At 31.6% G+C, this 72,089-nt stretch overlaps 8 protein-coding genes across 9 annotated transcripts; 4 read left to right on the forward strand and 4 right to left on the reverse strand.

Annotated features, from left to right (window-relative positions):
* Window positions 1–6,798: 6,798 nt before the first annotated feature.
* LOC122593784 lies at window positions 6,799–8,823 on the forward strand. The gene is made up of 2 exons (XM_043766233.1): window positions 6,799–7,663; window positions 8,221–8,823. Exons 1-2 carry the CDS (start codon window positions 6,940–6,942, stop codon window positions 8,664–8,666), a joined length of 1,170 nt encoding a protein of 389 aa, XP_043622168.1. The 5' UTR covers window positions 6,799–6,939; the 3' UTR covers window positions 8,667–8,823.
* A 9,198-nt stretch (window positions 8,824–18,021) lies between these two features.
* On the reverse strand, window positions 18,022–19,284 carry LOC122590610 (chlorophyll a-b binding protein 13, chloroplastic). The gene is made up of 3 exons (XM_043762798.1): window positions 19,100–19,284; window positions 18,842–19,003; window positions 18,022–18,670 (listed from the first exon to the last, which is right to left on the reverse strand). The coding sequence occupies exons 1-3, from the start codon at window positions 19,220–19,222 to the stop codon at window positions 18,161–18,163; spliced, it is 795 nt and encodes a 264-aa protein (XP_043618733.1). The 5' UTR covers window positions 19,223–19,284; the 3' UTR covers window positions 18,022–18,160.
* A 1,313-nt stretch (window positions 19,285–20,597) lies between these two features.
* On the reverse strand, window positions 20,598–21,299 carry LOC122593718 (dynein light chain 1, cytoplasmic). Its single transcript, XM_043766166.1, has 2 exons — window positions 21,016–21,299; window positions 20,598–20,883 (listed from the first exon to the last, which is right to left on the reverse strand). The coding sequence occupies exons 1-2, from the start codon at window positions 21,151–21,153 to the stop codon at window positions 20,725–20,727; spliced, it is 297 nt and encodes a 98-aa protein (XP_043622101.1). The 5' UTR covers window positions 21,154–21,299; the 3' UTR covers window positions 20,598–20,724.
* Window positions 21,300–26,812: 5,513 nt separating this feature from the next.
* Window positions 26,813–28,231, forward strand: LOC122594632. The gene is made up of 2 exons (XM_043767063.1): window positions 26,813–27,041; window positions 27,259–28,231. Exons 1-2 carry the CDS (start codon window positions 26,813–26,815, stop codon window positions 28,053–28,055), a joined length of 1,026 nt encoding a protein of 341 aa, XP_043622998.1. The 3' UTR covers window positions 28,056–28,231.
* Window positions 28,232–29,416: 1,185 nt separating this feature from the next.
* Window positions 29,417–31,117, forward strand: LOC122591055. Its single transcript, XM_043763248.1, has 2 exons — window positions 29,417–29,964; window positions 30,531–31,117. The coding sequence occupies exons 1-2, from the start codon at window positions 29,536–29,538 to the stop codon at window positions 30,891–30,893; spliced, it is 792 nt and encodes a 263-aa protein (XP_043619183.1). The 5' UTR covers window positions 29,417–29,535; the 3' UTR covers window positions 30,894–31,117.
* Window positions 31,042–34,105, reverse strand: LOC122591056 (vesicle-associated protein 4-1-like). The gene is made up of 7 exons (XM_043763249.1): window positions 33,685–34,105; window positions 33,042–33,112; window positions 32,820–32,901; window positions 32,588–32,706; window positions 32,420–32,497; window positions 32,224–32,343; window positions 31,042–32,005 (listed from the first exon to the last, which is right to left on the reverse strand). Exons 1-7 carry the CDS (start codon window positions 33,938–33,940, stop codon window positions 31,946–31,948), a joined length of 786 nt encoding a protein of 261 aa, XP_043619184.1. The 5' UTR covers window positions 33,941–34,105; the 3' UTR covers window positions 31,042–31,945.
* Window positions 34,106–41,878: 7,773 nt separating this feature from the next.
* On the reverse strand, window positions 41,879–44,922 carry LOC122593279 (cytochrome b6-f complex iron-sulfur subunit-like). Of its 2 annotated transcripts, XM_043765670.1 has the most exons (5): window positions 44,678–44,914; window positions 44,369–44,589; window positions 42,794–42,911; window positions 42,163–42,345; window positions 41,879–42,080 (listed from the first exon to the last, which is right to left on the reverse strand). In XM_043765670.1, exons 1-5 carry the CDS (start codon window positions 44,726–44,728, stop codon window positions 41,979–41,981), a joined length of 675 nt encoding a protein of 224 aa, XP_043621605.1. In that variant the 5' UTR covers window positions 44,729–44,914; the 3' UTR covers window positions 41,879–41,978. The 2 variants fall into 2 exon arrangements, with proteins under 2 accessions (XP_043621605.1, XP_043621604.1); XM_043765669.1 differs by having other exon boundaries at window positions 41,879–42,345; window positions 44,678–44,922.
* Window positions 44,923–53,686: 8,764 nt separating this feature from the next.
* Window positions 53,687–55,255, forward strand: LOC122594290 (putative uncharacterized protein DDB_G0277255). Its single transcript, XM_043766768.1, has 2 exons — window positions 53,687–54,112; window positions 54,348–55,255. Exons 1-2 carry the CDS (start codon window positions 53,861–53,863, stop codon window positions 55,173–55,175), a joined length of 1,080 nt encoding a protein of 359 aa, XP_043622703.1. The 5' UTR covers window positions 53,687–53,860; the 3' UTR covers window positions 55,176–55,255.
* The last annotated feature ends 16,834 nt before the right edge of the window (window positions 55,256–72,089 follow it).

A 72,089-nucleotide genomic window follows, 5' to 3' on the forward strand; every position in this document is an offset into this window, starting at 1 on the left:
GCATATACGCATTTTTTACTCCCTTTCACACTTTATTTGATGAGTAGATGTATATAATTCTATAATACTTAATGTTATATAGTGGATGTCTAACTTTTCATCTATCTTAACTTCATTCGTAACTATTCAACCTTTCACCTACACTTTTTCCTGTCACATCAGCATCACCTTTTATTTTTCTCCTTAACCATTCATTTATTATTTGGTCCCCATCTTTTTTTAAATTGTGAACTTATAAAAGATTCTCATTGACCCACTAATTTGTCATCTTCTAGTAGGTGAATGCATTAGTCTAGCCATCTTCACCTTCATATTTAACCTATATGCCATAAAGCTTTCACCTCTTAACCTACCTATTTCACTTATAGTTTTCACCTACTCTTAAGAATGGTCTAATAGGGGAAATGTTAGGTAAAACATACAGTACCTATATCAGGTAAAGCATGAGGGATTATATAAAATTCAGGGGAGGTTATGTAAAATTCATAGGGCTATGTATGTTTATCAAATTCAAAAGTTTAATTTGTAATTTTTTTTAACATGATAATACCTAAACTTAGATAAAGTCTTCAATACGGATCATTTTTCCATCTTAATATATTGGCATCAGTTAAAAGATATATCTGTTAATTCATTCAGTATAGACTGGTTCACAATTATAAAAAATGGTACATATATTTATTGGTGTAAACCCTCTAGTGATCACATGGGTTCACTTGTTATTTTGTTGATGTTGTTATGATTATAAAAAAATGGATGGTTTTGAGATTATTCTGCTTGTAAAGCGAATGAGATCATCTAAACTCGCAAGAGGTAAAAAAGAAAAAAAAAAGAAAAATCTAAATCAAATAAGACGATGGAAATAGAATAGAAATGCTGATCATCTAAAAAAATATGCTATGAATAGGATTTTCGAAAAGTGTTTTTTTTTTCTTTTGGTGTAAAAGTAACATAATGGGCCATTGTTTGCGGCCTATATTTTTATAGCTTACCACATGCGAGGTTTCATCTTGCAGTCGCTGGACTCTTATTTAACTTCTTCAGGCCCATTTTGGTAAACCAAAGTTTTTTTTTGCCATCTCGAAAATATTCAAAACCATAGTCAAACATCCCAGTTGTTGTAAATTACACCAAAATTCTCAAATGTCCTGTTTTTAGATATGAAATAACATATTTTTATGTCCATTTTAACAACTTAATATTATATATACCAACAAAAAATTTTTGAGCTTTAGTCTTCGCATAAGAGAGAAAAGCATCCACAAATTAAGCTAATCTATATTAACGCTTTAGTTTTCACTTTTCATATATCTGTAGTTGTAAGAAGTGAAAGATGTATAAATAAAATAACAATACTACTACTACTACTACTACTACTACTACTACTAATAATAATAATAATAATAATAATAATAATAATAATAATAATAATAATAATAATGTCGGGGTAGCCTTGCACAATGCCGTGGAGAAGAAAAAGAGGAAGTACGCATCTAATGTGAGGAGAACGGGTACAAGTTCATACCATTCGCTTTCTCTACGCTCGGGGAATTCAACAAGGATGCTTTGGACACACTCTCACGCATTAAGTCTATTTCTAGTAGTCATTCTAATAATGCTATGAGCGGTAGATTTATCTTTCATAAATTATGTTTTTGCATCCAAAAAGGGGTGGGAACACAATTAGTGTCTAGACTCCAATCAAACTTCATGTAAAAGGTTTCTTTATATGGAATGAAGTTATTAAAATAATAATAATAATAATAATAATAATAATAATAATAATAATAATAAAAGATTAATAGGAGAGGTTGACTATGGAGTATAGACAGATATCCGACACCCATCAAGAAACCATATCAATCATCTGCCTCCATTTAATCATCATTTTCTTCTTAATTATTAGATCACTCAGATCTAATTCATTACTAATGCAAAAACTATCCACTTATAAAATATTGTGCTTACCAAATTAAATATATTTAACACTACCTTCCACGTTATGTGTTGAATATATAATAGTCCCTTTTAACTTATTTAGAGCTACTAATCAAATACTAATTAATTAAATCATGCCTAGCTAATGACTTACACAAAAACAAAATTGTGAGATTCTGATTATTGTTGTCGACTTCTGTGAGACTGTGAGTGTCCAAAACATCTGAGTTGTTGATACGTGATTCCAGACCAACATTAATTAAAATTATTTTAGTTTTATTAGTTTGTAGCAAATTAAGCAGATAGTAAAACATAATAATAATAATAATAATAATAATAATAATAATAATAATAATAATAATAATAATAATATATATATATATATATATATTTTTATCGAGCGTTATGTGAGGTTGTTGGTTGCAATCTCAAGGTGAAATTTAATTTATAAATGCTTGATAATATATGTGTGAGAATCGAAAGAAAAGAGAGAAATAATGATGCCGAGTGGTCTTTAAATGAAAAAAAATCACGAATAAGGTAATTAATAAATTGAATAAATCCTAAAAAGGTGTTAAAAAATGATTTTAAAATATGAAAAAAGAGAGTTTCCCATTAAAGCCATTCTTCGGACACCTTTTAGTTTGCATATTATTCTGTCTGATTTCTTTTCAGTTATAACCATCCCGACATCATTTGGTATTAATTACTTGTCTTTAATTAGCCGTTGATAATGAATAAATAAGCAAAGAGAGTGTTTTTTCAAGTTTTATTTTGAACATCCTTTTCTTAATGGATCTTTAGGGCATTAGTTATCTTTGGCTATCTAATAGACTTACCTCTCATAGTATTACTTGGTCTCATTGGAATTCATTTATGTTCTAAATGCCTTTATTTTATTATTTTTTTCCGGTTTAATTCTTGTATGTATTTTCTAGCCTCTTGCTAGAATTCATATTAATAAAAGTTCGCCTTTGCTGTTAAAAAAAAAATTTTTGAACATCCTTTTAGGATCTAGAAATAAAAGTTAGATTGAAATGAACCCTTCAATCCCTTGTACTGCATTGATATTTGTGAAACTTTCATATCAAGTTTTTTTTTTTTTTTTTTATCGATAGTTGGCTTTTATTTTTATACTTGCCTTGGACAAAAATTGAACTTCACTTTCTCAAGATATAGACCCTTAATGGTATCACGATGGCCAACTCACGTAAGTGGAGTTGGTTTCCTTTTAGAATCTACTATTCAACAATTTCTATAACTTACGTGAATTATATTTCTTTTACAATCATCCCGATACCAAAAGACTTATACAAAAATAAGTATCCAGAGTTGGTTTCCTTTAGGATCTACTATTCATCAATTTCTATAACTTCTATTACGTGAATTCTTTTTCTTTTACAGTCATCCCGATACCAAAAAACCTATAAAAAAATGAGAATCCAACTATTAATTAAAAATGACTAATATTCAAAAGCTGGAAATGAAAATTTAGGTATACTCTTCAATTTAAACAATTATAAACACACTCTGGTACGTCTTGTTTAATTAGAAATTAAACTATATTTTAATCGTAACACGATATAAATAAATAACGTAAAGTAGAGATCGAACAATCAAGAAATTGGCCGGAAAAGAAATGTGGGAGATATTTATGATAAATGCGACAGCCCAACTAACTAGCTGTTACGAACATGCAAATGACCATAGTGAAATGTCAACAGGTTATATGTTATTTTAGTAGTACCCCATCCCACCTAAATTAATACTTTATTTTTTGTCTAAATAAAAGAATCTTGCATAGATTATAAGCTTACTTATAATCATAATCACGTCAACATTCATGATATGAAAACGTTCGTGATAAGAAAAGTATGGGTATGTATCTATAAATTTTATTTTTATACTTTTCAAGAATAATAATGTCCTCCTATATATATACATATTTCAAAAATATTTCCAGACGAGCTACTAGCTTCTCTAGTTCGATCTCTTAGATCCTTGTAGTTATATAGTCTAATCACCACGATTCAATTCATTAAACACCAAAATATTAGTATTGCTTTAGTTAACGTACATAAAATAATTGTATTTTTAATAGCAAAAGTTCAAATTAACGTGCGTAAAGAAATTGTATTTTTAAAATTAAAAGTTCACTCATGAGTTTTTATGGTAAGTATACTACTATTTTATGCACCGTAATTACGCCTCTAAAGCTCTATTCAACAAGAATTTTTTTTTTAATTAGTCATGATCCAAGATCTATAAGTTTTTTACATGTCTAGCTTATAATGTTGTCATATTTATGTATTCTTTTTTACCGAAAAAGTAAACTTAATTATGATACACGACACAAAAAATCTAATGACATAACATAAGTATGATTTGTCATAAGCCTTCTTATAAAATATAGTGACACTAGCATATAACACTTGGCAACAGCGTAAAAGCTAGAAGTGATAGAGGAATAACACACCTCACGAGTAATGATGTACTAGTATATAACAATGTGGTGTTAACATATCGATTCTACTTGATTTTTTTGTTATTTTAATTTATCTTTAATCTGTCATATGTTAACACTATTATATATTACTAAACATGTTTAATTATAAGCCTACCAAGTTATATATATATATATATATATATATATATATATCGGGGAAAGATAATTTGAGACCAACTAAAAAAAGTCCAAAAAAAGACCATTGATTTTCGTAACTTATACACCACCATCATCATCTACTACGATATACAAGACTTTTTTGTAAAAACACTAAGACTTTCCAACGACGGGCCTACAGAAAAATCATTTACACATGATTTTTCTGTAGGCCCGTCGTTGGAAAGTCTTAGTGTTTTTACAAAAAAGTCTTGTATGTCGTAGTAGATGATGATAGTGTACAAAAATCAATGGTCCTAGTTGGTCCTAAAATAAGATGTGGTCTCAAAATATTTCACCCCTATATATAGGGATGGGAATATAAGGCTGTCGATAGGGGTGTAAGAAATGAACCGAAAAACCGGTCCGAACTGCGTGATCCGAAACCGAAAAAACCGAAACCCGAAAGCATAAAAACCGAAGTGTAACGGTTCGGTTACGGTTTTCAATATTCGTTACCCGCGGTTAACCGAACCGAATCGAATTTTGATATATACCTACATATAATCATATATATGTATATTTACACATATATGTATTCCATAAATACATCATTTACATATCTCTTTAGCTAAATTTTTGTATTTGTTGTCTAAGATATTAACAATTTTACTAACTTTCTTTCACAATCTATAATTATTTTTGAATATTATAAGTAATTTTCTTATATATATACTCTTTTTAAGAAAAGTTGTTAACTTTGTTTAAGATATTTATCAAAAACATTAGTAATATCATATAAAAGACATTTTAAGTAGTAAATCATGATACTCTTAGATAGAAACTTGCATTGTATAAATAAAATGTTAGAAAAAAGTAACTCACAATTAGATAAAATGTATATTATTTTATAAAACAAAATATTAATGTAGTTAAATAACTATTATATATAAAAAATAATAATTAATGCAATGTAAATTGACTATTGTAATTAAAACTTAAACATTATATTAGCATAACTTTAATAAATGGTTAACCGAAAATAAAACCGAAATTAACCGACTTTTTCGGGTAACCGAACTTAACGGTTCAAAATTTCTAACTAACCGAACCGAACCGAAACCCGAAAAACGGTTCGAAATTTCTAGCTAACCACACCGAACCGTTTACAGCCCTAGCTGTCGGGTATCTAAACTTAGGTGTGGAACACTCACATATTGTTTTTTTAATCTATAAAAATCATGTGGGCCCATGCATTTATTCATTAAAGAAGAAATAATAAAATATTAGTATGTGAGGGGTTTCACACATAAGCTTAGGTGCCGGACAACCCTATATTCTCTTTTCCCATATATACATATATATATATATATATATATATTTACCAATTTTTGAACACCTAACCTTAGAAAAAGCTACTTTATTCATAAGAATTTTCGTCTTCAAACTAAGACCAAGATTGTTAAACATTTGGAGTTAATGAGGTGTTGTTTATCTTAATCATCTTCAAGACAACTGTACTTAAAAGTTGATATTCACATGGTAAAAGAATTTGATACCCATGTGGTCCGTATTTGTTGAGTTAATGCTAAGAGCGTAATGACAAATTATTATTCTATTATCATTAAAAATATGAGTCTTAAGAAATGGTCATGTTAATAAAAAAACAAGTCAAACTGCTGAAAAAGTGAGCTTGAACAATTGTATTGGTGGCAAACGAGTTTTTGATGACAACTTGACCAAGAAGATCGAGCTAATATGAAGCCGTCGGTGTGGGTTTTTTGCAATTTTGAAAGAATAATCTAACATCTTTACTTTCCCATGCATATTACATTTTGGTTTTAATAATTACTCATACAAGTAATTAAACTCCGAGCTTAATCCAAATAATAAAAAATGATCTAAGGAGTTGTTTGATTTAATGAAAAGAAATTCAAATTATATTTTTGTCATGCTTTACAAATATGAAAAAATTTAAATTAATTTCCTTCCATCAAATTTTTATAAGATTTAAACCAAATAACTCTTAGCCATCATGTTAGGCTAACGACTTTTAAAGTTTTAAGTCAAAACTTGCTAACGCATCCCGCTATAAACCAAAATAGGATATATACTCTTAAAAAAATACGTTACGTGTGAACATCTTGCATGCGGGACCCATGAATGGTGTTGTTAAATAGGTAGCAAACCCATATTGCGGAAGCCCACACTACTCACATTAATTTCCACCGGCCCAGATCTAAAGTAAGTCACTCACTCATTACTTTCCAACTATTAATATTCAAACTTCAGAGTATTCATTCATATTCATATGTGAATAATTCTATTCTATTATTCTATATATCTTTCTACATCTATTTTCACTCTCGATCACGAACACCACCACCACCATATTCACCATGGCTTTGTCTCTCAAACTAGCCATAGTTTCCGGTACCGTCTTGTCAACCGCGGTCATGTTAAAACTTTTATCACCTTTCATTATGGATTTTGCAGTATCCGATCTTCCAACCATATGGACATCCTTAATAGCATGGCTTAAACCACCTTATCTTTACGTTGTCATAAATTGTATCATTATTACTATTGTAGCTTCTTCAAGGTTACAATCGAAATTTGAGGGTTCACACTCGTTTTCAACTTACCCTACACCGGTTCAACATGTTGAACCGGTTAAGGTAGTTCAACATATTGAACTAACACCGGCAGTTATACCATTTCATACAGACTCACTGGTGAATGAACCGGTGATGATTTCTAATGTTAGTGTTTATAATAATAGCCCAAAATTTGTTCAAGTTGTTCCTGAACAAGATTTTGGGCTATTGGAGAATAAACCGGTGAAGGTTTCGACTGGTAGTTATGATAGTGGTGCGCAATTTGTTCATGCTTCGGAACCGGATTTGGTTGCTATTAATGAATTAGTTATGGATGATGAAATGAGGATAGCAAAGCAAGCTTATGAAGAGATTAAGAGAAATAGTAAGGTTAAGAAGTCTGTAATATCGATGTCCACGTGGACACCTTCAAAAATGAATCAAGTAGATTTATCTTCACCGATGGCGAAACCACCGGCTTCGGCTAGATTTAGCCATCGGAAACAAGCCAAAGCCAACCTCGAAGGTAAGCACACTGACTTCCCTCTCTATTTCTATTAATTAATACAATGATCGATTTAATTAGTTGTCACAATATTAAGTTGTTGAGATAGCGTACATGAGACTTGTTAGTCATGTGATCATCATTATCTACACCTAATAGTGATATTTCTTCTAAATATAATCTTTTATAATGGTGTTTGTTGAAGTCTGTCCGATAGAGTTATCAATAACCAAAATAATTATGAAAATAAATAGTTTTTGTTTTCTAAACTATATATCGGTTGAAGTTATGGTTATCAGTTTGTCTAAAAAAGTGTACCATATTTAAAGGTAAGGAAAGGGACAAATTGATGAAAACATGCAAAACTTTACATGGAAGGTCGTCTCTTCACCGAACTACTTTAGAAGATAAGGCCAAAAAACATCATTGAAAATAGTAGAGGAAAAAAATATAGCTTACACAATAAATATGAGGTCACGAACCTTGTAGATTTTATTTTATACGAGTATATATTTTGTACAAAAAGACACCGGATCCTAGATTTATCATTACCGTATATTGACACCCTGGATTTGTAGGTGGAAGAACATTGGGTGTAGCAAAACCAAAGAAGCAAGAAACGTTGGAGAGCACGTGGAAGACAATTACCGAGGGCCGAGGGGTGCCTCTAACAAGGCACCTTCGTAAATCCGACACCTGGGAGACCCACGGTCAACGTGACACTCCCAACTCGGAGGATTTGTCGATTGATCATGATCATTCTGAAAGAATGACAAAATCTGACACGTTTAATGTCAACAAGAACATTAGCGGCAGAGGCAGTAGCAAAAAGCCGCCGCCTCTTCCGTCCAAATTAAGCCGCTCGGGTGGCTCGGGAAGGCTAAAGAAGGAACCATCTTTGGGACAAGAGGAGTTGAATCGGAAAGTGGAAGCATTCATCAAGAAATTTAACGAGGATATGAGATTACAAAGACAAGAATCTATGAATCAATACATGGAGATGATTAACCGTGGGGCCCAGTAATTTAACAACCGTAGTTACGTTTTGGATTTTGTTCAGGACCATTAAGATAGTGGATAATGTTTCATAGATTGTCCTTTTTGTTTTACTTCTTTTGTGTTGGTCATGGACAAATTGATGGTAATGTTGTAGAATCTTATTATAGTGGTTAATTCTTGTACATCTATATAGTATAGTCTATAAAAGGTATATGGGTGTTTAAATGGTATAACGAGTTTTGGATTCCGTAACTTATTTCAAAAGTGTGTAGGTAGCATATGGTTATTGCAATGGATTTCTCGTGAGACGATGAAAAATCACATCCTTTCTTCGATGGATTAAACCAACAGTTGCCTAATTGATAGCTTACCCAAATGAGATCTGCTAACTAGTGTCCAATTAGTGCTCTTATACACTAATTATGTTAGTGAAGCCAAATTTTCTTTACATATAAAAATGATTCATATTATTTTTGAAAACGAATTACATTGGAAACTTCGTGTCGTGATTTGACAGCGAGAGGTCTAGCATACGTTGTCTTAACCAAGTCGTGCTAGAGAGCTCTTTTGAAATAGAAATGCCTATTTTAAATACCCGATGGGGGAAAAAGCCCCTACCAATTAATCCGTTCGAAGGCACGGCGATTAATAGGGGTAAACTATGCCCGTCAGACTTGAACCACCCAAGCCAAACCCTTGAAAAGGGACTTAATATGTGCTACACAAGGTTTGAACACAATACCTCATGAATGAAAAGATGATCTTTCAACCATTAAGTTAATGCTTAAGGACATTTATGATTCATATAAAAATATAAAAATGATAATTATAATTAATAAGCATTAAATGAAATTTTTGATAATTTAAAATATGTAGATTTCAATGGATGCACCAGTTAGGTTTATTTTCTTTAGTTTATTATTTGGGAAAGGCAAGGTTTTTTAGCTACTTCGATGATTAACATCATGTGAGGTTTGAACCTCAAAATTAATACACACACAAAAAAAATGTTTGTTTGGTCTCTTCCTATTTGATGATATTGCATGTATTCTAGGTTAACTTTTTTAGTCTTTTCGTTTATGTGCATATATAGTGGTGGCGTGCGTTTAATGGTTTCTAGTTCCTAGCTAGAGATGTTTCCGTCGGTTCATGATATAATTCAGGAAAAAAATTGATATATCAAAATATTATTAAATATGGTGTTAAATCTTAGAGGTAAGAATTATTAAATCAATGATGAAACCAAGATATATTGGAAAAAAACGTGTAGTACAAATTATTTAACAATTTGTCATTGAACTAGATTGATTAGTATTAATATGGAAGATATATCTCGGGGTAATTTTGATGCATCAATAATATATAGAAAAGGTTACCCGAATTTAAGTTTTTGGACATTGTATTAATGATCTAACTTTATGATACTGGATTAAAGATATCAGTGAATGTTTGTCTAAAATTGGGCATAGAAGAAGGGTCAGTTTCAATTCAAACTTTATTGTAATATAAAAGAGTACGTTCACACTACTTATATAAATATATAAATATGTCGCCGTTCGATCTTAAAATATCAGAACCAAACAAACTCGAAACACATAAGACAATAAGTAAATCACCAAGAAATTTAAAAGATGACATGTGTCTCTATGCCCACATATATGTGGAGCAAAAAGGCAACGGTCGGCTGTAACCTTTTACGGCTGTTAACAAGAAAAGGTTTATGTCGATAGTAGCCATATACAGTATGGCCATATGTATGCATATATATGGTTATATATGAGTCAAAGTCTAAAACATTTGACTTAGTCACTTATTTCTCTCTCAAGGTTACAATCACTTAAATTTTTCTACCAAATCCTAAAGCAACAACCACCGGTTTTTAGGATAATGTTCTTGTAATTCATATGTCTCCCGTACATACACGTACTAGTGTACTACATCATCTAATAAAAAGAATACTGAGTTTTTTTAATTTTTTTTTTCTTTTTGGAAAGGCAAAAAGAATACGAATTATCTTAATTCGTTATATGAACGGTAATGATTAATGCTGTAAACACTCGTAAGAATTTTAATTGTGAATACCTAGCTTGTATGCCGCTAACTATTAAAGCGTTGTTAAAAGACTTTGGATGTGACCTGTAACTGAAAAATCTTATTTTTTTTATATTTGATACGTATTTAATTGTTACATCATTTGTTTGATAAATGTACATAGATGTGTGATTATTGAAAATTTTAAAACGATACGAACTATGTTCAATATTACTTATTATTCAATTAGTTAAATGTGATTGAAAATTTTAAGACGATACGAACTATGTTCACTATCATGATTTTAGATTAGGTGATATTATTAGCAATATCAAAAATAATATTAGAAATTAACTTATACACTCATGATACGCATGGCCGGTCTATAGGGTGGACAAAGTGGGCGATGTTTGAATCTAAATTAATTGGCTCAGTGACGATTGAGATTAAGGGCCACAATCACTATGATTCCTGATAAATCAGTGCTAACCTAACAAACTCTTAGCGAGTCTAAGGTGATAGTGATTGTGTGATGAATTTGATATGATTGATTTTTGGTTGATTGTGAGCATTGAATGAGATTGAATTTAATGTGAATTGAATGTGTCCTGACAATTCCTTACATGAGTATTTATATAGGAATAATCAGGAGGGTGACAAACCTCTTTTTAAGATTCACCTACAGTGAATATACCTTTTGTAGTAATAATGTAACGTGTACGTATTTGTAAACATGTTCATTTATAAATGTGCTCGTATATATCAAGTAAGATATAATGTATAAGATTTGCAAGTGAATAGGGCGTGTGTTAGAAAAACCTAACCATTTTAGTGTGTCTCATACATTACTCGTGCAACATATATCTAAGTAAAGAAGCAATGCCATATCTCGAGTATATGTTGATATATCTCGAGCAGGAGGTATTTAAAAGAGTTATATTGGCCCATAAAGAAGGTCTGGCCCATTAGGTTAAAACATGACCAGCCGCTCCATTCTCTCAATTGTATATATTTTGAGCAAGGCCATCGAAGACCGGACATTTCCTATCAAGTCCTCTTAGTGATTGTCATATCTCGAGCTCACAGTTTCTAGCCCTTCCTTTCTTGCTATATCTCGAGCCTGGCAAGGCCTTCTTTGTAACGGTCATATCTCGAGCCTTTCTTGTCACATCTCGAGCCTTTCTCCAATTTTTGTAAGTCGAGCCCTTATATATATATATTTCGGGTATTCTTAGTGTGTCAAATCTTGTTTCTACTATCTTTGTCTCGATCCCCTTATATACATCTCGAGTCTTTCAAGTCCATCTCGAATCCCTCATATTAAGTAAAATCCTTTAATTTGAAAATATACATATAATATATATATATATATATATATATTTCGGGTATTCGATATTGATCTCGAGCATCTCTATCTCGAGTATATTGGGTATTCGATGTTGCCCTCTGTAACTCGAGCTCTCTATAGGGTATTCGATATTACCCTCTTGTAACTCGAGCATCTCTATCTCGAGTCCCACTATTATCCGGTGGTTTAATGTTTCAAGTATACATGTTTAATCTCGTGGATATCTATACATGATCAGGCGACGGCCCGAGACCCCTTTTTTAGGGGGCTCGATTTTTATTTTTTGTAAATGTTATCTTTATATATACTAAAAGACAACTGATCTAATAGCTTATTAACCAATCACAACGCTTAATTTGATAAAATTAAAATTTGACGATGTCAGTAATAATATTAAAAATAAAAACGACATAAATCGTTCTACCTATCTAAAGATACACATAATTAAAATACTAATATGTTCATTTTGTAAACTATCCCAAATAGAATTCTATTTTAAAGTTTTACTGATAAATACATAAACACACAATTAGTCAATTTATCCAAAACAATAACAAATAAGTATCCAAAGATACACATGATTAACATACCTAACACGTTTAATATTATAAACTAATAATAATAATAATAACAATAAAATTAACATATAATTCTTAATTTATTTGATCATTAATATCGACCTCGTCCAATAAAAAACAACATGATATGATCTTAATCTTATCTTATCTTAATATATAACGAAAGACAATTAACATAACATCAATTAATCAATCACAAATAATCATTAAAACTAATCTCCTTTTGTTTTATGGAGTAACGATTGTCTACATAAACACAAGAAGGTACAAACTCTCAACATCTTATCTAGCTATAATCAAACTAATTGTTATAATGCTGTTATTAGTAATTGTAATCGGACTATAATAAGGATAATCATTGTTGTTATTAGTAATTGGAATCAAACTATATTTAGTATAAATATTCTTCTTATATAAACTAAACCCAACAAATAAAATCACAACAAACGAAATCATTGAAGATCTACGAACCAAATGCTACTTTTATTGTTGTTAAGAACCATGACAAACGAAAATAAAATTATTTTTTTGCAATACATCAATGAAAACTCGGTCAATTGTGTAATCAAGGTTAAAATATTGTTTTTCTAGAAGAGTTTGTATAAAAAAACTCCACAACATCATCTAGCCTTGATATAATTTAGCATTTAGTATTGACATTTGAATATCCCAATTCTTTTTTTTAGTATACAACAATAACAACAACTGTACGCAATCCCTGCGCGGGGTATGGGGGAGGTGAGCTGTAGACAGTCTTACCTCTACCCAAAGGTGGAGAGACTACTTCCATAAGGACCTCCGGCCAGAAAGATATTAAAGCCGTAAAAGGGTAAAGTAATTATACCTGTCTGTCGAGAACATGATAAGACGATAATACCTGTCCGCTGGGTCCGCCGGGTATGCCTCCTTACGAGGGAAGGGTAGCAGTATATTTTTTACATTTCAATGTATAAGTATTTTTTTCGTTCCATATACTAATTTTTATATTGATAATGTTGTATAACCCGTGTATTTGACACGGGTTTAAAATCTAGTATAAATCTAAAATTAAAACTTTTACTGTCTTATAAAGGGGGGGGGGGGAATCTAAGCAGTCATAATAATCGAAGTCAAATGATGCTCTCATTCTGTCAAAGTGATCACAAATTGTCCTTGTCCCACCTTTATTTTAATTTGCAGGTGATACTTTTCTCTTTGTTTTTATTTTATGTAGATAACGATTAATTGCAAACTTTTATTTTATGATTTTTTTTTTTTTTTAGTTTCTTGAAGAATAACTTTTGTTATGTTTATTGATACAACATTTATCTTAGCTTATATAATATAAACTCGTTGTTCAAAAAATATATACACATAGAATTTGTTACGCTTAGCCTATGAGTCCTTTTTTGATGCTCGGCCAACACCTATAAATCTTTAATTAGGAACGGCACTTATGATACGCATGTTTAACTGTATTAGCCTGCTATTCAAGAAATCAAATACATGAAGCATTTAAATATGAGTATTTTTTTGAAAAATAAAATCAATCACACGTATACAATTCATATATTTATTCATACTTGTTTTAGAAAATATTAATTAAACATCGAAATCCCTTCAAAATCGATATTCGATTATCTTAAACGGTTGCACATGTGATGATGCTTTCAGCGTATATATCCATCTGTGTTTTAAGTCGGTAAGTTAACAAAATTTAAGGCGTGAAACAAAAGTTGAGATAGCTGAAAAGTTAAGCTGACAAGCGTCAGCCATTCGGTTAAGCCACTAAATTTAATACATGTTACCCAACAAGGCAACGGTCGGTTAATGGCCGTTAGAAAGAAGAGGTTTATGTAACCAGATTCAAGTCAGTCTACCTTTTGACATTTGACTTTCTAGCAATCTATCAAAAACCTTTTTGGTGCATTTCGAATTTTCGATATTTCGTTGAAAGTTCTTGTTAATACTATTGATGTTTAAACAAGGAAAACAGTCTTTCAAAATGTTTAACCTAATTGTTATCTAATTATCATATGACAAGTGATTGAAAATAAACTTATTCGTGTTATGGGTCCGCATTATGATCAAATACATATACTTGAATGTCAAGTATAAAATCACAAATATGTTTATATTTTAATTTTTAATTATCTTTCATAATAATATCATATTATGAGTAGAATTGGTTTCAAAACAATCAATAATAGAGAAATTATTGTAGCATGTGTCTTGTGGAATGACTACGGCAAACAATTCCATCAATATGTCTCGACTAATAATGACAATGACGAATCTGTAATTATTGTACTATAACTTGTAAAGTATAACACTTATAACCGTATATCTTCAAAATTATAAGCGTTTATGAGTTAAATATATGAAGATCAATATTGATAATATCGTAAAACTCGTATCTAGTGTTGGACACGAGTTTAAAATCTAGTGGACACAGATCTAAAATCTAGTTGATGTTTAAAGAAGGAAAACAGTCTATCAAAATGTTTAATTATGTAGTTTAAAAAATTTATTAATTTTAATACTCTTTGTAGTGACACAATAACGATAGGTCACTACTTAATTGGTCAATCGAGTCGTATGAAAACCCTTAGGTGTTTTGCTACAATGAGTCAATGACCCATTCTGCCCCTTTGTAGTTTCACCATGGCAATTGAGTTAAAGCCCAATTAACATTATTATTCCCTCCATCCCATATTAAGTATCCTAGTTTGACTTTTTGAGTCTTTTCCTTTAAACTTTGACCGTAAATATTTTTGTTTGTATTATGTAACACTTGATATAACATATATGAATTGATTGAGTTTTAAACGTACTTTTAATTGATATAAGTTTCATCAACTAATATACAACACAAACAAAGATATTTACGGTCAAAGTCGGAAGATAAAGACTTGACCGGTCAAAATAGGACACTTAAAATGGGACGGAGGGAGTATTATTTTTAAGGGATTAATATTTTAGAATGTAAACAACTTTACACAAATAGTTATAGTATGTATCGAACTTCAATCACGTGTATTGTATATAATAAACTTTCAAATCTTGTGCATTATATGTATCCGAGTATATGTGGCAACCATATAAGTTGCCACTTGTCAAGTTTTGTTTGGTTGAATACATACAATGCACAAGATTTGAAAGTTCATTACATACAATACACAAAATTAATTGAAGTTCGATACACACTATAACAATTCGTATAAAGTTGTTTACAATATGGGGTACTAATCCCCACTTTTAAACATGAAATTAGAGTGCTTTTTTTTTAGAAATTAATGAATTTTGCTTATCATGCCTTTAAGATGATCTATAATAAAGAATTACGTGTACGAGAATTTGTATATGATTAATAAAAATTCTGAATGTTGGTTTTGTTAGAATATGATCACGTAAAATGAGCGTATGTTCGAAAAGTATTTAAGCTTACGGGGTCACACGTTCAACACGAATATAACTATAATTGATTAATATATTAAATGTAATTTATTAATTAATTAGATCACAAAAAACTAACGGTCGTCCGTTAAATGTTAAATAGTTAACGGTACTTAACTGACGGACTTAACGAAGGAGAGAACTGTAATTAGAAAACAATTAGGAAATCCTCTAGAATGTTCTAGGAGGTCCAGCCGTATGGAGGGTTTTAAAACCCTTAACTTGGTCATCAAGTTTCCAACTCCTATATAAGGAGGGCTAACCAAATTGATTTCATATACACAACAAATCATAAGGTTTTCTAAACCCTAAAACTCTCTCCCTCTCTTTCTTTTTCGGTCCTAGTGGCCGAAAATTCTCAAACCCTTTTAGGGTTCTTGGTGATTCGATCAAAGCAAGTTAAAGGAGAAGTCAATCGTTGCCGGTTCGTGATCAAGTACTAGCATACATACATCCTTGTGTCGTGTGTGAAAACGTAGAGGGATTTACTTCAAATCCTCATAAAGTTTCTTACTTTTCATCTCCAATTAAAGGTACATGCTTTCTTTCTTGGTTAATCAATTAAATACATAGATTTATTTTTCCGCTACGTGCTTTGTGATTTGATTCGATAATTTGTTATATAACCCAACAGGTTTTTTATATAAAGTATTCATTAGCATGTGTATACAAGTTAAATACTTTATATAAAAAGTCAACGTTCAGTGGTAACAAATGTAGTTTTATTATACATGTCAAATTAATCTGTAAGCTTTCGTAAAATCATTGATTTTTAGACGAGAATGGTGCTGAAGTTATTTCTTTTAGTTTTCTTTAGTTCATTCATTGAAGAAATTTCTTCATGGATTATATAGAGTATCAAAAGGAGGTACTAACTTGAAGAGAAAAAAATGATAATTAAATTATAAAATTGAAAATAAACAGTTACAAATTGAACAAAAAGACAATTTTGCTCATCAGAAAAGTGTGTAACGTAGAGCCTAGAGGGTTCAAATTTTACTTAATATGTAATATAATAAAACATAATACTGGAAGTAAAGATCTCAAGATAAATGATACGGATAAAAACATTCAGAGTTGGAGTGGTCATGACAATTATAGTAATGTTGATCTTTTTTTAGGGGGGGGGGGGGGGGATGATATGTTTACAACAATTATTTGTTATCTACAACAATCGTATGTTTTACGCAGTTGTAAACTGTGCAGTAAAACATGTACATTTGTTGTAAATGGTTAATAGTTGTTATAGATTTATCACTTACCTTTTTTTTGGCGTCAATGATATTCGGAATTTCATCCCTAATGATACTTTTTTAGTTAAAGATAGTAACGGGGACAATTATTCTATATATTTGGATATTGAAAATAATATTTTTGATATTGATAATGATCATCCTTGTAGTGAACTAGAAAATTCTTTTTATCGGAATTTTAGTTATCTGAATAATGGATCTAAGAGTAAGAATCCCGACCACGATCATCACATGGATGATACTCAGTTAAGTGGTAACCTTTTTACATTTAAAAAAATAAAAATCGGTAACCTTTTTATGATCTATGGCTAATATTGGCTATGCGCCTAGGCCTTTTAAAACGGAAGCCGGTATCTCACTTGGGCGTTGCCCATTACCTTTTCTAACTGGGCTACCTAAGAACTTTTTCAAAATAAAACATATTTTCTTATACAGTCCAAAAGGAAAAATTAAACATTGAATCATTGATTTGAAATGTGATCAACAATTAAACAAACAATGTTTATTCAAATTTCTGTTTATAATTATTAAATCGAAACTTAGAAAATGTCCACCAGATATACTAATCATTTGTTTATTACAAAATGTGTAAGAAAAAATTAAATATTATTATAAACTTGATATTACAAATTGCATTAGACCTGGGTATAATTGTTTTTATAAAAAGTTAAAAACCCACCCCTAATAAGAAGATAATAATAGTAAACAAGCTGCAGAAACATTTAAGGAATACAATTAGAAAAAATCACCATCATCACCTTATTAATAATCAAATACCATAATATATAAAATTAAATTATCAAAAATAATCTACACATGTTTATCTCCCCACACACTTGCAATTACAAGAACAATGGAAAGGATGTTACATAGTCTATGAGCCAGGCACAAACTTGGTGGCATAGACCCATGCATTGTTAGCTACAGGGTTGTCTAAATGGTCCAATAAGTTCTCCAATGGCCCTTTTCCTGTTACTATTGCTTGCACAAAGAACCCAAACATGGAAAACATTGCTAGCCTACCATTCTTGATCTCCTTCACCTTCAACTCGGCAAATGTTACCGGGTCATCAGCAAGGCCCAATGGGTCAAAATATTGTCCACCAGGGTATAGGTTGTTACCATCTCCAACTCCGTCAAGCCCGTTGATACGGAAGCCCTCAACAAGGCCCATTAAGATTACTTGGAACCCGAGCACTGCCAATATGCTCTGAGCATGGACAAGGTTCGGGTTCCCTAGGTAGTCCAAACCACCTTCAGAGAAAATTTGGGCTCCGGCCTTGAACCAAACTGGCTCCTTGAAATCGACTTTCACCCACTTTTCGAGAACCTCAGGGGTGATGCACCCGAGTGCACCAAGCATAGCCCATCGCCCGTGGATAACCTAAACATGATCATGCCATTAAAATGTTTAGCCTCGTAATAATTTAATACATCACACGTTATACATATCATATTAACATATTTTGTAACATTAAAAGATTGGTTAGATAACCATATATAGTAATTTCTTAATATTATTTTATAAGTTTCTTAGTGTAAACATTTTAGTTACCTCAAGAGCCCTGTTCTTGGCGAAAGCCTCGGGATCAGCAGACAAACCAGCAGTGTCCCAGCCGTAGTCACCGGGGAATTCGCCAGTCAAGTAAGACGGGGTCTGGGCCGAAAAGGGTCCCAAGTACTTAACACGGTCCGGTCCATACCACAAGTCATTGCTCTGACCAACAATTAAAATAAACAATAATGTTAAAAGTTTATTCAAATATTTGTTTATAACTATCAAATGACACATAACAAGAAGTTAATAAATTACCATGGTGAATTTGGCACTAGGCATAGAGACAGCATCTCTTAGAGGATTGATGCTAGATGATCTAGTTTGACCCAAGAATGGGGTGGCTTTGACCATAGATGTGGAGCTTGGAGCTGCAGCCATTTATGAGAGTCGTTCGAACAAAACAAAATTTGGTTTTGTGATGTGATGATGAATAAATTGTTAGAGAGAGGGTATGTGTAGGGAGTGAAGAGTGACAAGTGTGTGGTTAATATTAGAAATTTGTCAAGAACCAATGAGAGAGCTTCAAAAGATTTCTTATATCATATTATCCTATCCATTACTCCTAATACTTAACAATGTATGTACAATTTCGATTGATAATAATCATGTTTCATTAGGGTCGGGTATAGAAGGTGGTCAATGATGCTTCCAAAAACTGATTTAATATAGATGATATAATTGGATTATGTAATTATTTTCTATATTATACCGTGGATCAGATACATATCCAGCCTAACTATAAATGATTAGAACTTCACACGATAAGACTAAAGATTAATTAATAATTTGTTTCAATCAACACATAGCTAGGCCGGGTACATCCGATACACCCGGTTCACATCACATGTTCTAATAATTTGTGAAATACTATATAAATAAAAGAGATAGTCATTATATCAATGATGATTTTTTTCTTCAATACTGCCAAGCCCAACAACAAACACTTTATGTAAAACAATATGTTTCGTCCCATGAAGTTTTCCCATTTTTTTGTATCGAAACCCAAAACATTGGCACAAATAATTTTTTCATCTATATGTTGACATAATAAATAGTTAGGTATTATCAACAAAACTTATATATTTGTTGTTTGATAAAGTAACCTAGCTAACTCTCGATACTGTATTTTCATGGGTTACGGCTCCCAATGATGCCATCGAAGTTGAAATGCAAACAACTTTATTTCCTTTAAAGGAAAGTAGTTGCTTTCTGATTATACATAAAATGGATAAGAACTTCTGGCATGGGCCTTCCAGCTACAAAGATTTTAATCACTTAATCGTAGAAAATAGTTCAATTTCCTTTATATATTTCTTTAAATGTTGTGAAATTAGTAAATAATTGTGCGCAAATTAACTAGACATTTAAGTTACCGTCGTTTTAATAAAATGGCGAGAAGAATTATGGCATTATCGTGTGTGGAATATGGATAAGTTGATGATATGTGGTTCATAAATCCTGTCCTCTTATTCCCATGAATTGGTTTCATTCCTAAGCTATCCTACAATACTATTATATCAATTCCATCATTTTTCCTTTTCTTGAAAAAAAATGACTAGAAATTAAGACAATTATTTAGTCACATTTACCATTTGTTTGATTATAACTCACAATATTATCTTATCTTATTGGCACATATTTTTGGTTACAATATTGAGATAATGGAATGAAAAGAACTGATTACATTTTATTATCGAGTTTAGAAATTAGTTAACCTATTAATTAATACTTTTCTAAAAATGGAGCTAACAACTGTGCCGAACAATCGTATATATTGAACAAAGGCAGCTAATGAACTTGTTACAAGAAAAGAACGACTCTAAATTAAAAGGCAGTAAATATATATATGATAGAGCTTTTACACCCTCAAAACCCGAAAATTAATCAAACTCTGGAGCTGCTGCTGATCCCCTAAACAGCAAAATCGCGAGACTACCAATCGAAAAATGGATAAATGACCCATAACAATGAGTCACAAATGAACCAAAATCAGTCCCTACTATACATTGCCATCCACCTCCATGCACCTTGTCAAATTCCTGCAAATTATTAAACATTCGATCTACATTATATTTTGCGAACGTACATACAATATATAATTATCGATACACCTAATTATTTCATACAAATAGGTAGACAAAAACCGACATATATATACACTAATTCTATACCTGTTTGATGACTCGTGCTATTTCTGTGGCTTCCGTTACATCATAGAAATCAAGTGCTTTAGCCGCGAGTTGAAGTGCATCATCTTGCATTGTTTGAAGCATGTCGGTCTCCCCGATCACAGCCTTGCCTTCTAACATGGTTAATTACAAGAATATTTACCCACACAAGAAATTAAATGATTAAAAGTGTATTTTTAGAAAAAGAGATCGATATTGTTTGTGGATACCAAAAAATATGAATGAAAATGAGAAGTATATATAATCATGAGAGTGAATATTTCGGGCGATGTCTAGCCACGTCGATTTACAAATGGATTTTCGAATTTATGTGGTGAGTAACTAGTCACGATTTATAGTAAAATAACATGTGCTGTTTAAAGCTAGCTAGCCTTTGCCACAAACTAATTAAATGGAGTGGCACAAAAATAAAAGCCTATATATATAGATGAAAAGACAATATATATATATATATATATATAGGGATGGGAATATATAAGACTATTAAGTAGTTAAGTTAAAGTGTGAAATATTTACATATTGGTTTTTTTAATCTATCTATAAAAATCAAAGACCATTTGTTTTTAATTAAAATTCAATAAATATTAAAAAATTAGGAAGCCATGTGTTGTACTACAATACTAGTGACTAATAAGCTACCATTTTGTCTTTCCATTTTACAAATTTTATGTCTACTAAATAATAAAATTATGAAGTCGGCAAAAAGCTAGCTAGGTGTATTCATTAAGGGGATTCATCGACATATATGTGTTATTTGTCGGTCACTAGGGGTGTTGTGTAGTTTTCCGTTGGTGTCGTTATTTTGCACAATAATTGTAACGACGGATCGATCATCAACCTTACATATATGGAATAATGACCTGTGGATGTAGTGAACTATGACAAAATGTCTATGTTATGTATTGATTTAATTGGGGGTCTATGTTATGTAACGAAATTACCAAAACTGTCTAAGTGATGCATGTTACCGGGTAATCTACAGGTAGCCGGTTACCATCCAAAGGGATAATGACCTGTGAATGTAGTGAACTATGACAAAATGTCTATGTTATGTATTGATCTAATCGGGGGTCTATGTTATGTAATGAACTTACCAAAACTGTCTAAATGATGAATGTTATTTATTGTTTCCAACTCCTCCCGAGTATTTGAGAACTGGTATTTGCTTGTTTCCATTTAGTTATTTATTAATATCCCGAAAAGAGAAATGATGAATTCTGAGGTCAAAGGGATTTGATCTTTTCAGCTTTAGGTTTGTAATGCGTTCTTCTAAGTTTGTTGTGTTGTTGTTTTAACTAAAATCTAGCAATTAGTTATTCTTTCTCATTTCAATTCTAAGTTATGATTCAAGAATCCATGTAAGAATACGTCTCCTAGTCTCTCATTGTTTGTTTGTGTGGTTTGTATATATGTGCCCTTAGATTTGTGTGTCAATGTGTATATGTTTGAGAATATATGTAGTGATTGGTTTCAGGTTCTTGACCTTATAAAAGATCGTAATCTTCAAATGCGATTTTAATTTTTGAGATCTTTGATTTTTTGGTATATGATTGTGTTAGGGTTGATCGGAAAATGGGGGAGTAGGTGGCGGCCAAAAGATATGAAGGTGTTTACAGTTTTTATATAATTACAGAACTTATATACATATATGTTTTCATAACTTATATTTATTTATATATGTTAAATGAATAAATTAATTATTAAGATTAAAAAATAAAGGAAAAAATTGGTGTCCATCTTTAGCCTGTAACATGCATCCTTTAGACAGTTTTGGTAAATTCGTTACATTACATAGACCCCCGATTAGATCAATACATAACATAGATATTTTGTCATAGTTCACTACATCCACAAGTCATTATCCCTTAAAAAAATGGATGGTAACCGGCTACCTGTAGATTACCCGGTAGCATGCATCACTTAGACAGTTTTGGTAAGTTCGTTACATAACATAGATCCCCGATTAGATCAATACATAACATAGACATTTTATCATAGTTCACTAATTCACATGTCATTATCCCTACATATATTGAGCAAGGGTACGTCGTCGTTGTATGTAGAAAAGGACTTATATATGTTTATTAATTAAACATGTTCATAAGTACATAAACATGACACCCGGTCGATTAATCAAATAGTTATTAAGAACTAGGTATCGAAGATGTGATTTATACAGTCCATTATGATGAAAGAACATCTATATATGCAAGTAGCCACAGTACTATTAATGGAGACAATAGTTGATGGGTGAGACAATATGTAGCTCACGTTACAATATATACTCAATCGATGGAGTTGTACTCAAGGGAGAAATAACATGCGCTTTTATAAGATTCTAAGCCACATATAGTTGTACTCCAAGTGGTGGCTTTTTCTTTTTATGACCAACTAGATTATAACCCACGTGAAACGCGGAAAAAATCTATAAAAAAATTACACTTGAACATATAAAAAAGCTAGCACAGTGGTATAATAAATACTTAAAAGCTATTAAAAATGACAGAATAATAAATGAAATAAGAATAATGAAAACAAACCAGTTGTTTTTTTCATAAATCAACCATGGTATAAATATAATTTCAAAGACTAAGGTTTGACAGTGGTTTTTCATCTACCTGACAAGTGTTTTTTAGTTTTATGAAGTATCACAAATGATTATATTTTTGAAGATTACAACGTACGCTTTTTCCCAGTTAAATACGTATAGTATAAAAAGTTATAAGGATTCACGGTATCCACAAAATAATTTGATACACAAATAGTAGTGGTTTTATAGAAGCCCTATGATCCACAAGCATGTAATCTCCATCTCCTTTATTGAAGCCATAGCGAAGTTATTGATTTCTCTAAACGCCCCCTTCATTAAAGAGACACTCAAATGGGACAATTTTTGGGTTGTACTTATACGTTTGCTTCTAAAGTAAGACAACTTTAACCCGGATGTTCTAAGATTCCTTGGATGCATCGATGTCAGTCATTCTAGCGAACACAACTTGACCTGCCATGATATTGTATATAGTGATATGGAAGCAAATATGTATTTTTTTATGCTGATGCGTAGTTGATGTATAATATTCATACATTTTTCATATCACGATAATGACTTTTTGTCACAATATCTTCTATGAGCTTATTCAAATGATACACTATAAACAATAACAACCCTATTTTTCAACCTTAATCATATATAATCAAGTGTGTATAGTTATACCTTATAACATAAGGTTAATTTAAACCATAATCCAATACAAAATTATTTTTTATTAATTATTTGTAAGAAAATCAAATACAAAAAATAAACTATAATGGAAGATGGATCATCAAAATAAAATTAAAAGAAAAAATAGATGATGATGTGAAACAAAAAGGGTATAAAAAACTTAGACATATTAATTTTGACATGATTATGAGAATATTAATTAATAATATGTATTGTTGGAACGTTTAATCCATAATTGAAGTACTAAAAACTTATTTGATTAAAGATTGAGTTAATGATGATGCCATCATCTTGATCTAAGGGTAAAGAAATAAGAAATAAATTTAATAAAAGGTTAAGATTAATCCATTTTTGAATTAAGGGTTCTCTTTTAGTATTTATTAAAGATGATACGCTTTTTAGATTATTTTTATATCAAATTAAAAGGGTTGTTTTTTTTTTTTTTTTAAATAGGTGTATTTGTATTTGGAGGATATTCACAATTTATGAGATGATGATGAAGCGTAATACGAGTATAATTCTTCCAAGCTTAAATAAGATCGTTTTTATACGGCAAAATTTGATTTTTCTTTTACATATCCAAACTCAAAATCTAAAAAAAAAAATACAAGGTCTTAAAAGAAGTTGAGGGTGAAATCTGAAGGCATGGGGTACCTTAAAAAAATGGCATCTAGAAAAATAACTTAACCAAATCTAAACTTGAAACACCCGAACTCGGTGCCAAATAAGTAAAAGTTATTGATAGATCGAAGGAAAACTTGTAAATAAGTAAAAGTTATTGATAGATCGAAGGAAAACTTTTACAAGCTAAAACTTAAAGCCGGGACCAATATAAAAGATATTTGTCCTAAATTAAAATGGTCAAACTTTTCGTAGATAAGAATCTAAACTTACGAACCAATGATTCAATGAAATAGAAGGGATTTGTTGTTGAATAGATGAGCAAATTTAAATGAGTACGATAATCTGTTTATCTTGCTTATTCAAGCTAGGTTAAATTTTTTTTTTGGGTAATAGGATACCCCGATGATTTTATAACAACACGTAAGTAATGTTCAGTATAAGAAATGTGACAGAGTATTACATTCGTTTATATATGACATACCATATATATTACAAGCATTAATCAACAATAAACACTATTACTTCCAAGATGGTAAGTAACAATAACTAGGAAGTAGGGCAAAGTAATCTCCAATTTGTGACAACAACACCAGAACTAAGTAGCAGCTACGATAACATCTTCCAATGCATTAGGGCTGATTAATTTGTTCCTTGGCATTTTCCAAGCTTTCAAGTGATGTCTATTCCTTCCTTGATCTCTGAGCTTGAAATTCAACAAACGCAATTTAACCGTGTCAAGGATTAAGAACAACCTTGCATTGCGTTCATGCTAGATGAAATATGTGGAAGCTCCAACCAATAACTTCCTTATAATACTTTGTACGTGTCGATCTCTTCTTAGAGATGGGAGTTAAGTAGCTAATTATGTTCTCACATTTTGCTGGTACAAGTTGCATTTGAGCAAACGGCTTCACTAATGTCCATACTTGCATAGAGAACTAACATTCAAAGAAGAGATGGTTATGTGAGTCAATTCCGGTGTTACATAGGGAGCAACACATGAGGTTTAAGTTTACAGCCCCTCCTACATCCCATGGCTTCATTCTATCTTGCGTCTTGAGTTTCATGTTAAGAACCAACCACATATGGATAGAGTGCCTGGGGATACACTCTGAAAACCAAACCAAGTTAGCCCACTTTACATCTGGCTGTTTATGTCTTATAGTATTCCACACTACTATGGCCGAAAATTAGGTTAAAGTTTAAGAATGATTGAGCGTAGAAATTACAAGACCAAACAAGTTCTATATTTTTATACTCTTACATAAAAGAGGAACCCCGCACTCAAATCTTAAATTACAACTTCAAACTACCAAAAATAGTCATCTCTTTTATTCATTAATTTAAACATCCCCAATTAATATATCTATAATACTCTTAATAAAATAATTTACAACATAAACTCCTCAATCCTTAAAGTAACTACAATACCCCCTTTAACATCAATTACTTTTACATTTCAAACCACTGCCGCCCCCATCGCCCGTCACCACCACCACCCGTCGTCACCACGCGTTGCTACCACCATCGCCGTTTCATTGCGCGGGCATATCACTCGTCTAATGAAAAATCTCTATATCTATTTTAAATAAGTACTCATTGAAGAATCCTGGCTTAGCATATTTTGTGTCAAAAACCGAATTACACATTTATGATTGAGCCAACATTCTATGTCATACGGGGAACCTTTAGAGAAAACCTTAAAAAATTGAAAAGAGAAAGATAGATAAGTTGGATTATTGAGAACCAATTTATTTTCCATAACTTGAGGTAAAAGCTATAAGCTTTTACAAGTTATATGGTTGACAATAAGAAGTGAATGAATCCGAGTCACACCATAAACAACTTGTATCCAAATTAGAAGCTATAAATAGAGCACTTCGAAAGCTCATTTCCATATCAACTTAACCTAAAAACCATAAAAAAAAATAAATGGCAAGCACAAGAAGTTTGATTTTGATTGTTTTGGCAACAATTGCGGTTTCTTGTGCAATCACACAAGTGAAAGCATATTCAAGCTCTTACTGTGGCCCTTGGTCTCGCTGCGAGGGAAAAACCTTATACTGCCCGTCTGAATGTCCCTCAAGTGTCTCCAACGACCCCAAGGCTAAAGTTTGTCGCATCGACTGCTATTCTCCTAAATGCAAGGCCGAATGCAAAAGTAACAACACTTTTTCATCTCTTTTCGATTTATCTAGTACATGCTTCACGTTTAATTTGACTGATAACACAGTGTTTGTAAAAGTTTGTTTATAAATAGCACGCAATTCTAACATCTTTCATTCTGAAACAAATCAACATTTAATTACTTATGTTACAAAAAGCCCTGACTAATTAAAAGTTGTGTCAAATTTATTTATTTATTTATTTTATTGTAGACCCTAAAGCAAACTGCAACAGCCCGGGATCAGCATGTTACGACCCACGCCTAATTGGGGGAGACGGCATTGTGTTCTACTTTCACGGAAAGGTGAACGAGCATTTTAGTTTAATCTCCGACTCTAACCTCCAAATAAACGGCCGATTCATTGGCCACAGGCCAGAGGGGCGATCCAGGGACTTTACATGGATCCAAGCATTGGGTCTCCTTTTCAACTCCCACTCTTTCTCACTAGAAGCCACTAAATCTGCCACATGGGACAGCGAAATCGACCACCTTAAATTCTCCTTCGATGGGGAAGAAATCTCCCTACCCACCGGTGGGCTTTCCACATGGAAGTCCCCGAACGATGAAGTTAAAATCGAGAGAACTTCAGCTGTAAACAGCATTATTGTGACCGTGCCTGGGGTGGTAGAGATTTTGGCTAATGTAGTGCCAGTAACCGCGGAAGATGACAAAATCCATGGCTACAAGGTTCCTTCAGATGATTGTTTTGCTCATTTGGAAGTTCAGTTTAGGTTTGTTGGACTTTCGGATAACGTTGAAGGGGTTTTGGGAAGGACTTATCAGCCCGATTTCAAGAACCCTGCAAAGCCAGGGGTCGCGATGGCGGTTGTGGGAGGTGAAGACAAGTATAGAACAAGCACATTGTTATCTACTGATTGTGCAAGTTGTATCTTTGATGAGAATAAAGTTGTGGAGAAAGAGAACAAAGTAGAGGTGATGCAGAATGGAGCATTGGATTGTTCTGCTAAAGGATTGTTTCATGGAAATGGGATTGTTTGCAAGAAATGAAGAGTGAAGAATATGACTTGATCATGAATAAATTCATTATAAATGATTAATTAATGATAAATCCTTGGATTGATGTTTAATCTCTACTTATTTAATGACTTTGTTTGAATCTTATTGTAATATTGTTCATTTATCTTAATGCAACATGCTTTTCCAATGGAAATCTAATTGCAAAATATATATTCAAGTCTTTCGGGTCTGTAACATTATTAATGATTCGATCACTAATTTACTATCAGCTCAGAGATTATTAAACCACTATCAAAAGAATTTAATGATTATACATTTATATGTCTTGAATATTCTTGACATATTCAAAAGTTGTACAGGAAGTATATAAATATTTATTCAAAGCTATAAATTATGTCTTTCTTACTAAATTAATGTATTATATATAATTAACTTTAAGATCTTGAAAAGCGTTTTATCAAAGCAAACTTTTTTGTTAAAACATGTTACACTTTTTTATTAAAGAAAAAATAGATTTTTGAAAAAGATACTATTGTGATGCTTTAACTCATGAAATTTTATTTTGACTTGATATATTCAAATTAAAAAAATATATATCTAAGACATAAAAAATAGAAAAAACCTTATCAATTTGCTCATCTAACAAAATCTTTCTTAATTCTTTTATAAAAATAAATATCAGCAAAATTTTATTTTCAGTAAAAAAAGAAAACCTTATTGGTTTGCGTTTCCATCCAACCATCTAAATGGGTATATGACCTCAAAACCTGAGACCTAGTCGGGCCCGGTCGAACCTGGCTTAAACCGACCCACCCGATAAGGTAACAGCCAGGATTACAAGTTCAATTTTGTTACAATGTCGGGTTTTGGGTTGGGTCAGGTTGAGCCGAGTTTTGACGCGTGATGAACAAATGTCCATTAAATCTTAGTACCGAAGCGAAGCCATTCAACCCTGATCCGAAGTGACCCGCTCGATAAGAAAAAAAAATGGATCACGGATTCGAATTTATTACACAGTTAGATTTCGGATTTAAACGGATCGGGTCAATTTTTAGCCATGGTCATGCCTTCATCCATCCATTGACAAATGCTATGTTCGGTTTTCCTAATCTAAACCAAACCATCCATCCACTGAGAGTCGAAAAGTATGATGGGCCCCCATCTCACCAGATCTCACCGAATCACAGATAGCCATATCCCACCTACGTGTCACCGACTTCTTTTCCCTTCCTTCTTTCCACTCCAATACTCCCTATTTCCACACCCCTCACGAATCTCCAACTGTACACCACGCTTCACAACTTGTAATCCCATCTGCCCCCATCTCACCACCACCTGCATCTTTTTTTCTTACATCTGTACCTTTTTATTCCCCACCAAAAACATTCACTTTTTTTTCTCCATCCGAATCCAAACCCAAAAAACACATATACATCTTCTATATCTATAACTATATAAATCTCTCCGGCCAGATTCCGATCACCAGAGACGAAACCCAAAAAACACAACCATGGGACGTGGACTATTCTCATGTTTCAAAAAACAAACACCAGACAACACAGCCGCCACATCAAACGAACCATCATTAGCATCAGGAGGACCGATAATAGTGGAGCTATTTTCATCACAAGGGTGTGCCACGTCACCAGAAGCAGAGCTACTGTTTTCGAGGCTAGGAAGAGGGGATTTTAAGCTGGAAGTAGGGGTGATATTAATGGGATATCATGTTGATTATTGGGATTATAATGGATGGAAAGATCCATTTGGGTCAGCCCAATGGACAGTCAGACAAAAAGATTATGTGGAATCTTTGTGTTTGGATACTATGTTTACACCACAAGTTGTTGTTCAAGGTAGGAAACAGATTGTTGGAAACGATGAAGATGGTTTGATTGCTGAGATTGTTAATGCTCCTAGATTCCCTCCTCCTTCTTTTCAGGCACGCACGTGATCATTCTTCTTTTCTTTACTCTATTATTTTATTGACAAATATTACTCTTCCGTCCTTTTTAATTGTCTTAGTTTGACTTGTAATTTTTTTTCCCCCGAAATATAATTGTTTGTGTTATATATTAGTTAATAAAAGTTATACAATAAAAGCTAGATTCAAAACTCAATCCATTCATATATATTATATCAAGAGTTATATATATATATATATATATAAAATATATAATATTTTATATTTTATATATATATATATAGGAAAAGACTCAAAAAGTCAAACTAAGACCCTTCATATGGGACGGAGGATAATACTTTATCTGTCTCAAGGAGAAGAACATGGTTCAATTACTGAATTAGAAATATTTGAGTTAGTTTAGGAGTTGGATTAGAAATTGTGTTTTCTTATTATTTGGATGTAATTTGTTAAACATAGGTGTGTGTTTTCTTATTATTGCCAACCCAAGAGTTGTAATGAATCTGTGTTTTTATACTGATTTGGCTCAAAAAAATATCTAATTTAGGTGGATTTACTAATTATTTTTATCATGTTGCTTGTAGGCAACATTCGAGAGGCCAACACCAGAATCCTTGAAAGTCTTTCTAAATGGAACCTTTAGGGCCAAATCTGACGGCCAGGGAGCAGACATCATGGTGGCACTCTACGAAAGTGGACTTGTAACCGACTGCCAGGGTGGTGACAACAAAGGCCGTATGCTTGTCAATGATTTTGTTGTCAGAAAGCTCGCAAAGCTCTGCTCTGTCAACAATCAACCTCCCAAGAAGATGATAACAGGAACTCTAGATTTTGGCCTTTGGCAAGGTTTCAACAGCAGCAAATGTGGTCTTGTTTTATTTGTGCAGCAACATGGGTCGCGGCATATATTTGGTTCCCAGCGCATTCAGCTACCAGCAAATATCTGAGTCGAGTTTTACTAACAGATTGACTTATTTGTCTGGCCATTGTTTATTTGTGTTTACATGATTGATTGAAATAGAAAAGTAGTACTTCTGAGATTTCATTGTACAACTAAATTTTGGTTATAGACCCGTTTGTTAGTTTGAGTAGGTGTTTTGTGAAGTTTGGAATGCTTAAAATCTTGTTAATTACATCATAAATACAATCTATTACAGCTTTACTGTTCTAAGACGCATTTGTATATTACATCATGAAGAAGATTGTTGAGCTTATTGATAGGGACCCCAGCAACTCAAATAGACTACAGTCCTCAATGGTTCTATAACATCTCTAGGCTTCTTTCCTTTTCTTGAGACCTCGGTTGTTGAGTCTGATGCAACCGGACATAGTCTGCCTTGGGATGCCGATGGGCCAACTACTTGCCAAATGGTATGTGGTTTGGATCTATACGTACAATGCCTTAGTCCTATTACAGCTCCCAGCGTCACGATTAAACAAGCCTTGTTGACAGCCTGCATTTCTTGAACTTCTGAAACAATTGACGAAGATGAATGTGTTTGAAGGCTGTGAATCGGATTGCAGGTTTATATAGAGGTAGGAAGGGGTTGGAGGTTTTAGAGTAAGGTTGGGCTTAAGATGAACCAATTGCTTGAAACCGGCTAATGTTTATTGTCTTATTCTTTAGCACCATGCTGATATGTCATAATCAAGTATTGTCTTATGAGCCTTGTTCAATGTATCAGTACTACTACCATGCTATCTCATCTTGTTGCTCTTTTGTTCTCATTAGTTAATATACAGTGGATGGCCATACAAAACCGGTACTCTTAAATGCCATTACGAGGTTGGAAGCGTAAAAATAGATTGTTACACGTTGGAAGCACAAAGCCAATGAGGCAATGTGGCTGTAAAGGCTTGTATAATAGTAATTTTATAAATTGTCCAGCATAACTAGACCTCTGTGAAACCGCTACCACATAGCATAACTAGCTCAAGGAGATGGTTGAAAATAAAAAAATTAAAAAACAAGATACAAACTGATGATATAGAGAACTCTTCACATCAAATCTACAGCCTCAACCTGTTGTCGAGCAAGATATTTCTCCCTTCGTTCTTTCTGAAATAAAGAAATCATATGTCACGTAAAAATCAGTATTAACATCCATAAGAAGAATGCCAGGCAACAAATGGCAATTTTTAGTACTTGTAATAAAATTTTTTACTCTAGGATCAACTCAACAAGTAAATATATATAGGTGACTAATCGCAATCCGTTCAGGGAATACGAACTGATAATTGCCTAGCTGAATCATTAGAAAAGGGTCAATAACGTACCCATTCATCTATGATAAGTCCTTGCCCAACAACTTTTAGAGGTGGATCCGCTGGAGGTTTTTTGCATATTTCTAGTTGAGCTTCAGCTTCAGCAAGCTGATGCTTTAGTTTTTCCAATGCCTGGATACAACAACATTAACGTCAGATATTTTACTAACTAATAGTACATGCCAATGCCAGTTATCAATCAACTTACAGGAGTAGATCGTTCTGCATTTAAGAAAATTACACGCAAAATTCGTTCAACAACTACTTCATCCTTTTGCTCATCAAACTACAAGAAACAGAACATATTGTTGAATATCTCACAGAAAATTTTCCAAAAAACTATCAAAGATGATAACAGAAAAAAAAAGCAAGTTACCAATTCAGGAACAAAGTCTGTTCCTTCGGTGACCTTGAGACTCATGATCTTGAACTTAACCTTGCTCCTTCGATCCGATTGTTTTTCATTTTTATCCGGTTGCTCAACAAACTTGAAAACTGACATCAGTTTGTGTCAGTAAGCACACAAAATTGAAACTAATTTACTTAACCATCATATTATATATAATCCACATCCAACTTGTATGGTTATGCAAAAAGAAGATTGTTACCTGTAGCGATAATGCTTTCACCGGGGGCCAGAATACCACCAGGAGGTCGCATATAGCAGCTCTTTGGCGCAGTAGTTTGAAACTAAAGGGATCAACATACATAAACACAATTTGTTTTGCAAATTAGAGTTATTCCCCCATGAAATTATAAATTGAACTTTTATGCATAATAGTATGATCCTTGTGTTATATGTGCAAAAAAATGAAAAATAGATGACATACCTTAAAGGCAACATGAGAGCTACTTTGGTTTTTCATGCGAACCGCACTTCTAACCTGTTTACCAGGCTCATCTGCAATAACAAAAAACCATAGTGAACTATCAGAAATCTACTAAGAAATAGTTATTCCCATCAAGACCGTACCTAAATCAATCGAGAAATGTTAAATCCTCGTATTTATCTTCCTAAGCATCCTGCCGACAGACACTTGATGATAATCAGTGCATATACAAAGGTCAACAGCACGTAGGTTATCGTCAAGTGTCTATTATTACCGTGATTAGGTAGATAATTGGGATAATTAAGCATTTTCCGCTAGAGATGGCTTGAATGGCTTTAAAAATATTCTACTTTACAAGAAAACACTATAATAAATCATGTACCATATTTAAAAACTGGTTTTTCTATGCATCATTCTTTAAGCTCATTATTACGGAGAATTATTATTTATTGATATGTATTTTGTGACCCTTGCATCACATAAGCAGTATTTTGCCGACTTGACAACCATATAAGCTGTCACATCATCCGTTTACAAGTCATAAAGTAAAAGTTTGATACATACAAAAGAAGATCTTAATATATGTAAAATCTTAAGATATGGCACATATCAGAATGATATGACATATAACAAAAATACTCACATGGAAAGTAAAGGTTGTTAGCTGGATCAAGGCGTAGTCTTCGTCTAGCTGGCAGGAGCGATTTTGCGACAGATGATACCTTGTTTGAAGACCGACTGTTACCGTTTGATGCCGCACCTTTTTCGTGGCTTTTTTGACTCTGAAGTTGAGAACTTTGCGTAGAAGAAGAGGCGGGAGCTGTTCCAGATTGCCAAAAGGGACATAATTTCCACTTCTTTCCATCTATATGCGAACGCTGGTGGCTAGAGATAGGCATAATAATGTCTACTAAGAACAAATTAACTACGGTTTAAAATGGGATGTTATTTAGTCGATCGAGTACTTTGGTTGTCATGTATGTGATATATATTGTGATCATGCAAGAGTAGTAGTATAAGGAAAGTGAGCTCTGTCTTCAAATGGCTTGTTGTGTTTTGTACCTCTGTACCCAAATGGACTTTACACAACAAATACATATATATTTGAGATATTATGTTGCAAATTTGTTTTACAAAATTTTCCCTCAATTTTGGCACATGATACAATTCACCCCCTATGTAGGTACATTCTTATAGGATATTGAATATAAGAGTTTAAAGCCACTAATAAACATGTTTAAGGAGGTAAGGAATCATGTTATCTCTCAATCATTAACATAATGTGTGTAATTCCATGTGGGATATTTGCTATAACGTCATCTCTCTTTACTCAATAATCAATGAAACCTATACTTAAGGACAGACATTGTCCCTTTAGGGACATCCGATAAAATTAGAACGATACAGATAAGGACATAAATTATGACATACAATATACATAAAGAAAGACTTTTTATTTTAGATGATTTCTCCACTTTAGTCAAAATAAAATATTTCATTTTTTGACCAAGTAAGACCTGACTCATTACCTATCTTTCTTCACTTTTGAATGGTTTAGAACTTTCGTGATCATATTTATTGTATCAAAAAAATTTAATTCAAGGGGTTACTGATAAAACAAGTTTGTTACGCTAGAAGGGTTTTTTAATCAACTTATACGCCCTACTTAATTATCTGACACTTTTTAGGTTGATGAGATCACTGCTAGCTCAATAGCTTTAGTGGGCCAAACAATAGCTTTAGGCCTCCACTTTTTTAGGGCCCCCAAATTTTTTAATTTTCGGGCTTTCAGTTTTTAGATCATGTAAAGTCTTGTTATCACATGAGTGAATGAATAATTGCTGTAAATATATAAAGAAAGCATATAAAGTAAAACTCACAACCCTATAGAATTGGAAAAACACACACCACGATCCTAAGTCAAAATGAAAATCTCAATTTGTGCTTCACAATTTCAAGCCCAACTTAGCGAAGTTAGTCCAACTTTATAGTTTTTGTGGTTCACAATTTCAAAGACTAATAATCTGTATAATTCGAAGTTCCAAGTGTGGCTGATTTAGGTGGTTCACCATTCCTACGAATCGGTATTTCTTTTTTATTTTTGCACTCTAAAGTTTTCTACGGATTTTGTGATTCGTTTCATTCAAAAATGGAAAAGACTTCGAGTCCAAATAGAAGAGAAGAGCTTTTTGTATAGACTTGAAAAATGGCCCCAAATATGGTTTTGTTTAAGGTTAGCAAAAAGGTTAAGCCGACTCTGGATGAGATCTCTGAATATGATGATATAGGAGTCTACATCAGACATATTCTATGTCACGTATTTGTGGGATTGGTTTTGTTGCTGTTGGTTTTTATTAGGTGTTTAAATTTTGGAATGAAAGACTAGTAAACTTCAACAACATGTATTACGACATGAAAAGGTTTAGTAGCAAAAGAAAAGTACAGAGGGGTGTATGTATATAGACCACTATCTAAGGAGGTAAAGTGTCATATATGGAAAGGTGTTAGTAATTTGATATTGACAAGTAGGTGTATCCTTAGCTGTTTGAAGTGGAGACTTGATGATTAAACACAACTCCCACAATTAACCAATTAACTAACTAACAACGATGATTGTAAACGTACTTAATTATTTAATCTCCTCCTATAAAAGCATACTTGATTAGCATATAACATATAATTAATTACCTCTTAACCTTTTGTAAATCAATTTGGTATTATCAATAATATCAATGTTCTATCATTTCATATTGTAAGAAAAAATATTTTTATGAGTGGCTTTAAGTTAAAGGACGATCACTTTCATGGCATACAATCCAAAACTTTGTAATGCCAGCACATTAGAAACTAGTCACTAAACGATTATGGGGCAAGTTTGGTGGTTGGTATATATGCAATAAATTTATCTATGTTGGTTGCTTATAAATACTCAAATAGAATATCTTTGATATATTTACTTCACATTGTCTTAAAATACATATAGCATGGAATGAAGTTATGTATATAAAAAGGATTTTGTTAATCTTAGTTGATACGGTTAAACATGCAGTAAAATTATTGTATATTACCTTTTAATTTAAAAAATTTTATATTAATTACCAATTTTACACTTCATGGGTTCATGCCTCTGAAAAACAGAGGTCGTGGGTTCGATCTTCATGCCCAGCAAGGCTGGAGGTCCTTTTCTACTTATGGTAGAACCTGGAAGCAGTCTTTCTACCTTTGGTAGGGGTAAGACTGTCTACATATCAACCTCCCCCATACACCATCGAAGACGGTATTGAAACCCAAAACCCGTGGAAGACGGCATTAGGAGTTACTTTACTTTACTTTAACAATTTTACACTTCGTTTTATAAAAATGGATGTCAAAGTTACACAAACATGACCTTTCTAAATCATCACATTTTCCTAAATCAGTCTAAAATTCCTAGATCATCACGTACATTTTCCCGACTCAATAATTCAAATAATTGTACTTGATCATTATTATTGCTTGTATTATTTTTTAGAGTTGTCAATATTGTCGTTGACCTTTCTAAAAAGAAATTTTACAACATATAGAATTATTCATTTATCCAATCTAAAATCATTATATATCCGTATTTTCTGTACCACTATGTGCATATTGTCAAGTCTAAATATTTGTTTAGGTTTCAAATCACGTTCCGAAATGGAAATATATATATATGGTAACACTCCGGTGAGAACAGTTTTAAAATAAGAATGGTGAAAACACCTTAAAAACATCATTTTGATGCATTAAAAGTCCATAAAACTAACATAGTGCATAACTAATTATCTTTATTTAAGTGTTTAACAACACATTCATCTGTCAAAATCGAAATAATCATGTTTTTTGTTTTGTGTATCCATCTTGGATGCATAATCATCAAAATGATGCATCCAACAAAAAACGTGATTTTTTTTATTTTGATGAATCAATGTGTTGTTAAACACTTAAATAATGATAATTAGTTACGTACTATGTCAGTTTTATAGACTTTTAATGCATCAAAATGATGTTTAAGGTGTTCTCATCGTTCTTATTTTAAAACTGTTCTTATTTTTGTGAGAACCTATGAAAACTTTTCAAATCAAGCCCAACCGATAATTGTTCTTTACATGAAAATTGTTTTTTGACTGTTTTCTAAATAACTTTTGTGTAATTTTGAAGTTTATAATTGTGTAGAGGCATGGATTATCATCCGTTATATAAATATGTGGAGATTTGGATTCTTGATCACATATGCACGAATATTACTATGATCACATGTATGCAAGTCGATCACATGTGATCATAACAATATTCGTGCACATGTGATCAAAAATCCAAATCTCCACATAATTGTATAACGGATGATAATCCATGCTCTACACAATTATAAACTTCAAAATTACACATAAGTTATTCAGAAAACAATCAAAAAACAATTTTCATGTAAAGAACAATCATCAGTTGAGCTTAATTTGAAAAGTTCTCAAAGGTTCTTGCAAAAGGAAAGGTTTTCAAAATAACTTTACCACATATATATATATATATATATATATGGGGATAGGAATATAAGGCTGTCGGGTATCTAAGCTTAGGTGTAGAACACTCACATATTGTTTTTTTAATCCATAAAAATCATGGAGCCCATGCATTTATTCATTAAACAAGAAATATTAAAATATTAGTATATGAGGGGTTCCACACCTAATCTTAGGTGTCGGACAGCCTTATATTCACTTTTCCATATATATATATATATATATATATATACCATTATTTTTTTCTTACACCATTCATACTTTATATATATATATATATATATACCATTATTTTTTTCTTACACCATTCATACTTTAAAGCATTATACAATTATATACATATATTGTCATAAAACATAAGTAGTGTAATATTATAAGAAAGACAACGTAAGCTCGTTAATTGTTCTGTAAATAAAAAACAAATTAAAATAATTTTAAATACCACATCTTAATCTTATACCAAAAATGTTGTACCTTGAATCACGCTTCACCTCGATACTTTGCAGTGCCGTTTCTGAGGATTTACGGACCTCGGCCGAAAAAGAAAAAAAAGGCCCGGAAGATAGGTGCAAGAATTATGATTATATAAACTAAGATATATAAAACGATGATAAATGTTATAGCAAATTGGTACGTGAGCTTTTTTTTTGTTAAGTACTATTATTTAATTTTTGGATAATTGTTAAAATGTGTAAAGATCTTAGTTAATAACATATTATATATATATATATATATATATATATAGGGTAACACTCCGGTGAGAACAGTCTTAAAATAAGAGCGGCGAGAACACTTAAAAACATCATTTTGATGCATTAAAAGTCCATAAAATTAATATAAAAATGTAGTTTTTAAGTGTTTTCACCGTGTTTTCATTTTAAGACTATTCTTATTTGATTGTCCCTATATATATATATATATATATATAAAATAAAAAGTCAGGTCACCTAAATAATTAGACCTCGGCCGATCGTCCACTTCGTCATATGCTAAGCCCATGATACCTTGGTGATCTATAACAGATGACTTATTAAATTCAAAACATATTATATAGTTCAATTCCAAAGTAATACATTTTTAAAGTTATCTAACTTTAAAATTTTGTGCATAAGAATGATGTGATGATTGATGTTTTGATTAGGGCGGTGAGGGTGGTGAGTTGTAGTTGATATATATTCATATTCCCTTACCCCACAATAGATGCGACTTTAAATGGCTGAATAATGTAGTCATCTTCATCAAGGGTCTCTAAAATTGACAAGATGAAATAGGCAATTTATTACTATTAGACTATAATTACTACTAAGGGATTAATTTCCACGAATGTAAGAAACTTTGAACGAATGTCTATAGTAGGAAATAACTAAAGTTGTGTGTATTGTATGTAAACAACTTTAAAATAATGTTTATTGTATGTAAGAATTTCGTTTCAACCAATTAAAATCTGACAAGTGACACCTGTATATGGTTGCCACGTATGTTTTTTTTACATACAATAAACATTTTTTCAAGTTGCTTACATACAATACACATAACTTTAGTTTTTTCTTACTATAGACATTCGGTCAAAAATAGTTACATTCCAAGAAACTAATCCCTTAATGTAATACAACCATGTAGTCATCTGTATATTTGGATTTAATATTCTTTTGAACACTTGTACAGAAATAAGTTTCTCCAATTCAGTAATTCTTGAAATGAACTTTAAACTTTGCATGTGATTATTGTGATTTATTCTCCAAAAAGTTTGTATCCATTAAATAAGATTGGATTTGTACATCATAGTTGCACATGTACATCTTTTTTAAAAGAATAATCATTACGTAAAATATTTTTATATCATCTTTTTCACTGATGATAGAATCGCCATATAAATAAATAAATGTAGTGTCACTGTCCGAGTTGCTTACGGTGGTGCATGGAGCGTGTATAAATATTAGACTTCAAAGTTCTGAATATGGACAAACAATGTTGTCTACATCAAAAATTTACTAAAAATATCTTACAATACATAGTGACATTCTAGTAAAAGGGTTTAAATTGGTTGAGAAATCGGGCCTCAACCAGTCTACGACAATGAGCACATGTCTTCAAATATCACCATGTTAAGTCGGAAATGGATTCAAAACCATGATCTATTTCTAGCAGAAGTCTACCACCTTAGACCCACAAAACATTTGAATTGGGAGAATTTTAGTATTAATAGATCTGAAAACTACCTACTTTAGGTGACATTCTAACGTTTGTATACTAGTGGAACTTGGCATAAAGATGGGCTCATGGTTCTTGTCATATTTGGGCATGGTCCTTTGTGATGTGGATCCTATATCGAACCATCTTCAAGCTGGAAAGTGGTATATGTATGCTACATATATAAACCCGGGTTTCAAACCTTACTGATAAACATTTTGGATATGTGAGAAAAGGAAAAAAAAAATTCAGAAGATAGCCATAAGAGCTAGGCCCTCTACATCAGAATCAAAAGTTTGACTTTCTCCGGGTAGTCTTCATCTATTCAGACATTATGAATCAAGTAAAACATACACCGAATATTACACTCGGCACAATGGGTGGCAAATAAAGTTTCATAGCAATTTAGAATACAGGTAATTTTGCAACACAGTGAAGCTTTCACAAAAAGTTAAAATATATGTTGGAAGTTCTGATTCCATTTATAAGACATCAACCATTATATTCATCTTGTCACATTGACAGTTGTAATCATAAACAAAATAGACAGCACAATCTAAAATTTGATAACCAGACTGATTCTGTTCAATTATGTGGTTCTATGGTTCCGACATACACCCGGCAAAACTTAAAAAGTATCAATGACGGGCCGAATCTTGATTTACTTCTACAAAATTATCAACTGTTGTGTTCGCCTATTACTAGATTTCCCTGACTGGTTTATCCAAGGAAAGGGTGTTTTTGGAGATGTTGTGCCATATATTGCAGCCCTGCAGGAGTGAATCTAACACATATATTGCATACCCTGAGAAGTAATTTAGGTAGGAAGGAGTGGGAGTCGGGTAGGCATTGGCTAACACATACCCGATCGGCTACACCATGGAAGGTGTTCGGGTAGGCTTCGGCTAAGGCCCGATCGGCTAGCAAATTGGGTAATTAAACCGATTATGGGTAAAGAGTTTTGAACGTTGGCATCAAGTGGGTCCCCCCCAAAACGGCTAGATCTCATTTAAAAAAAAAAAAAAAAAAAAAAAATTAACCCACTTTTCTACCTTTTCACCCATAAAAAACCCATTCTTCTTCCAAAATTTACACCACAACTTTCATTTTCACCCAATTTCCATTTCATCCACAATTTCCTTTCAACCAAAATCACTACAATGGACCTTCGTGATTGTAAAATGGCTATCCAAACTCACCTAAATCACGACTCCAAACACCTCTCAGATGTGAATAACGTCATTCAAGGCGTTTCTGAGAACTAAGCAGCTTACGAAGCCTCAATCAACCGACTTACTGCCCCGGGTTATGCACGTAACATTGCGGAGAATGAGCATCTTGTATATCTTCGACAGAAGATCGACTGGCTGAATCAAGTTATTTTTCAGTTAAACGTCGCTTCTTCAACATTGACCCGGACGTTAGACCACGGAGTATTCTCACAAGCCAATGTGGGTGGTGGTCAGGATGTACCTTACTACTCTGACCTAGGGGAGGAGTACGTTTCTCCTCTACCAGGCGCGACCGCCGAGTCTCCTGAGCGCTACCCCTACATTCACCGCAATGACGGTGACAACACTGTGGACTCAGATTATTCCGAGACTTAGTTTAAGTTTTATTTAAGTATTTTAGTTTTATTTAAGTGTTCTAGTTTTATTTAAGTGTTTTTTAGTCGTATTTAATCATTTTCCATATTATGTATTGTGGTTTTTAGTTTAATGAAATTATGTTTTATATTTATATGGTTTTAATTATATGTATTAAAATTAAATGAAAAAAAAAATGAAATTGGGTAAGAATTGGGTATGTGTTGCCAGTGATTTGGGTAAGAATTAAGTAAAATTAGGTAGTTGTGAGTTGTAGAGTTTTGATTGGAGGATGAATTGGGTAAGAATTGGGTAATAAATTGTACTCCTTCCACTCTTATATTCTATAGATTTTAAAACCTAGTTATTGTATTGCATCCCAAGAAAAGTTTGTTACGCTGATGCATACGGTAGCAGCCTAGCTGACAATCTTGGTTCCCGTCCTGCAGCCTAGCTGACAATCTTGGTTCCCGTCCTGCGTTTTATACTACCACATGCATGTCCTAGCAACCTGTACCTATCTGACCTCTACATAACCATTTTTATTGTATTTCATTGTCAAAACTTGCTTATTCCAAGAAAACAATCTAAAATGACATTCGTGAAGAAGGGGAAAACACCAACAGTTTTTAAGACCACCATGGACTATCACCTGTTCTGAAATCGGTTTCCGTCCATGGAGCAAACACCACCTTGCCATCGTCTATATTCACATGAGCCAGTCCTAAAGACTGTTAATACATGAAGTATTGAAGTTGCATTAGCAACGAATACGTGAAGGAAAAAAGCTTCTACACATGTTTTTTGAATTACCTGAGTAGCAGGACCACTAATAACTTTACCCTCATTGTTGTACCGAGAGCCATGGCAGGGACACATAAACTTCTTCTCTACTGTGTTCCATGGCACAATACACCCCAAATGGGTGCACACTGCATTAATTCCAAATGTCACAAGAGTTCCGTTGTTCTCCACTATAAGATAAGTAGGATCTCCCTATAATTCACATAACAAAATCACAGAAAAATGCTGCATACAGACTACTTAAAAACACATCGATTCTAATACCAATAGTTTTATGGGGATGCTTGGATGGAGGTTTTTATGTAAATCCATTCAGCCATTCTTGAAGTTACAATAATCAAATATATATAGAGTTTGACTGAGTCTGGTTCTTTAAGAATTTGATACATATTATTTTGCAAAAATCAGAAAAGATATTTAGTGAAAGAAGTGAAAATATCTAACAGTCCATTTTGTTGGGCTGGTAAACAATAATACAACTGAACATTTAAAACTTAAATAGTCAGATAATCACAAGTAGAATTCTATTAAACCAGGAAGACAATTTTTAATGGTGACATCTAGCTACAAATACAAGATAGCATGTTCCAAAAACACTAAAAGAAGCGTAGCTGCTAGCTAGTTGGATGAGATCTGTTACCTTCAAGCCTTGAGTAAGGGTTCTGTCACCAGGTCTATTGGTCTTTAGCCATTCTGATGCCGTGATATCTTCACCAAACTCATCCTTAGCTTTGGTACTACCTTCAGAAATTCCTAAACTGTTTCGATTCAGCAAACATAAAACTTTCAAACACACCAATATATAAAAGCAAGAAACTGAAAAGAAAATATCAAACAAGTTCTTTTGGTCTCAGTCTTTCAAGGGGTTCAAAGGCAGATCTGTTGTTAAGGTTTCATCATTCATATTTATTTCATCAACACTTTGGGTTTCAAACAGAGAGTCATAATATGATATGAGGACTAAGCATGAGCTGCTCGCGTTCTTCAAATTATCATCTGTGATCTGTTACTTTCACCATCAAAACCTAAAACACAGTAGTTATTCAAACGATTCAAGTAGCATGTGTTGGTGGTTACTGTGAGAAACTGACAGTTACAATCATCAATTATGATTATTATTGATCATAATGCATCTTTGTAAGAAATTCTTTATATCATAGTTCAAAGTTCAAACCATCTTATAGTAATTAACTATATTTCGACAGGCAGTCATAAAAAACCATATGTTAGTTACATAAAGGTTATTTTTACACTATTATGTTGGATGATTTGTGTAAATGAGCATAGATTTCAACGTACAGATAATGCAAAGTTCCTGTATTTCGATTTGGGATGATACAAAGGGTTTATTCTTGATTTTGGCAGTAGCAAGAATCAAGTTGCAAGAGAGTTTACAATTCGTGTTTGTATATTTCATACATATAGAACACCTAACATGTGAAACTTATCTGTAGTTAACACTGCCAATAAATAAAAAAAAAGTTTCCAGAAGTTAAAACTTAAAAGTGTATTGCAAATAGTTACAGCAATGGCAGGTACACTTGGTCATTGATCGTTTAGTTGTTGATCGACGACTAACCATCAGCGACAATCAATGTTGTTGGGATAAACAACACTAAACTCGCTGATTTTCATACTGCCACAATGGGCATTGGCCCTGGACACCACTATATCGTTATTCACTTATACTAACTTGTGTGCAATGTGCACTCCACACCTCCCAACCAAGGGTGGATCGAAAGGGTACCCACGGGTTCAAGTGAACAACATGATCTTTGTAGTGTTAAATTTGATAAAAAGTTGTAATATCTTATTACATATGCACGGGGTTGGCATATATACTTTGTAGTTTGCATCACAAATATTATTTAGTTGGCCCATTCCATTCTTACTCGTTAAAAAGTAAATTGCCCACCTCACCACACTTAAGGGGCCGTTTGGTTCCCAGAATTGATAAGAATTTGGTGGAACAAATTTCAATTATCTTCCTTGTCATGTTAGGTAAAGATAGGAAATTATAAATTACATTCCCATGAATCCTGAGAACCAAATGACCCCTTAGCCTTGGGTCCGCCACCGCCCGAAACCATTTCAGTGTTCAACTTAAATCCCACAATTATGCTAAAATTAGTAACACATACTTAAATCCCATAATTATGCTAAAAGTATAAGTTTCTATGATATTTGACAAAATGGTGAAGAAAAGAAAACAAACCAGGGTTGAGGGGTAAAGAAGGGAAGCAACATGGTGGCGGCGGGTAAACCGACAGCACCGAATAACAACAAATTCATCAGACTCCTTCTATCTGTAACAGGTTCGGTCGGGAATCTTCCAGCCACCGCAGCCTTCATTTCTTTTCTGACTGATCTAACAGACATTGGCATTTTCCCTAATCTGGTCGGTGACAACATTTCATGGTTCTTGCTGCAGCAATACTGCATATATGAACTTAAAGTAAATTTTATAAAATTTGATCCGTAAACAAAAATTGATCAAAGTGAACTACTAATACTATTACTTCACCTGAGAAGAAGAAGTGGTGGCAAGATAATATCTAGCAGCAGCAGCCGCCATATTAATGGGATACAAAATTGAAGATGCAAGCAATAGTAAATGCAAACGCCAAGTACTTACTGTGGTAAATTAATTCTGGTTAAATTTTGGAGATGGAATTCTTTCTCTTTGGGTGATCTATTTACTCATACGAATATACTTTAATCATTTTTTTAACCTAATTTTAGAATACAACTTGGCTCAATTACTAAAACGCGAAAAAGTACATCTATCCAGGACAATCAATAGTTTTAACAAAAAACCACTTTTAGACTTTGAGTTTGTATTTTGTTTCATTCTTATTGAATTTGTATTACTAAAACGATTTATGTCAAACATCTCTTTTGTATCGTGTGTGTATGTAAGTTTAAAATCATACATCTTTTTAATCACCTTAAAAATCAGGAGAAGATTTTTAAAATAAAAAACAACTAAACTTTCGCATTTTATTCTTCACCTTAAAAATCAGGAGAAGATTTTTAAAATAAAAAACAATTAAACTTTCGTATCTTATTCTTTTCACTTCTTCCCTTTTCACACTTTAAAAAATCTTAAAAATGCATTTATAATTTTCCTTTTTCATCTCCTTTATATTCCACGCTTAAATAAACTAAACAATATAAAGTGTGTTTGTATAAAGTTCAAATTTGTTTTTTACCATTTAATTTAATTTTAAAAAATGGTTGACGTGGAAAAAAATGTTCCCATTTAATTAAAATGAAAAAGCTTTTTTTACATCCATCTTGTCACATTGAAATCACATGAAATGACATATTTTGCTACTTATATAAAAATACTGGCTTAAAGTCTAAACAAAAGGATTAATTACTCGGTTGATAGTTTATTTTGCTAGGTTAAACAACAGTAGTAACATTTTGGTTTAGCAAAATAACTCAACTACTAAATTTTGTGTTGTAACAATTTCTATGCTATATAGTTTACAACCGAAGTAGTAGGATTAAGAGATAAATAAATAACACATACTAGTCTCATGCTTTTCCTTGTTCTATTTTATTAGTGGCATTTTGAATTTCTAAAACTGTAAATCAAAATGTCACTAATAAAATAGACAGGTGGGTTGTGGGTGGTGGGGTTTTTTTCAGTTGTGACATATGGGTTGTTTCCGGCGGGTGGCACGGCGGTTTCCGGCTAGTGGATGACGGTGGCTGTTTCCGGCGGTTGGTGGTTGTAGACCAGAAGTTGGAGTGAGTATGTAGAGAAGGTTTGAAAAAAATGATAATTGTAGGGCTAATATGGTATTTTGTAGATTCAAGGCTTCGTGGAATTAAATTCCATCACACCCTCCCAAAGATTTTGATTCATATGAATGAAGGAATCTTTACATTCAGTGGGAATTAAATTCCTTCATATTTTTGTAACCAAACATGAAATGGAATGAAATTATATTCCAATTCCATCAAATTCCTTTAAAATATGCCAACCAAACACGCCATAAAGCCATGAACGTCAATTAAATAGGTCAACGGGACCAGAAGTGGATTGATTCTGTGGGCTAAAATGATACCGGACCAATACTAAAAAAATATGGGTTATGATGGATCTGGGCCCGTCTTGTACTTTTTCTTGATTGTAATATTAATTGGGATAATAGTTTACTACTTTACTTGCCTCAGTTTTTATCCATATGTTACAATTATTTTGTATTATATTATATATGGGTACCCATTACCCGAAAAGTATATTAACTTTGCACAAGTGTCTAAAAATTATTCAATCACACCAATGACAAATTATAAAGAGTGATGGAACATAGAAAGTGTATCAATATTACCAAAACAAGCATATCATATCACACACATAATAATAAGAAACAAAACCAGCCCATCAAGATAAAATATGACACTAATATATAAATTCTGGCTAAACCTTTAAAAGCAAACACGATATTCTAAATTACCACTTGAAACATGAACAAAAATCTGAAAGGTAAGCTACTGAGCTCCAGATTGAATCTATCTGACACTCCTTGAACTTGATGGTTAAACTTGGACTTGAAAGCATTTAAAAGGTGAACTCAGACTTGAATCCATCTAAAATATGAACTTAATTTGAGTTTATTCCATTTAATATAGTTGAACTTGAATATGAACTAAACTCGTTGATGTCTAAACGCAACCTAAGATAATACATATGCTTACTAAATTTCCTATAGATTCACTTGTTTAACTTTCAGGCTTTTGGTCTACATAAGGCGCAGCCAATCACGCATACAAGCTTCTTATTCATTCAAGTTGTCACGCATAAACGACACAAACTTGGGTTTTTGCAACCCATATGAGAAAACATGTATATTTCCAACATACAGCTCTAACACAGTTCCAAATCTCACCAAGTCAATTTCAAAATCAAAATATCATATCTCAATTATGATATAATAGCATATAATGCAGGTCATTTGGTTTCTCATGACATCTCTTCTCCAGTTGTACTAGAATATGAATGAATAAAATCACAAAATGGGTTATATCCCCTAAAATGAGTTAATGCAATGATCACTGATGAATAGTTTTGGGATCAAAACTTTTGAAGTTTACCTTTGCATCAGCTAACAGTTATACGGTGTTTCTCTCGTATGCAAGTGTGACTGGTAGTGGGTTCATTCGTTTCTAAAGCTGCCAAAATGAATTCCAAAACAGTTGCATATAGGCCATAGGCAGATGAGAACACGTTCCATTAGGCTATACCGATCACTCAATAGCTCATTTCCATCCATCTTTCCTTTCATCTTTCCGACACCCATTCCAGACATTTCTTTCCACTCTTCTTCTGCTTGTCTCTTAGGATTCAGCATATAGTCTGCAATTATTTATTGCAAAGATTATGATCATATCTATATAACGCTTTTTTAAAAGCTGATAACTTGTATTCACATACCGACTATGTAATGTGTCTTTAGTTCATCAAGGCACGCTTTCACTTCCATCTGTAGCCATATGGACATCAGTTAAATTATAGTCCACAAAGAAAAAAGATTATTCTGTTTATTTGTTCTATTTAGGCCCATTTTGGCATAATCTGATAGTTACAGAAACTAATGAAGATGCATTTTGGCAAAAATGTAATAAAAATAACAAGGTAGCAATAGTAATACTAACCTTTTCGACACATCCAAAACTGTAAATGCTATGCTTAAACTTTGAGTACATATCAGGTTGTACTCTGTATGAAGTTACAAGAATAGCTGCTGCTGCAAGTGTAGATAGCCCGAATTCTGTGAATCTTATATCTGATCATTCATTCATTGTAAGAAATGTAAGTATTAGTATATCAAATCCAAGACACTTATAGTAGATGCTCATTATCAACATACATATATACATGTATATATCAAGTTATAACTCAAAAGCATATTTGATTAATTATTACCTTTTTGAATTTCAACGAGTAAACGGGAAACAAGGATTCTTGGACCATTTGGAAATACTTGCTCCGGATATTCCTTCTCAAGCTTATGTTGCAGGATATAACTCAAAAGCATCGGTGTCACTGCTCGTCGTCGTACCTCCTTATTTAGGCCTTTCATAATCTCACGCTCCATAATCATAACGTTGTCCTCTTTTTCCATTCGGCCGCGAGTTTTCTATATTTATATAGGCATATTTCAGATGTAAAAGCACACAATTACACAACTTAACTGATATATATATATTGGATATAAAGACACACAAATATACAATGCTATACAAACACACAAACAATGTATGAATTTTTTTCAAAAACCGTATTATTTTTTTGGAACCATCCCACCTAAATACACAATTAAATACAAACACAAACACACACACAATCAATGTATGAATTCCGCCAGAAATAGTAGTAATCTTTAGTGTTGGACTGTTGTTGGTTTGACCCACTGAAGGCCTGCAGGGTTTGACAATAAATTCCACATATATGTATATGGTGATCAAGAAACTAACCCAAAATTCGGTGAACAAGTAGTTTCCGAAGCGTGATTTGAAAGCAATTGAAACACAACAGAAAACAAATAGCTCCAAATTTCGTTCAAACCCGAAACCATGTAACACCACCTGCATATATATCAAAATGAAATCAATTCAAAATCTTGATTTTGATTTCAACAACTTCGATTAATTAAAATTATTGTAACTATATACATACCGGGATATCGCCATTTCTTGATAAGAAATGATCAAAAAAGTTCAAAGCAAGATAACCCACCATCATATCAGGTTGACCCCGTGTAAACTGTTTTTATATATATACATCAAACAAATTAATATAAATTTATCACTAGAAAACGTAATCGATCGATAATGTGATTATAGAAGTAATATGTACTAAAGTTAGTACCTTTTTGATATATGGAAGTGCGATCGATCTGATTATGATAAATTTGGGTTCTTTGGAGTAATGTGGAGCAATCATGAACTCATCTTCATCGAGATTGAAGTATTGTTGGCTTAGAGATCGATACGTAGTGATTTCGTGTCGGTTTTGTTGAATTCGGCTCATTGGATCGAATACCATTTTCGGGTTTTTGGTTTTCTTGATTTTTCTGGTGATGTTGATTTGCCAGAGGGGAGTGAATGAAAGTGGAAACGGTTATTCGAGTCAGTTAGGGAAGGCGGGAAATATAGTTAGCTTTAATTTGTTTATTTTCCGATTTTGTAGAAGTAAATAATTACACAAGTGGTATATGTGGTTTTCATGGATTTTATTTATCACCTCCAATCTTTTCAAAATTTACCCTGTTAGTTTTGCTGTTTTGTTTTATTGTTTATCAATGAATGAATTTCTATAGATGTCATATGCAAAAACTAGTTTATCAATGAATGAATTTCTATAGATGTCATATGCAAAAACTAAGGGAGAAGATTGGGAAGTTAAGAACAATAAGTTACATATGCAAAAACTAGAAAGATTATCCGTGCAAATTACTTTTATTTTAACGAATTAGTTGATGAGTTCAAATATGAAACTAGTTATTTTAGTTGATGCTTAAGTGGGGTAAAATAGGAAAATAACCTAACCTAACCTAATATAATATAAGTGGTACTTTTGTTTTCTACTTTATCTAATAATGGTTTTAAGAGTGAGGGATGATTAATGTAATTCATGCAATTCATTATGACCATATATGTAATTCAGTAATTCCCTTTTAACAATGTCGTCTTTACCGCCATCGTTGTGTCGGAAAAAAAAATACGCATGTATGCGGGTAAAAAAGATGATGTACGGACCAGAAAGACCCCATAACTTCTGGGCCTTAGGCCTAAGCAAAACACATAGTCAGTTAATCATTTATTGGACTTATTAGTAACAAGTTGTTGGGCCAGCTTATTTTAACTGGTTTCTAAACTCTGAAGGAATCAAATACTTCCCTTTTCAATAAAGGTTCTTTTTCTCTATTTCATTTACCAAGAGTCCAAGATACCCTTCTTTTCTTGAACTGTATGTCTGTATATATATTTAAACATTTGCTCAAATGGCTATAGGATATAGGCGTATAGTTACCTAAAAACGTAATAAACTAAATAGATAATATGATTACCCTTCTAAATTTTACTTGAACATAATTGCTCAATATTATTGTGTTTTCTCAAATATTGTGATTTTTCCTTTTTTTTTCCTCGAAAAAACGGCCATTGCCATGCTTTTATCAATCCGCAAGACCAACATTATAATTCATGTATTCAATCTGGACAGGACCAAATTTTACAAAATATACTTCTTTATTGACAAATACCTTTTTAAATTATTAATAATAATAAGATAATTCCTTTAAAATATTATTTTCAGATTTTTGTGAATTTTTAGTAAAGATCTTCTATAATCTTTTTGGTCAAAGAAAGGATCAGATTAATATGCATATTGTCTTGATGAGTAATTTAAGTTACTCCCTATTATAATTCACGTGCATATCTATTAAACAAATACTCATATTTTTTTTTAAGGTGTGGATCATTTAATTGTCCGCACTAAGGGATCTAGCTTACGTTGTCTTAACCGGGTCCGTGTCAGAGAGCCCCCTCACCCTCAATACCTAGTTGGAGGAGAAACTCTCAACTAAACCATCCGAATACACAACATTTAATTGAGATAAAAATTTACTCTCTTTATAAGACTCATACCTGTTTTACTGAAAAATATTATTGCAAATTTCCTTCAAATATCCATATGTAGCCAAATAGAAAAACAAACTCTTACTATGTAATATTTACTACTTCCAATTCCAATATATATTTCTTATAAAAAAGAGATAAAATATTTCAAGTTGGTTGATGCGATATATTGGAGTATCATTTGGACTTAGATATTTGACTAGTAAGAAGTCAACAATCAACGCAAAATATATGATTTTCACAACTATCAAGTCTTCTAAAGTCTTTTTTATTGAAGTGGACGTAATAAAAGTAGTTAAGAGTCAGAGTCGTGGACAAGGCTTACTTGACCGGCAACAACATAATGAAAGTAAGTAGATCAAATATAATTTAAAATATAAAGTAAAATCAATATAAAATGATTTAAAGCTTACGAATGAGTAAATGAAACTCTAAATTCATGGATATTGACACATTTTTTATTGTACAAAAATACTAATCGGGATACCCTTAAATTTGAATAACTCAAGTTAGTCCACTTGAATGATCAAAGTCATATATCATCTATAATAAAAGGGGAGTATATTACAACAAAATTTAATCATCTACAATAAAAGTACAAACTATCTTATACAGTATATAACTGTATTATGCAGGGTTTGTTATAAATAACTAAAATTTGTTGTACTAATATCACTTCCCATCATAAAATAGTCCACTATCAACTAAAATGAGGATCTACTTTCTTGAGCTCAGAATCTCAATTTGAGACTACCTGAAATAATCAAATAATAATAATAATAATAATAATAATAAGCGATATGTCACAAATATACAAACAAAACCATATGACATATTAAATGAAGCGATATTGTTACAATTTCATATTTTAAGAAACTTTTTGAGTTCAACCGTTCAAAAGAAAAGGGAAATGCTAAATACAGCCCTAAGGTCTGTATTTAACGTGTATAAAAACATTTGTACCTTCCATATTAAAAGTCCACCCCTTGATTTTCATGGTAAATGTACAAATAATTTATACACCTTAAATACAGCCTTTAAGACTGTATTTAGCAAACCCCAAATAAATATTGAGTTCATTAAATGCAATATAAGTAAGGCACATGTTTGGATAAATATTACCTTTTAATTAATTATTAAAAAGTTGAATAAAAAATTAATTCTATTTTATGTAACTAATCGGGACTTTATATTTGAATCTCGAATTTCCTCTTCTGTTATTACATGTAATGTTAGATACGATTATAGATGGATCTCAAAGTGTTCCTACATACAAATTTTTGGTTTATTAAAAAGGAACAACAAAAAAAAGTGCCACTTTGTTAGTGTTATAAACAACATCATATGGATGGCTAGAATGCTATTTAGTCCCCGGTTCACACATTTTTAATTTCCATGTTTAGAAGTGCGCATCAGATGCTTTATGCGTTAGTGTCACATGTTTCCTACATGTTCTTATAATAATCGTACATTAATGGACAAATATACTTTAATACTGTGATAATTAGTTTGTATTTTTATACCCTAAAAAAGATTGTCATTACATTACATCCAAAAAATGTAATAATAAATTGTACCAAAATCTAAAATCTAATCAGCCACAGCATATGCTAACAAATGAATGGTCAACATAATGCCGCGATCTATTTATTAATAAGTTCAAACACTAGTATTCAAATCAAATATGGGGCCTTTTTTTTTATTTCATGTTCCCTTTTGTTGCTATGGAAAAAGGTTGGGATCACAAAGAAGAAACATGCCAATTTTGAATATATGTATGCTAGTCTTTAATGCTTTTAATCTAAAATGAAAAGAATATAAGGTGCAATGTAAAGATTCGATAAAAACTAAATGGTCCTCTTACTATTTGCTCATTTATGTATTCTCCTTTCTACATTTTGAATATGCATTAACAATCCTTTGCGATAATTTGCAAGTCATCTTGATTACCATGTCAAGCTCTCTTGAAATGACAAGTGACAATTGACAAAGATTCACAAAATTATCAACACCGAGTCTCATTCATTACTAGATCCTTAAGGATTAAAATTAACTAGGTTGTACCTAAATATGCCACCATATTTATCATCAAACAACTTAATGTCCTCTGCTGTCAATAACATAATGTTAATTATGTCTCCTTTTTCTTTTCTTTTTTTTGTTGACATTTTACATACAATTTGTTTAAAAAAAAGTTATGTGTGTCGACATTAACCCATCAAGCTAGTGAATCCATTTTATGTAACGTAATTATACTAGTAATCATTTTTATATCTGCAATCAAATTATAGACGTTTATAGATTACGTAAACGACAAGCAATAAGTACTAGGAAATTTTGATCGTGGTCGAGATCATCACTTTTATGAAGCATATCCATGCTCAATAAAACAAGTTTCCAAGCATAAAATTAACAGATGTCACCTATCCACACAACAAAATTCCTACACGAAAGTAAACCGATAACTAAACGTGTAAGAATAAAGAACGATTCGACACAACTAACTCATTTATTATGTACATCCATATTTAAACTCTCACCGAATTTCTTATATTGTTGTGCATCTTTTGATTGGAGTTCGAGTCATAAACACAACATACATGACTAACATGTTTAATAAATATCTTTTAACAGATTAAACAAACAAGTTGGGATGCTCGAGACTTTTAACATAATATAGTAATTCAAACTTGCAAACCCATAATCGACACCAATCGTTGGTCTCACAACTAATGAACCAAAGGTGACACTATATAAAAGTTTAGGGGTATTTTCTACCACACAAAACACCAATTAAAGAAGTACGAGTATTTAAATATGTGGGAGGGTGGGAAGTTGGGCGGTTTTTGTAACTTGTAAGAGAGTGGAAGACTAATTGAATAGCGGCAATTTCGGCCACTTTGATCACCACTTCGATTTCTCTCATCAAACAAACATTTTCTTCTCTTTTTATTTTTTTTCTCCCTTTTTCTTATCTTCCCCTAAATACATGCAAACCTGAAAAAAAATTCTATCAACGATTAGTATCTCTCTCTTTTTCTTTCTCGACATGACGGATGATAATTACAAGAGAAAGAAAAAGAGAGGGAGAAAAAACAATTTTTCCTGTTCTTGTTTTCCTTCATTAATCACCCCGACTGAACATAATAACAATTGTTTAGATAATGATAATGATGCCCATATTACTAAAAATGGACGTGTTTTGATCCCTCTTGACAATGATCGCGTGGTTCGTAAACAATCTTCTCATCGTTCACACATTCCTCGCTTAGTTAAAGCGGTTTTGTTTGGTTCCTTGATGGTTAGTTTAATTTAATTTCATGTTGCTTATTTGGTTTTATTCATTATAACCGCTTTGATTTTTTGCATATCTGTAGGATTGGGTAATGTTGATGTTATTAATTGTTCGCGTAATTTTTATATCATTAATTGACATATGTATTTTTGTTATCTATATGTATGTTTATGTATCCAAAAACTGATCGATTTTCTAGACTAATATATGTTTGTCCCGTTTTTATGTTAAATTGGAACAGGCAAAGAAGATTCATAGGAGTAGTTCATCCAAATCTTCTTCGATGGCTTCTTCGGACACAAATGGATCATACATAACATATGACAAAACCGGCGATGATGACAATAATACGTGTGTTAAGGAATGTAACGATAATACGGACGAGACAAGCAGTCGTTGTCGTTCAAATTTATTAACATCTTCTTCGTCGTCGTCGTCAACAAATTGTTCTTCTAATTCATATACAACTTCTTCATGCTCGACGACGTCCACATTTTCAACTTCTCGGTCATCATCTCAACAAAAATCATCATCTCAAATAGATTTAGTCGATTTTAGACACCCCGATATTTCATCCAAATCATTTCTTCTTGACCAAAAAGTTTCGTCCCGATTAATGGACCATCCACGTCATCATTTGAGACACCAAGATTCATCCGCTTCCGTTTCACTACCTTTGTCGAACCCAAAACCTATGAAAAAATTCATTCATAAATCTTTGTCTTTCCAAAAAGGAATATCCCAATTAGATTCATTATTATTAGATTCTTCTTCAAGTTTCCCTTCCTTGACAAATTTAAATCGTGATAAAATCCGTAACAATAATAATGGGAATAATATTCTTTGGTGTTTTTTTCTTTTCCTAAGTCTTGTCGTTTTGGTAGTTTACGGAAGGATTTTCTCGATTTTATGTACATCAACTTGGTTATACTTTGTACCTTGTTTACGCATCAAACGAGTAAATTCGTCTACCAACATGACCGCATTTGTGGATACCGATTCGGAACAATACAAGAAGAGAGTCATCATGGCTGGATTACTTGATAGAACTCGAAATCCCTTCCGATAGCCATGTATGAAACATATGTATGAAATGTGTGTATAGATATACTACTTCTTTGAATAAAAAACTATATCTATTTACAGAAATGATAAGGTATGATTTTTTAAGTATGCATGTGTAATGGAAACTTGGACCATTGAGATAAGGATCAAGGGAACAACTACTCAATTATTTTACTACTTGTCCCAAACACTATAAATAATTAATCTTTTTTCTTAAAATGGATACCAATTGAAGGTTTCAATTATATGTATATTAGTTAAATCAGTCCGGCTTTAATCCGGACATTTTTAATAAAATTTTAAAAACAATAAAAGTCTAAAAATATATATATAATTATTTTTGTTATTGATATATTATAACTCGACTTGAAGAAATTAAACTGATTAACACAATAATTTATATATATTAGTACCTATCGCATTAATAAAACGTAAAAAGAAATTTATGATATTATATAAAAAAGTATTTATTTTGTTTCTAATAAAAAAGAATAAATTTGTAGACATCATAAATAAAATAAAACATTTTGAAAATAAATTTTATTAATTAGATATGACATCATAAATAAAATAAAAACATTTTGAAAAAATTTGTAGACATGTCACATCATAATTGTTTCTAAAAATAGTTTAAAAAACAATCATTCCTTATTATATATAAAGATATGAGTCATATGTCCATGTGATGCGGTTGCGATTATAGTCATGGCGCGGGGGTGTTGGTGGAGGCGGCAATAGTGATAAATGTTAGTAAAGTAATTGATGTTAATGGCAATAGTGTAGTCATTCTAAGGATTAGGAGATTTATGTTGTAAATTATTTCATTAAGGGTATTATAGGTATATTATGTAGATATGTTTAAATTAATGAATAAAAGAGAGAGACAAGTTAGGTAATTCAATTTCTTAATTGAGATTTACAAAAAAAACTTGTTGCTTTATTGGATTGTTCTCTATATATATGTTCTTATTTATTGTCCATAGGGTGGCAATCAAATGAGAACGAAATTAAAATGAGAACACCTAAAAACTACAACTTGATGCAGTAAAAGTCCATAAAACTGACATAGTGCATAACTAATTATCATTATTTAAGTGTTTAACAATACATTGATCCGTCAAAATCGAAAAATCTCGTTTTTTGTTGGATGCATCATATTGATGAATATGCATCCAAGATGGATGCACAAAAAAACGTGATTTTTTCAATTTTGACGGATCAATGTGTTGTTAAACACTTAAATAATGATAATTAGTTAAGCACTATGTTAGTTTTACGGACTTTTAATGCATCAAAATGATGTTTTTAAGTGTTCTCACCGTTCTTATTTTAAAAGTGTTCACACCGGAGTGTTACCCATTGTCCATATATATATATATATATAATACATAATAAAGCAGGATTGAGATACTCTAAAGTTGAAAGCAACTTTATAGGTGAAGTTGATGATCTTGACCCTTAAATATTAGCCTTAAAAGAAGAATACGGTGAGAACACTTAAAAACTACATTTTGATGCATTCAAAGTCCATGAAATTAACATAGTATATAACTAATTATCATTATTTAAGTGTTTAACAACACATTAGTATGTCAAAATAAAAAAAATTCATATTTTTCGTTTTATGCATCCCTCTTGGATGAATATTTATCAAAATGATACATTCAATAAAAACGTGATTTTTTTTATTTTAGCGGATCAATGTATGAACACTTAAATAATGATAATTATTTATGCACTATGTTAGTTTTATTGATTTTTTTATTGAAAAAAAATAAGAAAAGTGTTAAAAATTAAATAAGGGTATTTTGGGAATAATAAAAAAATGCTTAATTTCTTAATCCAATATGCTTTATAAGGGATGATAGATATATATATAGGGGTGAGATATTTTGAGACCACCTCTTATTTTAGGACCAACTAGGACCATTGATTTTTGTACACCATCATCATCTACTATGATATACAAGACTTTTTTGTAAAAACACTAAGACTTTCGGGCGATGAGCCCACCAGAAAATCATGTGTAAGTTAACTTACACATGTGTAAATTAACTTACACATGATTTTTCTATGGGCCCGTCGCTGGAAAGTCTTAGTGTTTTTATAAAAAACTCTTGTATATCGTAGTAGATGATGATTGTGGTGTGTAAGTTACGAAAATCAATGGTCCTTTTTTGAATTTTTTTTAGTTGGTCTCAAATTATCTTTCCCATATATATATATATATATATATATTGTAGATAGTCTTAACGTTACTATATTCGACAGTCTTACAATATATATATATATATATGGGAAAAGGGAATATAAGGCTGTCCGGCACCTAAGCTTAGGTGTGGAACTCCTCACATACTAATATTTTACTATTTATTGTTTAATGAATAAATGCATGGGCCCCCATGATTTTTATAGATTAAAAAAAAATATGTGAGTGTTCCACACCTAAGCTTAGATACCCGACAGCCTTATATTACTATCCCCATATATATATATATATATATATAATCCTTTCTTATATATTGTCAACGAAACTTAATTAAAATTAAATATTTTTTGGTGTGTGTTTAAAGTTATGAACATGCTCTTAGGCTATATCTAATATTATTTTTTATTTAAAAAAAAAATGTTTATATGGTTGGAAGTAAAATTAAATATTTTAAAAATGTGTAAGGATTTAAGAATTTATAAATATATAATGTGACCGTTGAAAGATGCCTAAATTCATTCTTAGTATTGGAGATATCCAAGGGCAAAAGGGACCAATGTCTATCTCAATAAAATTTTCATGGATTTTTAAATTTTTCAATGGATATTAAAATTTTGTTATTGTTTTCGGAAGAGTTTGATGTGAATAATATCATTTTTATTCAAGGATATAGAAAATATTATCAGTTTTTGTTACATCTCGTAAGAATCTTGGGGTTATAAGAATTGAAATTGGTCGTAAATTAGGTGGGCTACTTTTTAAGATTTCCCTTTTTACTTGCTTTGCTTCATAGTGAATACTACTTGATGTCTTGATGTCACCCGCTTAAATTTGTTTCATCTATTCATGAGTGTTAGTTATAATAACATAATGGACAATGAAATCTTCTAGAAAACTCTTTGTTTTTCTAAATCTCTAAATCTTTAGATATATAGTATCTACTCCTACTATCCGTACGATGTATTATAATTATATAGATTATATCATAAAAAAATTCGAATATGTCTCATACATGATTCGTGAATATGTAATAAATTCAGATTAAAGCAATCGATGATTGAAACTAAATTAATAAAGAGTAATGATAAATATAACATATATTTAGTTAGAATTTTGGATTTGCCTTAAATTTTTAGAATTACATCAAAATCAGAACTTGTAAGCATAGTGGGTAACGGAAATAGCTTTGTGATTTTGGATCGTAAACTCAAAATTTTGAAGTATTCATGTTAAATATTTATTATAAGTGATATAAGTAATAGGTGTTGAATAAATGAAAAAGAAAAAAAAACAATTAATTAATGAGAAAATGACTAATTAAATAAGATTATAATGTCTTTTGTATTAATAAGTCAAAAGTTATGGTTTAATTATAAGTCTAATAATGAAATTGAATTTATATGCAATTAAAAAAGTTAATTTAATAAAATAAATAATTAAAAGGACGCATGTCAATTAAGGATTACGCTACGTGTCATTTCAAGGACATCTCAATCATGTTTAGTTTATTGGTAAAAATGTGAATGATAATGTTTCGATATATATAAAAGTACTTACACCAATTACTTTTGCATCAATTATTTACACCACTTGACGTCGCTCTTACCATCAACAATCACCCCACCACACACTCTTACCGTCATGCCCACCACTACATTACATTGGTGTCCTGCTAGGCAGCTGCTAGTTTCATTTTTAAATCTATCTTTTATATCGATCTTTATATTTACATTACTCTAGCTGATTTGAGTATGATTTCTTGTGGATGTGATAAATTGTGAGATGGATAATTATTCGTGGAGATTGAAGTTTGTGGTTAGGCTTTCCCATAGTTACTTTTTATTTAGGGCATGTTTGTTTTTTTAATAGGTTTTCTTCTGAATCTGAATATCATTTTTGAATGTTAAGAGGTGATTTAAATGTCTGAAATTTAAATAAGTACAACTGTTTGTTTTTGTAAAAAGTATGAATACGTATAATCATATGAATAACCGTTTTTAATGTTACTCTTGCAATTACTTTGATCAACGAACCACTAGGTAATAGCCTAATGGCCACCAGCCGTCACTTTCCAGGAGAGGTCCTAGGTTCGATTCTTGCCAAAGGCAAACTTGAGATAATCATGAGATTATTAAGTGGTTGAGATTCACCTAGACACTAGCCTAGCTGGGGGATTAGTGGGTACCAAATGGTACATGGGATCAAGGGGTTCCCATCCAATTACTTTTTTTTTTTTACTTTGATCAACGCACATTTTCTATGACAAGAATCGAAACAAAACATCATTAATACATACAATAATATCTTAATATATACTATAAGACAGTTGAACTCATGACTTATTAACCAATCAAATCGCTCAATTTTATCAAATTGACTCCCGTTTATGTCATCATCTAGATTAGCTTTAAATTAATAATCATTATCTAAATATATTATTATATTAGTATTTATATTAGTTATAGAAAAAGTCTCATTAGTTTACACTTTTTTGTTTTTCATCAATAATTTACTCTTTTTAACCCTGAATACTTAATTTATATTTATTTTTAACCATCAACTTGAGAAATTTTTTAAAATTTACAATCATTTAATTAGTTAAAAACAAATTTCAATATATTAAATATTGACTACAAAAAATTATTTCAAAACCTAATGATTTATTAACAAATATTATATTAGATTTTAAATATTAATATTTAATTTAATATTTAATATAAACACACTTTGAACTCTAGATACATATTCAAAATATAATAACAAATGACGATGTACAACATCCTTATCCTAAACACAATAGGAATCACAAAACATGAGACTGTCTCGAAAGGTAAGGTATGAAAACTTCCCCTGCTGAAAGAACTTTCTATACATATCTAAATGGGCATATCTAAAAATGAGACGGTCACAGAACAAAACACGATTTTCAACACATGGTTACTTGAATACTAAATCGAAGTCATTATGAACTCTATTCAATACTCATTATCTCCCGAATAAAAAAAGTACATAATTTCCTTTTTCTTTTGTATATTAGGTTTGCGTATTAATGTTTAAAATTACAATTGTCAGTCAAATCAAGAAACCTAATAGTTATCAAAGAGTATGAAGACAATCTTAATTGTTATTTAATTATCATAGGACATGTGATTGAAAATAAACATATGCGTGTTATGAGTCCCATCATGATCACATGCATATACTTGAATGTCAAATATATGATCAAAAGTATGTTTGTATTTTAATTTTTAATTATCTTTCATAATAATATCACATTATGAGTACAACTGGTTTCAAGAAGTTATATAATAGAGAAATTATTATAACATGTACATTGTTGAATGAATACGACAAACAATTTCATCAATATGTCTTAGCTAATAATGACAGTGACAAACATATGATTATTGTACTACAACTTGCAAAGTGTAACAATTAAAACCCTATATCTTCAAAATTATAAGCTTTTATGACTTAAATAATTAAATATATGAAGATCTAATATTGATAATATCGTAAACCCCGTGTCCAGTGTTGGACACGGGTCTAAAATCTAGTTAATTAACTAAGTTTAGATCATTATTAAATTTAATGTAATATTTTAATACAACTATTACTGTACATTAAGGATAAAAAAAAAATCAAAGTTGATAAAAATTAAAACAAAACAAATTGATAAGCACAACAACTTTCTATAGCTGTTAACCATTCATATATTATTATTTTTTAGATCTTATTAGTGGTAGAGTTGTAAACTTGCAATCCGGACGTTTGGTAGGAAGGAATCATTGAGAATGGAAATGTAATAAAGAATGGAAATAGTAGGAAAGTGAATGAGTATTTGGAAAAATAATAGTTACATTGTTTGGTAACAACAGAGAATCATAATAAGAGAAATATAAAAAATAAACAAATTAATATGAAATTTGTTTTAACAAAAACTAATTATAATATCATGATATAAATAATTAAAATTAATAATTAAATACATGAGAAAAAAAGAAAAAAAAAAGGTAATTTGATTCCATTTTCACAATTCTTCACCATTTTGGGAGGAATCATGATAATGGAAATGATATATTGGGAGGAATCATGATAATGGAAATGATTCCCCCTTCTACTTCTTCATTTCCATTCTCTTGTGTAACCAAACAAGGGAAGTGATTTTCATTCCATTTTCACCCTTTCTATTCCACCCTACCAAACACCCCCTTATTTCTTTCATGATTTTGGTATATCGCTTTCCTCCCCTCTCGCCTCCATTTTATAATCATACGGGGCAATTTTTTGTTGAACAATTCCCCGCAAATAAATTGTAATTAGCGATAGCAGCATTAGAAAGCAATGGATGAAAAAACACATCGATTATTGTTGCTATGCGACATAACAGTGATCGGAAAGTGAAACACCACTGACAACGGAGACCAGAAAACACCACCGGCAGCAACCACCGACACACTCACAGTTGTTGGTGATTTCGGATTGTGGCAACAAATGCTATATGCAAATGATAGTTACATTTTGAAGGGTTTTTTTTGGGGATATTGAGTCATAGATCTTTCTAAGAGGTTAGACAACCTCTTACCAAAATCAGAGAAGTTTCAGATCCAGACGTATGAGGCTACAAAGAAAAACAAATGGTCTGAATGTTGAAACCTCTAACCGAATAAGATGTAATAAGAGGTTATTAAGAGAAAATTTTGAAAAACAAACGAGGCCTTAGACTATATTTGTTGGCACTTTGTCTTGCGGTTGACAATTGTGTTTGGGGACTTTTTTTTTATTGTGATGTGTTAGGATTTATGAACATATAACAATTTACGAGTACGCAATGAATAAGAAATGTATATGTAATACTATCAATTAACAACGAGCATAATGCCTGCGCGTTGCAGCGGCTAAAAGGTGATGACAATATAAAAGGAAGACGGTGGTGGAGATCGAGGGAGGCGGTGGAGGAGGGCGGCGGTGAAGGGTGATAAAAGGTCGATGAGAGCGTGTAATGATTAGAGACAATGTGAGAAAGGATGATATATAAAGGTTTTATATATAAGTAGGGGTATTTTGGGAAGAAAAAAAATGCTTAATTTTAAGAAATTCAATACTCTTTATAAGAGAGTATAGATAGATATAGAAGTAGGAATCGAATATGTACTTTTCAACGTAAGCTTCCAATAATATTAGTAATAATATGATTATTAATAGTTAGGGTTTAAAGTAAAACCCATCTACAATCGCACACACAACATGTCGAACAATATCCTGAGATTGCTAGATCTTTGAATCACCAAAAGCCAAACAAATTGGTTGTGTCTTGCTTCTCGTTCGAACAAAACCGCAACAAATAATAATCTTCTTTTGCTTCATCTAAACCAAAGAAGAGTTTTATTTTAATTCTTGTTGTCATGAAAACCACAAATTGGTGGTTTATTTGTTTCGTACGTTCGGTCGGTCCAGAGAAAACCGAATGAGAGGATTGATATTTATATATATTGTGTTAGGGTTAATTATTAAGATATATATATATATATATATAAGGATTTTTACCCCGCACGATGCACGGCTCTTGGATTATACTTTTAAAACTTTTAGTATTGAATCAATAAAATCTCTAATAAGCAACGTTTCAATAAAAAATTATATAAAATAATTGAAAATATTTAAAAATCAAATATTCAAAATTTTCTTAATAGTCAAATCCACTACATAAATGAGTGGACAAACAAAATATTAGAATACATACAAACAATTAGCAACAACAATTTTGTGAAATAAACTTGTTATATTGATTTAGTATAAAACACATATTAATATAGACGCTTTTATATGTTAGTAATTAACAAACTTATATATTGAAAAAAAGGTGCTAGCAATTATTTATTTGGAAACAAATTAAAAGTTGATTATTTTATTCATATTCATAACATGTTGTGATTTTATTTTATTAATATTGTAACAAAAAAAGAATGTAGTATATATTAAATGAGAAAAATTCATAAAGATGACACATAGGAAATATATTATGTGGCAAAATCTAAAGATAGTTTTAAGTTGAGTTGGATGACTTTAAAAAGCTAAGATAACTATTGTTTTATTTAATGATATCGTGTGTTGTGATTTTATTTGTACGGTTCGGTTTATATAAGAAAAATATGTATCTTAAATACTAATAACAACAATGGTTATCCTAATTATAGTTGATTACAATTACTAATAAAAACAATATTATAATTAGTTTGATTACAATTTGATAAGATGTTGAGAATTTTACCTTCTTGTGTTTATGTAGATAATCGATTCTGTATATACGAAAGGAGATTAGTTTAATTCTTATTAATCTAAATGTTGTAACCTTTCTAACTTTTAGCTATATTTTGTTATTAGATAAATACAATAAAATATTAATTAATTTTAAAATGGATTAAAGTGTAAATTGTTATGAAAAAACTAAAAATTATACAATTAATTATTTTTTAATTGTGTTTAAGTATAAATTGGTGATAAACAATTAAAAAATATAAATTGATTTAGACATATTGATCTAACTAACTGTAGATGGAGTATCTAATATACTCTAAATAAATATAATATATAAACAGTCCTATTCATATAGAATTTAATATAGTTATATTTATCTAGATAGTTATATATTTAATTAGTTTTGTAGTTGTATTAATCTAGAATTTTTTTTTATCGGCATTTAGTTTTAGTTACGTTTGAAATAACATAAATATTTAATGTAATTGTAGTTGTGTTAATCTAGCTAGAGTTTTTTTTTTTTTATCGGTATTCCATTTTAGATAAATAATAATAACATAAGGTAATTCTAATACATTTAATTGAGTCACATGTTTAATTTGATAATTTAGAGAAATTGAAAATTGTGATTGATCAATTGATGTTTGGTCAGTTGCCTTGATGTTTGGTCAGTTTCCTTTTAATATATATAAAGATGTTCAATTATCATTTCTTTCAATTTTGTGATTATAAATATGTAGATACAATATATACATATTATCGGATATCTAAGTGTCAACGCGTGTAACCCCGTAGGCTTAAATATTTTCTGGATATGCGTTTATTTAACGTTATCATATTCCAACATGATAATATATGACATATAACACCGTTTTGGGTATTTATGATTTCGTTAAGAATCAAATGTCTTTCGAGGTCTAAAAAGTGGTTACTACTTTGTTTATTAAAAGATTTATTTTTTATAAAGTACAGTGTTACATATTTACCCTACATAACAAGGCTTGCACTTAAGGAATGAGGTTGTTAACAGGGTGGAGCTAGTAAGGGGACTGGGGGTGTTTAGCTCCCGCCAACCATTCATGTTTTTCATTGCAAGGTTAGCTCATGGTCAATTAATACAAATGTCTTTTTAAAGCAAGCCACCCCTAGTTTTATAAATGTTTGATTTCTAGCTATGACAGTTCAAGTAAAACCTTTATATTTAGTTTATAAAAGTAAACCATCGTAATAAAATTCTATTTTACTAAAATATTATTAAACAGTTATTTATTTCACATTATATTATATACAACGATCGAGAAAGAAATATGATTGAGCCCCCTCAACGTCAAATCCTGGCTCCACCTCTGATTGTTAACAGAATGTAAAGTGCTATCAAACGAAACTGCCTTGGAGAAAGGCTGAGGCCTTATGGTTGGATTTGAACCAACACCCGTTCTATTAATCTCGCTATTATCATTGACAAACAAACCTATTGGGGTTGCTTATTACATCAAAGCTGGGATGCGCAAGAATACCTTGTTACATTTTATTATAAGATACAATTATTATAAAGTTGAATTCTTGAAATTATAATAAATTTTATTTTTTATAACTTTAATATATAGACATAAGATTTACAGAATATATGTTAAATAATGTTGCTACCACTACAATACTAATAACATCACACACTTTAAGTACTAGCCTGCATCTGCTTATTGATTACAACTTGTTCAAATACAAACCAATTGGTAAGGTAAAAAGGCACTTGACGTATTACTTTTATCAAAATCAATTTGAATGTTTGATCAGTTCTAGTATTTAAATCAAGAAGTAGATGACCAAACCTATTAATTATGGGGCTTAAGAGAGACCATCGGAATATTAGCTTTGCTCATTATTTTGTTTTGGTTAAATTGATACCTGTCTAAGTAAATTTAATTTGATTGGTTTGTTCCTTTTAAAATGAATGTAGACTTAAGTGAGGCGTTGCTTAAAACTTGAAGCGTCATGTTTTCATTCAAAGACCAAGGATACGAGAAATGACTACATGATCCTTCAAGTATTTTAAGCATCGTCCCACCTCAATCTGTATTTATTTCAAAAAAAAAAAAACAATATAAAATTAGGTTACATTGGCTTAACCATAAATCAATTTAACCGGGACAAATTATGAGCAAAGCTAATATTCTGATTGTTCATCATGGTAATTCTTGAACTAATCAAACTTTCATATTGATTTTGATATAAGTAAAAACAGTAGACTAGGTCCATCCTTACCTAATCAACTAGTTTGGATTTGAAAATTAGCTTGTCTTCAATAAGCGGATGCAGCTAGGCTATAAGGCATGCGGCACAGCTAGCATTGTAGAGACAACAACATTAGATAGCTTATATTCTGCAAATCATTATGTGAGAAAAAAAATTTATTAGTGTATCGAGAATTCAACTTTATAATAATAATTGTTATCTTATGATGAAATGTAACAAAGTATCCTTGTGTTTCCCAACAATGATGTAATGAACAGCCTGATGGGCAAAGGTTTTTCGTCATTGATAATAGCAAAGTTAATAAAAATAGGTATTGGTTCAAACGCAATCATAGGTCTCAGGCTTTGGATATTTAGAAAGTTACTAAATGTGTAGATGGTACATGCATGTGTATAGGGATGTAAAATTTTGGGGCGCCAAGGCAATGTGAAATTTCATGTTGGCAGGTGATTCTAGCGTAATCAGTCTGAATTAGTGATGTTTCAAAGAATGGGTGAAGCTCCGGAGTTTAAATTCTGCGATAATAACAAGGGCTCACTTGGGATAGGTAAGGATGGTATCATCTTGCTCTTTCAGAGGCCAATAGGTGATCACAAATATACACTTGAGGATTGTTTGTTTGAACTGTTGCAATGTTTGTACCACACAAAAAGAAAGGACAGTTGAAGCATAATTTTTATGAGTTGTTAACATAGAAAATTGATGGCTATAAGGACAGTTAGAACATAAGGAACTAATGAAACCTACTTGTCGTTGAGATTTGCATGACCACATGAATTGGAGCCATATAACATTTGAGATCCCGGCTCCTACATTGGTATTTCCCATGTTTGAAGGATCACAAGATCGAAAAGCAGAAGAATCAAACAACTGCATTGTATATCAACTAACTTAAATTTCTAGTAACTTTTCAACATAAATAACTCTAACCTTTCTCTGAGCTAACATGGCTATAAATTTTGTATCCTCTCCATCTTTTTGTATTCGGTGGGCTAAAACTTAAAAAACGACGTATTCATTTTTAGTTTGTCACAATAGATATTAAATAATTGTGAAATTTAATAATTAGTCACAATTCGAGAAAAATATACGCCAATACATTTTTACATACCACCCACACATTGACCAAAGAAAATAATATTGGCATTCAGAAAAAAACACAATAAGATCAAATTTCAACAAGTGATCATATGTAAGTGTGAACGTTCTACGCAACATATAGAACTGTTTGAACATAAATAAAGATCTTCTCAAGTTCAGAAAGATGAGAGTTTCATGTAGAAGCTAGTATCTTCAACATATGCCTTGAAACTTTACTGCTGGTAACTCACTTCTCGCTTTCATCTATCGAGTCACTTGGCTGATTCCTATACACATAAAATCACAAATGCATCAGCAAAAACTAGACCAAGTCTTGTAGGTGATGATATAGAGATAGATTACCTCCCGATTAGGTGTGTTCCATTGTTCAAGTCTAGATGCACTTGGAAGTCCTTGGGAAGTTCTACTTCCAAGTCTTTAACTGTTGAACACTGTATAAATCCCAAGTAGATCAACAAGAAACAATGGACATGGAACCAAACACAGAGCATGAACAACTTCCAAACTTTGAAAGAGACGTAAGAATTTTTTTGAATAAAAGTGGACTGGGCAGGCAGAGTGATTAGTCATATTTTGGAACATTTGACATAAACTTGACCTTAAAACAATTTTTGCCCAAAAGCATTAACTTTACTTTTCAAAATACAAAGAGTGTTCAAATATTATCAGTGGAAATTTATCACAAATTAATACTCGTATAATAGTATCATTCTGTCTAAAGAAGTACATCTCATGATGTCATAACTTCCACTGATAGGCGATAGCAGAATTTCCTTGTCCATTTATCTCTAGGATATTAGAAAAATAAACTATACAAGGAAACAACTCTGGCTTGGATATTTTGTTGATAAAAGAGCAGAAAAGAATACCCACAAAGATGCTATGCAAATAAAACTTGCATACCGTATCAAGAGAAACTCCCTGAGCAATGTCCAGCTCCATCTCCCTTCTGCACACAAACCAGCAAAAAAAAATAAAAAAATAAAATTTGAACGGCATAATACAAACCAGCAAATTGTATGTCACAAACCTATGTTTACGATTAATTTGTAGCATATATACAGAAGTTGGTTAGTGTTAAGGTGTTTGAAGATCTTAGTTGTAAAATTTACATCATTAACTATGTAAAATCACAAACCTATGTTATTAGGGTTTTTTATACTCAACTCCGGTTAATCAACTCGGATAGGGTTTTAGGAAAATGATCTGTACTACTTTACATAAGCTTAGGTCCTGCCACTTTAAAAAAAGTTATAAATTAAACCTTTGAAAATGATAAACATAAAAACTTCCTGAATTTTACATAAACTCCCCCTGAATTTTACATAATCCCCCTACTTTACCTAAAATAATATATAATTGTCTAATGGACGGATGATCTAAAATTATATATATCAAAGGTAAATATCAAAATTATAAATAAACAAAACATGTGAAAAATAACAAAACATGAACAAAATAAATTCATAAGAATAAACCCTTTTATAGTAGAAGAATAAGTCATAATCAAATTACATTGACAACAAACTAAATTAAAAAAGATGAAAAATAACAATAACATCAATATCAAAGAATAAACAAACGCGAACAAAATACCAAAAATAAAACTAAAGTGATATAAAAAAAACGTATGTTTTTTTTGTTGAGAAATTTACTAAACTTAAGTGATATAAATAAAAATAATTAATATGTAGGTTGTATATATAATAACTAATTATTAAGAGAGTTTTAAAGATATTATAAATTTTTAAAATTCAAAAAAATGTCTTTTTATAAAAAAAAATTTATGATAGAGTTTTAAATATAATTATCAATTTAATAAGCAAATAAAAGATAAAAAAAATCTAGAAAAAATTAATGAAAGAACTCTAAGGTAATTATGAAAAAGTTTTAGGTTCAAAAAGAACTTTAAGGGATGTCAAGTATACCTCAACCTCTTATTTTAGTTATAAGATAGATTTGCGAGACACTAGTAAACCCAATATTTAAAAGTTCAATGTATACAAGGCTTTTTTCGTTGTTTGTGGATTTGTAACATCCTAAATTATTAAGCCAATGAAAATTAACCTCTATTATAATTTTGACATTAAAATAGTTTCCTAGTATTTTATTTTTGAATATGGGATTGTTTTAGTTGGAACTTTAGCGGATAGCGGGTATTTTAACCACCAAAAATATTATGGGACGTGGCATGTAGAAAGGATGTCCAGCCATTTCATTCTTGTTGAATCACCTCTCCACTATCTTGATTCTCCTCAATTCTTCTTATTTTTCAATCTAATTCCAAGCTTAATCTTCCAATTAATTCAAGTTTCCATCAAAGATTAATAACAACAATAATTTTATAACATCTAAGAAATTTAAAGGATTGGGGTTTATGCCTAGTGGTGGTGGCTGAAATTTTGAGGAAGAAGGAGGAGAAATTAGGGCTTGAATTCATGATTTTTGTTCTTGAAACATTAAGGTAATTTTCTTATTAATCATAGTTTTAATTATTGTAGAAATTAGGGTTCTTATTATTAAATTGAATTGGGGAAATTGGGGGTTTTCTTTATATTGAGTTAATTTATATAATACAAGTTAGGGTTCTTTAATTTAACCAATTTGGGGGTTTTTAGTTGGGTTGCATGATAGATTTTGTTGAATGTTAGTAAGAACAAAGTTGGACAGATTCTGTCCCTGAGTTTGAAACGAGTTAAACACCTTCATGACAGCATTTTAACTTGTTGAGTCCTAAAAAGAAAATGTAGGTTATTGTGTTAAGTAAATTTTCCCACTAGAATGAGTTAAAAATACGAAGTAGAACTCTAGATATGAATTTTTGAATCCAGTGGAGCAATGTTAATCTTTCAGCAAAAATGATTCTGATGTCTGTTGTTAAAACGGGTAAACACATTCTTGCAAGTTAATTCATATCTTGGTCACTGAATATAAAATGTACCTAAATGTGTTAAGAAAAAGTGGCCACTGGAATGAGGTCAATATATGGTGTAGAACTCAAGTTATGGTCATTTGAAGGCAGTAGGGTCAAAGCTGTTTAACAGCAGCAGTTTTGATTTTTAAAACGACCAGAAGTCACCTTTGAAGGACAATTCACATATTGGTCACTAAAGATAAAAGGTAGGTGTATGTGTCATGAAAATTTGGCCACTGGAATCATGTTAAAAGAGTAAGTAGAACTTGAGTTATGCTTGTTTGAAGTCTGCGAGGTCAAATATGTTAATGACGATTTTGATACGAAAGTAACTCTTGGCCAATTGAAAATGATATAAGAGATACATGTTATGTGAAACAACCCAAGATTAATATAAGATTGTAAATGATGGGTTGGGTGTTGAAATGCTAGTGATTATGGCTAGATGGCCTAGTATGTGATTGATGATCCTTTATGCGTTATGATTTGTTGCTAGGTTGAAGCATACATGTTTTGTGTTCATGCGGTCTTCTTGATTTATGATTTTGGTTGTCGCGGAAGAGGTGAGTATTCTTGCATACCTTTATGTATACGTTGGGCCAATTACCATGAGATGTGAATGTTCCAAGCATGGTAATTGGTTCGGCGTTAAGCCCATGTGGGGCATGGTTTATGAGGCCTAAGAACCTCCGGGGCCTAAGAATCCCAATAGTTGATGTGATATGAGGCCTAAGAACCTCTGGGGCCTAAGAATCCCGATAGATATGATTTGTTATGATTGTTTAGCTTATATTGATCCATATATGTGTTGATAGTGTGCAAGGTGAGCATGTAAATGTGGCATGACGGTGTCATAGGTTACATGTGAAAGTCCTTGCACTTTGCCCTCCTTCGTATGTATAAACGTATGCAAGATTATTCACTAAGCTTTGCTTAGTGAAAGTAAGTATTGTAAAGATTGAAGTTAAAGATGCTTAATGGATATGGGTTGCTTTGGTTAAATGCGGATAATGGTATTGGTAATAGGACCCATAGTGACCCCTTTGAACTATCGGCTCTTTGTACACTTGTTATGTCTTTTTGGAGAATTATTATGATGTCTAGTGTTGGACTCGAGTTTTTGGGTATTTTAAATGGGTCGTTTTGTAGTTGTAATGTATTGATTTTGTTTAAATGTGTTTTGGAGAAACTCATAATCCGTAACAGGTTTGGATGATGATTTTACGAATGGGTCATGCCGAAATTTCTAATTTTGTACGTCGTCATTTGTAAGATGTCAACTCGGGTAATTGACCCATTTGGTGGTAAAATGAATATTTGGTCAACGCATACTTTGACCTTGCTTATTTCTGAGTCGAAAACTTATATGAACTTAGAAATGTTGTATTATGAAGTTTGGTTTTGATTTTGGTAGTCTGTAAGTTTGAATAAGCATCTAACGATTTTTAGTGTTGCTGAACTGGTGCCCACTGCGGCGCAGTGGGGGTAATTCTACCCACTGCGGCGCAGTGGGGATTGCATCCACCCACTGCGGCGCAGTGGGTATATCAAAAAAAAAAAATCCTTATTTTTCTATTAAATTGAGTTGTGTCGTTTCAGGATTTCCTTTCTCTTATATTATTATAGACATAAAAAAAATAGTTAACATAGCAAGTTATGGTGTGCAATTGAAATAACTAATGAATATAGAGCAAATCGTAAAATTCCGAAAGATTAGGATAAACTTTATGAATTAAACTGAATCTCCATCCGTACCTTAAGATTATTTGAACCTCCCTCGGAGTTATAGGATTCGGAAACTTCTAACCAAGTAGTTTTTATCAAGATTGATGATAATAATGCGAATGGTTTTGAATATAAAAAGAAGGGTTGAAATGCCCAAGATTTTTTAATTATTTTTTATTTTTATAAAACATTTACTATCTGTTATCTTTTATTTTATACAGTAACTTGTAACTATTATCGATCATTTTACATACCGAGAGGTGAACTATGATAATTGACTTGTTACTTTGACACGTGTACTATTCACGTGTACCATTTTAATACCTGAAGCTCCAAAAACACGAGACCTTTACATAATATAAGATAGGCGAAGTATAAAATACAATATTGAAACACTAATGACTCGAGGGATATGACCAGGGGTAGTTTGGTTGATATGTAAACTCGATGGCTCGACC

The sequence above is a fragment of the Erigeron canadensis genome, chromosome 3, assembly GCF_010389155.1.
Source record: "Erigeron canadensis isolate Cc75 chromosome 3, C_canadensis_v1, whole genome shotgun sequence".
Lineage (NCBI taxonomy): Eukaryota > Viridiplantae > Streptophyta > Magnoliopsida > Asterales > Asteraceae > Erigeron > Erigeron canadensis.

Coding starts and splice junctions, on each gene's coding strand:
- LOC122593784 (XM_043766233.1), top strand. CDS start 6,940: ATGGCTTTGTCTCTCAAACTAGCCATAGTTTCCGGTACCGTCTTGTCA. Junction 7,664..8,220: donor AGCCAAAGCCAACCTCGAAG/GTAAGCACACTG, acceptor CTGGATTTGTAG/GTGGAAGAACATTGGGTGTA.
- LOC122590610 (XM_043762798.1), bottom strand. CDS start 19,222: ATGGCTGCAGCTCCAAGCTCCACATCTATGGTCAAAGCCACCCCATTC. Junction 19,004..19,099: donor CTAGTGCCAAATTCACCATG/GTAATTTATTAA, acceptor ATTGTTGGTCAG/AGCAATGACTTGTGGTATGG. Junction 18,671..18,841: donor CCAAGAACAGGGCTCTTGAG/GTAACTAAAATG, acceptor GATCATGTTTAG/GTTATCCACGGGCGATGGGC.
- LOC122593718 (XM_043766166.1), bottom strand. CDS start 21,153: ATGTTAGAAGGCAAGGCTGTGATCGGGGAGACCGACATGCTTCAAACA. Junction 20,884..21,015: donor TAGCACGAGTCATCAAACAG/GTATAGAATTAG, acceptor AATAATTTGCAG/GAATTTGACAAGGTGCATGG.
- LOC122594632 (XM_043767063.1), top strand. CDS start 26,813: ATGGCAAGCACAAGAAGTTTGATTTTGATTGTTTTGGCAACAATTGCG. Junction 27,042..27,258: donor ATGCAAGGCCGAATGCAAAA/GTAACAACACTT, acceptor ATTTTATTGTAG/ACCCTAAAGCAAACTGCAAC.
- LOC122591055 (XM_043763248.1), top strand. CDS start 29,536: ATGGGACGTGGACTATTCTCATGTTTCAAAAAACAAACACCAGACAAC. Junction 29,965..30,530: donor TCCCTCCTCCTTCTTTTCAG/GCACGCACGTGA, acceptor TGTTGCTTGTAG/GCAACATTCGAGAGGCCAAC.
- LOC122591056 (XM_043763249.1), bottom strand. CDS start 33,940: ATGCCTATCTCTAGCCACCAGCGTTCGCATATAGATGGAAAGAAGTGG. Junction 33,113..33,684: donor TAACAACCTTTACTTTCCAT/GTGAGTATTTTT, acceptor TTGTTATTGCAG/ATGAGCCTGGTAAACAGGTT. Junction 32,902..33,041: donor GCTCTCATGTTGCCTTTAAG/GTATGTCATCTA, acceptor TGATCCCTTTAG/TTTCAAACTACTGCGCCAAA.
- LOC122593279 (XM_043765669.1), bottom strand. CDS start 44,728: ATGGCGGCTGCTGCTGCTAGATATTATCTTGCCACCACTTCTTCTTCT. Junction 44,590..44,677: donor CCACCACTTCTTCTTCTCAG/GTGAAGTAATAG, acceptor TCATATATGCAG/TATTGCTGCAGCAAGAACCA. Junction 42,912..44,368: donor TTCTTTACCCCTCAACCCTG/GTTTGTTTTCTT, acceptor GAATCGAAACAG/TTTAGGAATTTCTGAAGGTA.
- LOC122594290 (XM_043766768.1), top strand. CDS start 53,861: ATGACGGATGATAATTACAAGAGAAAGAAAAAGAGAGGGAGAAAAAAC. Junction 54,113..54,347: donor TTTTGTTTGGTTCCTTGATG/GTTAGTTTAATT, acceptor AAATTGGAACAG/GCAAAGAAGATTCATAGGAG.